Raw genomic sequence first — 72,089 nt, 5'->3', positions numbered from 1 at the left:
TTGGTTGTCATGACTTGGGGGTTGAGGGGAGAGAGAGTGCCACTGGCATGGAGTGGGAAGAGGCCAGAGATGCTGCTAAACATCCTGTAATGCACAGGACCACTCCCAGCACAAAGAATGATCCAGCCCAATGGTTCCGTGGCTGAGAAACTGGTCTAGGCATGAGATGATGCTGGCTTGGACTGGAAGGGTGGGAAGTGATGGTAAGAAATAGAATAGACAAACACTCACCCATAACTAGGCTTCAGCTTTCAGGGCCTTTATCAAAGGAAGGAGAGACTATGGGGTTTGACTACAAACTCGATTGGATTGGAGAGGGAGAGGGTGTGGGGGGCACATGGGAGAGGGAAGGAGAGATGGTGTGTAGAGTGCTGGGCTTTCCTCGAGGCACCCCAGAAGACACACTGTAGGACTTCCATTACATTCCATATCGGCTCTTTATTCTCCCAGCTCCTACGCACTTGGTGTTTATCATGGTCTAGGACTGTAAACCCAGGGAACCTGGGTCCTATTTCCCTCTCCATCACCTCTAGCTTGGTGACATTAGACAGTTGACTTAACCTCTCCTTGTGTCTGTTTTCACCCATGTCTAATAAGGACAACATTTGCTTTATTGACCTCAGCTGGTTATGAAAAAAATTAAAAGTGCTATATGCATATATTGCGGTTTGCAAATTTTTGTTCCCTCTAATTTCATTATTATAATCCTCTTTTCTAGGTTTTACTATGTTTTTTCATCTTTAAGATTTTTGTACCTAAAAGACAATATAATTGATAAATATTTGACAACTTGAGAAGGTAAATTATATTTTGGATTTTATTTCCATGACATTTTCAAGAATTACGTATTCCAATACTTTTTGAATATTTGATAAGAAAGCTGGTATAGTAACATTTTTGGCTAATTTAGTTTAATTTATTTCACCAATTTATTCACTAGCACTTGTGTGGAAAGCACTATTAAAGGAACTTCAACGATAGGAAAATGGTCAAAATAGGGTCCCTCTTGCCTTCTAGGCACTTGCAATCAATTTGAGTACCTTGCCATTCTGGGATACTTCTTATAAGGTGGAGAGCAGAATCTGAAAATTATAGCCCAAGGTTGACTGCCCAGTTTTGTAAATAAAGTTTTATTGGAACACAGCCACACTCATTCATTTAGGCATTATCTCTGGCTGTTTTGGACCACAACAGCAGAGTCGAGTAGTTGCAACAGAGAGGCTTATGGCTGGCAAAGTCAAAAATATTTACTATCTGGCCCTTTGCAGAAAAAGTTTGCTGGCTCCTGACCTAGAGAATTTAGTCTTTTGGAAATTTCTGCTTTTGCTTCTGAATTTGCTCTGATTTCTTATTTCTTGAAATGTGGATCCCCAATGAAGCAGTATTCTGAGAATGCCTATTTTCCAGTGCTTGCATGGTTAATACTACCATACCAAAGGCTTTACAAGTCAAAGTGCTAAGCTGTCAGTATATATTCAACTCACTGGCTACAATTAGCTCAATATAGTTTTTCTACCATGTAGTTTGTAGACATTTCATTCCAATCCTCTATTTATCACTATTGAACACAAGCATCTTTCTTAACGTCATTTTTCCCCTTACTCTTCAAGCTCATTTTGAATTATAATACAATCCTCTGAGGTGTTAGCTATCCAATTTGGCACCATCTGCAAATTAAATCAACTTGTCTTTTATTTCATCACTCAAGTAACTGATAGAAATATTAAGAAGAGTCTGCCTCAGGACATTCTTTTTAAATGTCACTGTTTCCCTCAAGGTTCAGCCAGAACCACTGATAATCTTTGAGTCCACCTTTAAGCTCCCACTCTTCTGGAAACTGGATCTAGTCAGTGATTTCCAACCTTAAAATGCCAGTCATTATATGCCATAAGGAGTATTGAATGTGCCTACTTAATTGATCCTTTCCTCCAGCCAAATGGTTTGCCATGTATGTCATGTCTTCATTCGTCATGTATTCTAGTTCTCTCCCTTTCTTTGAAGTTAAGCAGGGCCAGATGACTCGCTCTGACCAATGAAAGGTGAGCAGAAGTTTAAATGTCCCTTATGGAGTGAAGTTTTGAAAGGCAGTGCATAATTCACCAAGTCCCTGTTTCCTGTCTCAGCAACCATGGAAGTACGTGTTGAAAGGAACCTTCATTGGCCTGGGTTCCTGAGTGGCTATGAATAGGAGAGCCCTCCCTGTTGATATGTGTAAACATGCAAAATGAGTGAGAAACACGCCTTTCTTGTTTCTGGAGATTGCTTGTTACCAGAGAATAACTTTACCCATCCTGCCTGATATAGATATTGAACACCATAACATTTTTCTAGAAAGCTCCATTAAAGCTAGAGACCATTCTTTTTCTCTGTGTATCCTTTTCTGTATGTATCCTTCACAGACCATTATCCATAGTGCGCACTAATTAAATGATTATTGCATAGTAGTGAATTAATAGGAGATTAGTAGATAGAAAACTAGCTACAATATTTAGAGAAGCTTTCTTATGCTTTTCCACTTCCTTATATACAGAATTAATGAGAAAAATAACTCCATGTGCATCCAGCTTCCTGAACATCTTCAAGATGTTTTTCAATTGAACTTGCTGGTCCTCCTCAATTGTTAGATAAAAGGACATTGTCATGATATGACGGACGTATCAAGTTTTACCTTTTCCTGATATTTACCTTATTTGGCTCAGCCCAGGTCCTCCAAGTCTAATCTTGGTAAGGCCAGCCTCTAGCCAGTGACAGTAAACTGCACTAACTACAGTGAGAGCATTAGCTTGGACATTTGTCTATTAATATTTCTCCATTGATGTGGAACTTCAATTAAACATTCTTGTGTTATGAGAAATTTAGGGAAACTTTAAGAGTTTCACATTCCATGATATAGATGTATACAGTTTTTCCTTTAAAATTGTTAGCTCCATGAGAGGAGGACACGCCTAACTTGTTCATGGCTATATTCCCAGGACCTAGCTGAATTCCTGAACCATAAGAAGCATCAATAAATATATGCGGAATGATTGAAAAAAAAATCTCCTTAGGTACTTCCAGGAATCTGTGAGATGTGTGGCCATTTTTATTTCCACTTTGGAGGTGAGGCTCAGAAACATTCTAAGTGTCTTACTCAAGGTCACACAACCAAGAGATGGAGCCAGAATGGAAGCATCTTCTGACTCGAAGGCATTTGCTCTTTTTTGGATAGTGTGGTGCACCCAGGGTACAGTAGAAATAGCAAGCGTTCTGGAGTCTGATGGACCAAGATTTGAATTATAGCTCAACTACTCATTAGTTATATGTCATTGGGAATTTCTAAAATCTATCCCCCAATGTTTTCTTTAAACCACAATGATATTTTCTCCCCTTCAAGTAGGTCTTGTATTTTATTTGGTTTCCCATAAGTACTATTTTTTGGCACGGTGTAATTATTCAGCTGCAAGTACTCTCTCATTGGGGTCCTCTATGGTTAGGTTAAATTCATGCAGCTTCAGTGACCCAGCCTTTCCCAAACCATTTCTTGAGGCATCCAAAATGGATTTAGCAGAGGGTTATATTCCCTCTTTGAAATATGCTACTTTGAGATCCAAATTTCATTTTGACCTTCCAATTCAATAATTATAGCCTAAGATATTTTGTGTTTAAAACCTAAATGATTGTTTGCTTAGAATTGTAAGAACAAATTTGGAGGCCAGCTTAAGGCACTTAAAGGTTTAGCCTGCCCTGGGAAAAAAATGCATTCTTTGTCTTGCATCAACATGTTAATAAAGTCTAAAGTTCCTGCATAAACAGAACTTGCTTCAGTGGGAATTATGAGAACATAAAGGGTGCGGGATCATAAATGGACTATATTAGTGAAAGCCATTTACCTAGCATGGCACACAGAGTTTTATTTAAGATTAATGAAAACACAATAAGTAGAAAACGCTAATATTCCTTCCAGTGGGGGAGTCAAGATGAGTCTTAACTTGATACAATAGAAATGTGTGTACTGTGAACAGAAAAATGTGTGCAATATTTGCAAAGTTATATTTTCATAATATTTTATAACCCAAATTCATATTCAATAAAAATACACTTCCTATCTGATTTTATGATCTTTCTGGAGTCATTTAGAGGTAGTCATTTTAGCATTAAGTTGTGACTTTATAAAGAGTATTTTAATCAGTTTGTACATTACATTTAAACTCTCTGGACATATGATTATTAAAAATTATATTTGAACATGGAAAACTGCCATTTTAATGTTCTTCTGTCTCTTAAAGTTGATTCTATTTTTGGAAATTCTATTGGAGTTAAATTCTAAAAGATCTGGGATTTTGGATCTGCCACAAACTGATCATGAGAATTTGAACCAATCACTTTATTTCTGTGAGTCAATTTTATTATCAAGAAAAGGAAATAATAACACACACTTCATAGCGTTCCTGTGCAGATATGAAGAGAAACTGTATGGAAAATCTTTGCCCAATATAAAGTGTTATTCAGAGATTAGTTACCCTTCCTGACAGTGTGATTTTTGCACTTTACTGCTCTTAGCAGAAACTCTTTACCATTGGTTTGTATTGGTGCTAGCTTAGGTAGTGTGTAAACATTCATTCTCTCCCACTTCCCAAGCAGAGACCTAAAATAACAGTGCTGAGCTATTTTTACTAAGACTGTCACTACTCAAGGAGCAGTCAGCCAGTGGATGAAATAGGACAAACGATTCATTTTAAGATAAGTTTTATTTAGCAGGCAATCTTCACCTCCAATACCTTGAATACTTGGGTATTGGAAAGTCTTGAGTCTCTACTTCATATTAAGATTTTGTGGAATTGGTTAAAATTAAAAAGAATTATTACTTTACTAGGTAATAGAGAAATGTAGGAGGAAACAGTCAATTATTAGACAATGATATAAGTTACATACTTACATTTAAAAACTATGTTTTGAGGGCCAGCCTGGTGGCATAGTGGTTAAGTTTGCATGCTCCTCTTTGGCGGCCTGGGGTTCACATGTTCGGATCCCAGTCACGGACCTATGCACCACTTATCAACCCATGCTGTGGCAGGCGTCCCACATATAAAGTAGAAGAAGATGGGCACAGATGTTAGCCCAGGGCCGATCTTCCTCAGCAAAAAGAGGAGGATTGGCAGTGGATGTTAGCTCAGGGCTAATCTTCCTCACAAAAAATTAAAATAAAAAATAAATAAAAACCATGTTTTGAGCCTAGAGTTAGGCCTTACACAGAGTTCTTTTAAAGACGTATATTCTCATCTTCTTAAGTCCAAGAAGTTGTTTAAAAATTTTTACATGTAATTATGCAAATTTATAAGTCAGATTTCTTTCCTGAAACCATCAAATAACACTTCAATATGTGGGCTCAGTAGGGTTATTTTATGGGGAATAAATAAATGTCATTGTGTGTCATTTCACCCATCAAAAAATATAGTAGCAATTACTGTACTGTAAAGGGAGAAAAGTCAAAATGATCAGATTGCATTATCTACTCAAGGCCTGGGAAAGTTGAATAACTGGTAGTTACTATGCTCAAATAAGGCATTTGAGCCTTATTTGATAGAAGTTTATTCACATTCTCTTCCTATCACATGCTCTATTCACTTCTTTGAAAATAATTTCAGGACAAATTACTCTGGTTTTAAAAATATGAAAGACAAATGATAATATCCTCTACTTTGGTTTTGCTCCCTACAATGCCTTCAGATAATATAAGGTTAGTCACAGCCCATGATATAAAATACTAGCTGTTGACTCACAGTTACACTAGAAGGGCCAATTTTACAGACTGCCAGGATAAAGATGATTTTAATTAAATCGTACAAATCCCTTTGTACTGCAACCAAACCCTTTGCAGGCTGACTGACTCTGAGCCATCCTGGCGTGTGTAGAGTTAACCAGGTTACCAGGATTCCTAGTTAACTTCTTTCACCAGGAATGCAATTCATGTTTACCTATATAAGGAAACCTGTTAGGCTGACCTGAGTTTGGCGGATTTTTGCGCTGACTGGGAGGCGTGTAAGCACACAGCCTGGAGAGGGGGAGTCATTCCGAGCTGGACAGAGCAAGCTTCCTGAACGCCCCAGCCATTCAGCTGATCCGAGGCAGCCTGCTTGGAGGACCTACAGGTTTGCCTCTTCCAGATCACAGTTGAGGAACAAAAACCCCGTCCTGGGAAAAATGGGGAAGCCGGTGAGTCTTACCGATCTCTCTCTGCTCGCTTCTGCTCAGTGGCACGCCGCACTGCTCTCACCCAGGAAGCAAAGGGAGAGGCACGGCTCAGCCTCTAACCCCACGGCTCCTTCCTGAACAAACACAATGCTTCGCAGATACCTCCAGACAACTTTTCCTGGCTGTTTTGTACACCAGGAATCCACAGAGGCAATGCTTTTAGCACCTTAGACATTCCAGAGAGTGTTTTTACTGGCCAAGAGTTTCTATACCATCGCGATGAGCAAACTTTCTTATCTTTGTTGCACTCTAAAACAGTGGAAATGAGCCTTGGGGTGCTTTTCGAGAAGGCTGAATCCCCAAGGAAGTAATAGTAAATCTAAGAGGGGTTCTTAAAACCTCAGGCAGTGTGATATTCTGCAGAAGTGCAATTTGTCACTAAAAAGGCAGTCTGAAGGTATCATTTTTCATTCACGCAGCAAAATCCTTGCATCCTGCACATGTAATAAAGGACACCTTCTGAGACACTGAGGAAAGAAAGAAGCCGAGCTGGGCTCTTTGTTCTAGACAATGTAAAGAAGCTCACTCTTGCAGTTTGACAACTAGCGTCTGTCTATTTATATATAAGGCGAGAATGATGAATAAACGCTTTATGTCAAAGGCATTGCGGTCGATTAAGTTAAAATTTGGCTCTATTCTATATGTATACAAAAATCTCAATCTGAACGTAATTAAACATGGAAATGTGAAAGTGTTTAACAGACTTGCAGGGGAATTTTAGTTATACTTGGGAATGGCCAATTATAAGAGGCAACTGGGAAAGAGGAAAAAATTATTCCAACTGAGTTCTGGGGCACAGGGAAAACTTTTTAAAAGAAAGTCGATTTTATAGCTGTCAAAAGTGATTTGGAATCAGGTATAAATTTTTATTTTTTATTTTTTCATGGCAAGGTGGTTTTCTTAACTGAGTTAGCTTGGGTAATTGTTTTGAATTATTTGACTGCTCATCTATCAAAGAAATATTATCGTTTTCTGTCATGCACAGTGACTTAATCCTGAGTTTGGGGAGCAGGATTGTGCTACTGATTGCGGCAAGTGGCATGAGAACCCAATTTCTGATTTCTCATATTAAGAAATTAATTTCTTAAATTAATTTCATGAAAAGTAATCAGCAAACAAGCAGATCTGAGAGAATGACCACTTTTTAAAAAAATTGCAAGTCATGGTCCATTCCCTAGTGAGGCCATTGATTTAATACAGGGATTGGCAACTGCTTATTCATAAAAACAAAAGCCAAGGCCAGTTTTACTTAGGGCCCTTGACTTGAAAAAGCATAACTGTTCCCAGTAACGCAGTTTAAACGAAACCTGCTCATCATCTCTAGGAGAACGAAACCTAGAAAAGCCGTGTGTGTACTCCAGTAGACGTTTAGTAAATACAATTCTTAATGGCACAAGCAGCAGAACTGAGGGGACTAATGCAAATGTTTTGAAGCTTGTTAGCTCCTAGGTGCTGCTCAGAAAAACAGGAGTCTTGATACTGTGTTGCTTTCAGTGGGAATCAGTAACCCAGGAGACACAAAACACTTATTTTAAAATATATGGTCAATAACAGATGTTTATACCAGGTTGCCTCACCCTGCCGATGAGATGGCCCCAAGCCAAATCAACCAGCACGTCTGCCGTTTTTCCTGTGAGTTGATATGTACACAGTTATTATACACTAATTACATCAACAGCCAAGGGAGTATATAACCAGAAAGATAGATAAGTCTCTGGGGGTGAGGAGGGCCGGGGGTAAGCATAGGGTTTTTGACTCTCATGTATAGAGTTCCCCTTGCCAGTGGCATATGAATTACTGGAGATGACTGTGAACCACGGCTCCTGAATCTACTTATCCTTGGCTCGTCGGCAGCTCATTTGAGGGCAATAATAGTGATTATTGTATTTAACACTTTGGCGTTAATAGAGTTCCAAGAGGATTCCTTCTTGAAGATTAAAGTTATTTCAGTGTCAGAACTAATCCTCTAATGAAAGGCATTTAGGATGCTGTGGTGTTGCATTAGCCTTTTCAAGTCACTGGTACTGTGTGTTTGTGTGGAGGATGTAACCATGTGGCAGCCTTCTTGGATCTGTGAGATGTTAGTAAGTGTCCGGGTTAAAGGAGATTGAAAAATACTGGGCAAAAAAAACAGAGAAACAGGTCTTCTCAGAGCCTTAATATGCTCACTTGATAATATGTGCTGTGACTGCCCGAAAAAGTGCAACATATGAAGTATGATTTCCTGCAAACTTACCTGACAGCTCATTTTTTGGCTGATCATCCTGAGGAACATTCTTTAAGACAAAGCTTCCCAACAGATGGGCTACAGAGCACTGGTAGATGATGAGTGCATTGCAGACATGCCCAGATATTGATTCCTCTTGGCATCTGGGCCATTAAGCTGTTCCTGGGCTGGGTATATCCCCCTGAAGGTTATCTGTGGGCCACATAGCTCCCTCAGTTTGCCCCAATATATTGTACAGATAGGATAAGGTTCTATATTTATCATGATGTGTAAAAGCTAGGAAACTGTCTTTGACAATCAAGGCCCAGAATATAGATTGAGCAAGTCAAAATAATGCTACACTGTGTTAACCTGAGCCTTGGGGCTCAATGTAAAGAAAAATATCCTAATTTTTATTGTCTTTCATGCTGTGGTAGAGATGTCAAGGCCCTTTGTATGTTGTCCAGTTTGCCCTCTTTACTCCATGAAGAATTTAAAGAGTTGTTCGTGTGTGTGTGTGTGTGTGTGTGTGTGTGTGTGTGTGTGTGTTGTTCTATTCTTAAAGGTCTCCTGGAAAGCTGATGGCAAAGTGTTTCCTCATGGGATCCTTTCTAACGTTTAGTTATCGTTTATACTTGCCTTTCTCAAACTGCTATCAGAGTTTATTTGGCTGAGATTTTCCCACCACCAGTGTGGCCTAGTCCAGAGGCAATGACATAAAAGAACCTGGTTTCAAAAGTTATTTATTAAATGTAAATTCTTTCCTTGGACACTGTACCAAATTTGTACACAGCATTCCTATCCCTGGTGAACTTTCTCTGGCTTTCTCTGCCTACCATTTGACATCAATTACCTTTTCAAAAACATTTTGCGTTATTAATTCCTGTTAGATTCATTCAGCAAATATTTATTGAGTGCCTTTTGAAGTCCTATGCTAAGTACTCTGGAGGAAAAGTGCGTGTATAAGAGACAGATGAATTTAAACCAAATCTTCATGCAACCAATAGCATTTCTGCAAAAAGAAATATCATGACCTGAATGGTGTGCAGCATAGGAAATATGATTTGCTACAAACTTACTCTATCACTCACTTTTTTGCTGATCATCCTCAGGGACGTTCTTTAAGTCAGAGCTTCCCAACTGGTGGGCACAAAGCAGGTAACACACAGGGCAAGATGTTCATGCTTTCAGTGACCAAAGGACTTCTGGGTCAGAACACGTCAGGTGGATGCCAATGAACTTGGTATACTTTCTGAAGAAAGAGGCCACCTTGCTCCTTGCAGCCCATCTATAAATGACAGAGAACTGGATGATGCCTCCTTATGTTTTGTTAGTGTGATTTTCAAGACAACACTTTCTTGGGTTGTCAGGGGTTCCTAGGGCACCACGTGAAGAGGAGAGATTTCCATAGTATTGGGTAACTCAACAACTTTTATATTGGCTTTTAACCACTGGAAATTATTAAGGTACAAGTTCCAGTGACAATTCTTATGAAGCAGACAAGAGAAGCTGCTGTTACTTCTAAGGTTGTACATGTAAGGCTTAGAATTAGGGACCATGAATTAATAACTAGTTTGTGCCAGTAGGATTTTCCAAGTGTCTAGGGTATTGGCAAAACCAATTTAAACTATATTTATATTTGAAGAAAGGTTAGCTGGCGAGGTGATAGACAGGAGTAGGACTTCTAGTTAAATGTAAAAGTACATTTCCATTTTTTAATTAATTGCTTGCAATCACATATAAGGGAATCTTCTGTGAGTGAACTTTTCAAAAAAATTGAGTTACTTTGTATATTATTGCCAAGGGTTCAGTTAATTTTATTTTTTATTTAAAAGGAAAATAAAAATGGATAACAGTGCTTTGTGGAATATAGCATTCTCAGATATGCTTGGTACTTAATAGCTGGATCTGCATAAACAATGGCTCTAAACTATATGTGCTCATAGGCTTACACTCTCTTGTGAGTTGCTCTTCACTTGTCTAAACTTGAGACAGGAATGAAATTAAGCAGAACCTCCTCAATTTGACAGTTTGAGTTTTAACACGTGACAGAATTGGAATTTTGGTCAAAGAGCTTGAGCCAAGAAATGCTGCATTATTTATAGGTATTGTTCTGCAACAGAGGCCTTGGTTATTTAAACCAAAATTATTTTCCCCCCTGAGTATCTAATTGTGCAGTTATTTAGATCTGTACTGACACACTCATCATGTATTGCCTTGGGGAACAAAACAGTATATAAACTACTAGAGAACGGATAACAAGTTTACTCGAACTGCTATACTTGGCTTAAAGTTAAGAAACAAAAGAATAGCAGTGTTTCCCAAGTTTCTTCCAAAGCAGTGGATGGTGGGTTTGGCCAAGTCATCTTAAACTTCTCTGGGATTCAATTTCCTCATCTATCAATGGAGACATAAATACACAATTCATTGGACAGTTATGAGTATTGAAAACGGTCATGTCTGTGAAAGCACCTAGCACAATGCTGGGCATGGGGCCAATCAATAACTATTTGTTGGATCTGAAATGGATGGGGGTGGATTAGGCATCTTCAAGTAAACAAGGAGTTAAAGAAGTAGAAATAGACACACACTGGTGGCCTGTATGTAATTTTGCCCACTCTGTGATTTAAAACTCGCTTTTCAGTCAAGCATGATATGCTTTCTAATGTCTTGTACCAGGTCCTCTTTGCTTATTTGTGTTACCTATTTGTCCCCTGTAAGTTTTTGGGTTTGAGACCCTTGTTCTAAAGGCTTCTTCCTTCTGTAGCAATCTATGTTACCTTAAACATTAAGTTTCCCTCTTTTAAGGTGTTTTCCCAAAAGTAATACATCTTATAAACAAAACAAAAAATACTCACTTCATACTTATTAATTGACAATTTGAAAGCTTTTCCCACAGCAATGGCAGGAGGGACTGGGCTAGTAATTCATTGGTAAAAGCCACTTATTTTGTTAACAACAAGTAAAACATTTCCCTGGCTTCAGCTCATAACAGTGGTTTTCCAGGGGTCTTGAGTTTGGACCTCTCTAAAGGTGTAATGCCCCCAAGGTTACCCTCAGATCCCACTCTCTTTCTCCTACTCCCCACGCACCACATCCCACTCCAGTGGAATATAATGTTTAATCTGATGTACCTCCCATGATGTGGAGAGAATGTGTCCCATGAGCTGACGTGCCCTGACAAGAATCCACTCTTGGCTAAAGCAAGTGGGGACCATACGGTGTTGGTATTTTGAGGAAACAGGGCAGCTGTATTGGTCAGCTCGGTAACAAAATACCATAGACTGAGTGGCTTAAATACCAGGAATTTATTTCTTACAGTTTTGGAGACTGGGAAGTCCAAGATCAAGATGCCAGCAGATCCAATGTCTGGTGAGAGCTCTCTGCCTGGCTTGCAGATAGCCACCTTCTTGCTGTGTCCTCACAATTTGGGGAGAGAACAATCTCTCTCTCTTCCTCTTCTTATAAAGGCACTAATCCCATCATGAAAGCTTCACCCTCGTGACCTCATCTAACCCTAATTACCTCCCAAAGGCCTCATCTCCAAATACCATCACACTGGGGTTTAGGGCTTCAACATATGAACTTGGTGGAGGAACACAATTTAGTCCATAGCAGTGGCTTTATCAAAATGTAGATCAAGTGACTCCCTATTTCTGACTTATTTTCATTGAACTTGAGATATCATCTATTGTAAGATACAACACTAATAAAGAAAAAAAATTCCTCCAATTAGACTATAACACAATGTTTTCTTAGCATTTAAATATTTTATACTATATTTAGTGAAAGAATTCTTTTAGGCTTATTTATACCAATATTTTAAAGATCATATATTCCTCCTGTGCATACATAAAATGGAAAATATAGGCAAGATAAACTTTTTAAGATTCCAACTTTTCTAAATCTCTTTTCAGTTGGAGTTGTCATGTGTGTGCTTTTCTGTACCATCCCATCATGCTTTGTGCCAAAATATAAGCATTTCTTTTAAAAGAGCTTCTCTACTGTCTCTGAGTCACTACCAAAAGGTAACAACAAGAACTATATTCAGTCCTCAAGTGGTCCTACCAAGGGAATGCAGTTGTCCATTCGTACCCCCGGGAATATCCACCAAGTTACTACACTTCTCGGTGAGCTGATTCTTTAATCCTTCTAACACATGTCCACAGATGCATTAAGAAGCAGCACGCTTGATGGGTTCCATAGATCTCCTGAGTATCTGTCCATACAACTTTCCTCCAGGCCCACCTAAGCCCTGAGAGGATCTCTCTCTGGCTTGGAGGAAACCCTTTCTCCTTTCCATTTCTTTGAGAGGCTTTGCCAGGCGTGTGACTTCTCTTCTCCTAAGGTGGGGCTTGTTTCAAATAATGCCTAGAAATCAACAGAAGTAACAACAATATGAACTTCTATGACTGAGAATGTTTATGGGCAGACAACGACAATTATATCATGACTGTAGCCTGGGCAGCAACAAGTGTAAGATATATCCCAATATCAGCTATGTTAAACTAGAAAGAATTCCCCCTGAGAACTCATGAAATAGACTATATCTCCCCCATCCCACAGGGATGCCTAGAATCTCAGCATTAAGAATGATTTAATTGTATTTTAAGGCATCAAGAGTGTCCTAGAGGAAACTAATGGCTCTAGAGTGAGCAACACCTGTAGTCACCATATTTACTGCTTTGGCATGGATTTCTTTCCAACTAAGACTGGGTAAGAGAGCAATATCCTGTAAAGATGAGACAAGGAATGGGATAGGGATGAGGATACAGGAATAGAGAGAGGGCAAGAAAAGAGAAAAACAAAAAGGAGAAGCCCAACATTCATTCAACAATATTTATCAAATTCTTGCTCTGAACCCGGCATCACCCTACATGCTAAGGCTAAAGTGGAGCCTGCACTCAAGTAGATAACAGTCTAGTGTAGGAGACAAACATTTATGAAATATCATGCAAACAAGCATAAAGGTGTACCTGGAATAAAAGCTGTCAAGTGTAGCTATATGTTGCCATGAGTTTGTACTGGGAGGGCTTTGCTAATTAGGAGGGAAGACAGAGAAAGCTTCCCAAGAAAGGGATGCTTAAACTGAGAGCTAGTAGGAAAGGATGTGAGTCAATGTGTTTGGAGGGGTAGGAAACGGCCAGACTGTATTAGGGAGTTTCCAACAAGAAATGACATTTGTCTTTCGGAAAGACCACATTGGCAGAAACCTGGAGAATATATCAGAGGGGCATAAGAGTCAATGTGGGTGAACCAGACAGGAACCTAGGAGAGGGGTCCAGGGAAAGATGATGTCTACTTGTTCTAATATCATGGTGGTAGAGATGAAAAGAAGTGGATGGATTTTAGTTATATTTCAGAAGTGAAATAGACAGGAGTGGGTGATGAATGGGACTTGGGCAATGGTGAGGGACCAGGAGGTATCAAGGTAGACTCCTAGGAATTTGACTCACCTAACTAGAGGGATAGTGGTGTCACTAATGATGTAGGGAACAATGAAAGTTGACCTGGTTTGGGGGTAGGGAGAGGAATCATTTGTAGCCTGATGGAGTGGAAAATGCATGAGCTTTGGGGCTGACAGTCTTGGTGTGGGTTCAAGTCCTAGGTCATCCGTTTACTAGCTATGTGATGCTAAGTTTCTCTCAGTCTCAGTTTTCCCATCTTTAAAACTGAGACTGTAAACATCCACCTCACAGGGTTGTTGGGACAATCAAAATAACTTCATAATGGTCAAAGGTCTACACACATGGGTTACTATTATTACTCCACAAATTCACCAGCAATGAAGCCTAGAGGAAGAATAGCTATTTTCAATAACTTCCTGGGGCGGGGGCGGTGTGTGTGAAAGTCTTGACAGTTGAGATCTCAACACTCTGTAAGTTTACCTAAGTGAAGTTTTCTCCTTGTTGATAATGTACAGGGCAGCTATTAACTTCAGTTGTCTGGTGAATTCCTTCTATTTCATTCCAACCCCCTCTCCTCCTCTCCTTCAACCTGGATTAAGGGATCCCATGCAGGAATAAGCTACATTGCTTTTCTCAGCTGAGATCCCTTATCACTTGTAAGAGGACTATAAGATTTAGGAAAATGTAACCGGAGAGTTTGCACTAACAGATGAGCACACTTGATTAACTTCACACTCCCTGTAGGCTTTGGGTGAAGGTTTTACCATTGTGTTTTTCTAGCATCAATTTAGCGAGAGCATTTTATATGACATGTGTAATTCCACTGCCCTTGAGTGACCTCAGCGAATTCCTTTCTGGCTTCCAAATATTCTCTCATTAAAGGGAGCCATTAGTCAGTGAAAGCTGCAACTATAGGGTTAGGAAAACGTTGGAATGGGCAGGTGAAGGGGAGGAGGGAGTTAAGCCCTGTGGAATCCAGGTATTAGCTTCCCTCTCTGCAGGTGTTCTGGCATTTAGGATCCAAACCACTACCAAAATTCTCCTCCTGTTGCCTTGTTGCATTTATTTCTCTTTGTTCCTGACACACACTATTAAGTCTATTTATTTTAGAGCTGCATTTATCTCTCACTGAATTATCAGGAAGATTGTTTCCCATAAAAACCCCGTTTATTTTTCCCCACAAGAAACACTTATTTTCACATATAAAAACATGCGGGAGAGAGTGGGAGGCATTCCATTTTGTCATTTCACTTGTGTAATGTTTGGGTGGAAGATTGTGAAACATTTGTATGAACTTTCAGATAACTAGATTGCACTTGGTTCTCCATCTGGGTGTTTGCGATTTTACTGTATACCCCCAGACTGGGATTTGGGTGTGTGGGAGGAGTGGAGAAGGAAGTACAGTGGAAGCTGTTATCTGAAGTAGAAGTCTTAGGCACATTTTTAAGAGCTTCCTCTTTCCTTTACCTTCCCCTGCCTTCATAATTTTTTCTCTACATGGTCCATTTTGGTGCAAACACATTTCAAGATATAAAGCAGTTTAAAAAGGCAATTCTAAATCTGAATTGTATCTCTCTGAGGGGATGCCATTTCACTTCATAAAGACTCACTTGGTTTTAGTTTTGCTGAGTTCAAAGCAGCAGCATTCCAAAGAAACTTCCAATTAGCATGTGCAATAGCAGTTGTTCCAAGTCTGGATGTTTTAGAAGTCACAATGCAATAGGAGGAAGCAGAGCTAGACAATGTCAAACCAGAGAAAGAGTTCACTTTGCCCGTGAATGTAGTTACCTGCCAATAAATCATTTGCCAATAGTTCAAAGATAATGAAGGAACCTGGTAGAATGATCCAGAGTGAAGGTCACAGCAAAGAAAAAACACATCAAACATTACAATGAATGAAAAATGGTGAGAACTTCTGTTTCCAGGCCCCCAAAGAAAGCTTTTGCAAAGATAAAGATGTGAGCTTTGTATACCATCTGGCCTTCTGGTCTGTTTATCCTGCTCAGAAAGACTGAAGTTGGGGAGGAGGAAGGCTGCTGCCAACAGATTGTAGGTCATAAATTAGTTAATAAAATCTGTCCTGTGTTATCTCTGAAACAGCCTATTTTATATAGACTTGTCCATTTGATTTATTTGTTTCTCTGCTTATTCTAGGCTGTATTTTGGTAGCATAAGTCAATATATGAGTTTTAGATTATACAAAAGTTTATTTATAAATGACCTGCCTTCTGTGGGGAAAATACCAGTGCTGTGTGTGTGTGTGTGTCTGTTTGTGTCTCATATATAATTTATTGTTGATCAGGAATTTCAAAGTTAACTTTATGTTATATGCCAAAATATATTTATTTTTATTAAAATTAATTTTTATTTCTGGTTCCAAGACCTTTGCAGGGCTTATATAGTTTCAGTAGAATATTTCCACTTACTAGTGTTAGTACATCCAGTTCTTGTTTTATCTACTAGAGTAGCTATCAGTGATAAAGCAACGCTATATGTATCTATGTACGTTTCTATGTATATTACATATATGCAAATGTATGTGTCCATTTGAAAGTTTCTCTATATTAAGGAGGGTAAGCTGTAGCCATTGTTTACTGATTTTTTTCAAAGTCAGATGCAAGATATAAGAAAAGAAAATGTCATAATATTTTAAGACCAAGTATAATGATTTAGAAGATGAGTGGAAGTCCAAAGAGGTCAGGAAGAAAGGAAAAGAGAAAAGGAAAGAAAAGAGAAGCAAGAGATCTTAGAGGAAGGGAGGTCCCAAAGCAACAAAAATCTACTCTCCCCTCCCCAGCCAAGTCCACCCTCCATATATAAACAAAAGCCCAGCAGACAAACAGGTGGAGAACTAAGGGATCGAGAAAAGAAGAGGCAAGCCACAAATTGCTAGAAAATACTGGAGACCAAAAAAAAGAGAGAAAGAACAAAAGAAAGGATGAGAATGCAACTTCAGGGGAAACGCTTGCAAAGTTAAAGCAAATGAGCAAAAAAGGGAAATACAGAAGAAAGTAAGAAATGAGGAGGTAACATTAAAAAATCAAGAAGTATGATATGAGACAAAAATGCTCATTGTACTTGAGTTGGTGGATGGCCGAGGAGACATTGTTCTCTAGGCGTCTTGATGAAAGGAGGATTAGGCAGTACAGAAGGGAAGGTGGGCAAGTGGAAGACAGCAAGAAGAGAGAAAGAAAAAGGCAAAGAGGGCACTGTTAGCCCACATGAGAAGACCACCGGCCAAGCACTATGTCCCAGAGAATGGCTGCGTAATAATGGCCCGGTGGGGTTCACCCTAGTGAAACCGACCCCTGAAGATGGCAGGACTTGTCTAATCTGTAATTAGTCCTATTCTGCAATAGTAGAGTGAATGCAATTTGCTTTTTAAATGTCCCTACTCGAAAAGTCTTGTGGAGCAGGAATCCTGGGCTTCTAAGCTGTAAGGTGCTCCAGAGGAGTTTGGCTATTTCTGATTTAGGATTATTCTAGGGCAGTGAACAATAGCTTGGTGGCCTGAAGAGTTAATCCTCCAAATGCCTCCCATAGTCCCAGGAGTCACTTATTGAGCCAGCAGTACCTGGCTTAATATTTATTAAATGCTTTGAATTTCTGCAGGGGATTGAGAAGGAGAGGTTGTCCTATCTGAATCCATTTCCACTGTCAAGCTTTGCCAAGTACCCAGTGCTTGACTCGGGAACTGCCAGGTTTAAGCCTGCACGTGAAATTCCAAATCCAGTCTCTTGTGGGTTTGGACTTGCCCATTTATTTTTGCTGTGATTTCGCTCATAATAACTTATGTTTGTAATTCAGCAACCCGAGGAAATGTTTTTATGGCAAGTTTGGATCTTACAGTCAATCACACATTTCAAGGCCCATTTCAGGAAACGTGTTTGACACAGCATGTTAACAGTGTATTATTAATTCTTACCTGCAGCAGGGAATGATACCCAGAGCAGTCGGGAAAGCTTACCAGTTGTTGACTCGAAGTTACGCAGCTGTATTTAAAACTCCAGTGGGCGATTCTGAAGATGGCAAACTTTACTTTGATACAGTGCCATAGCACCTCCATTAGTGCCCTGGGTAGAATGCAAACATCTGCTTGCTTTTATTGCCCATGTGTTACTTAAGATGGTCTGTTTCTTTATGACGTAAATCACTGAATCAACTGACTATTTTTAAAGACTCTTTTAGTGTTTCCCTGAAATGATCACTCTTTATAGCTGTTTAATAGACAATTGGCCCGTTAGGTACACAAAAATTATAAAGATCATATTTTCTACTTTCCTGACCTTTTTCAAGGATTACATTATGACGAAAGTACCCTGGCCTGCTGCAGAATTTGTTGTCTTTCGAGGCTGTGTGAATCGTAGCCCCACCATAGCACATTAGGTCAAAAGAAACCTCGCATTTCCATTTACCAAATATCAGACAGTCAACCTGCTGGTTTTTGCTCATTGACCATAGCTTTGTGGGTTTGCCTAGTTCAGTTTGCCCTGCAAAGGTGTGCTGTTTCCTTCCCTGCATATCATTTGTGTAATCTATTTGCCCTCCAGGCTGTGCGCATGTCCATGCAGATAAGCTTTGGGGCAGCAAGGACTGTCACTTTAATTTCAATGCACTGTGTTTCAGAACCTCTTGGTGGACAATTTTATCTTATTTTTATAGCAAGTAAGGGTTTGACACCAATGGGACTGCTTAAGAAAATGAGAGCCATGAAACAAAGGCTCTACCTATGGGAAAAGCAAAACCCATCAATTATGATCCCAGATGTGAGAAAAGATTGGCCAAAGGTATACTGAGTAGTAAAATGGCTCTCCTTAGCCCATTGATTAAAATGGCTTGGGAGGACATATCTATACATACTGTGTCCTGTAACTTGTAGAATGTTACAAAATAGGCCATCTGGAAGAGCACTCTCATGGTATTCCATAAAATATGGCTCTTACTCAGATTGCATAGAGGCAGGAGGCTTCCATGGAATTCCCAAGGGAAGACTATTGGAAGATGATAATTTGAGGGTTATGAGACTTTCTGAAATTTGCCAAAGAATTAAGACAAGGACTAATTGAGAACTCCAAGAGACCAGACAGAGAAAATGTGGAAATATTTGGTTATAATGATTTCTTTCCACTTAACATCTATTTGTTTCTTACTCTGTCTGGGTTCCAAATACTGAATTTATGAAAATGGAAGGGAGGAAATGAGCGTGCACCAAAGGGAAGCAACTAGGGGTGGGGAAAAGCACACCCACTGCCTCATGACTGGGGAGAGAAAAAGAATAAGATGGAAAAATTTGAGGCCATTGCATGGAGTAAATGTAACAACTACAATGTAGTGTTTAAGAAAAAGAATATAGTATTCTATAAGTCACAAATAGACAAATGTGAGTAAGGGAGATATATTACAATTCAAATTAATTTCATTTAATTAGTCAAAAAGACTAGATGAGTGGTTTTCAAAATTTTTAAATATCTATAGGTATTCCCTTGGTCTCTCTCTCCTTCTCTCTCTCTCTCTTTCTCTCTCTCTCTCTCACACACACACACACACACACACAAACACACACACACACAGATGTACACGTGATGCATATTATCCTCCCGTAAATAAACCAGAACAAAACTAATATATATGTGTTGCTAAGGAAAGATGTAGAAAAGAACTTGCTTTGTTTTCACAACCCTCAGTTTTCCACAGCCACCATCACTAGCTGTTTAACGCCCTGTAAGGAGGTGCAGGATTGGATAGAAGTTAGGAGAACAAACTTTTGAGCCATGCAGACCTGAATTAGAATTTTCACCATGCCACTTGCTAGCTAGACTTGCCCCTCTTTAACACTTAAATCCCAGTCCTTGGTTTCTTTTACCAAACCTACCTGCCAGGGTCATTTGCTGAGAGTAAATTAGAAGATGTATGTATAGTATTCTGCATAGAGTAAGTGCTCAATAAATGCTGGCTAGTATCATCACCGCTAAGTTCCTTCAGAGTGATGGCCCAATATTTGATAAACATGTGAACTCTGGAACTGTCACTCTGAAGGACAAATCATGAACAACACTGCCTCTGGGGGAGAGGGTGCCCACTAAAAGCTTGTAAATTTGTTGGTTAATACTGCTTTTACTCCAAGTCACTCAGAATTGTTTAGACTTCCTTCAGAGGTCTGTGGACTTAGGTAGGACTTAGGATCTCTTTGTTAATATAATTGATGGAAAGGATTGATAGCATGTCAAGGCAGTGACCTGCCAGAGTTGAAGGTGGACATTCATTTTCTACCACTCTGTCCATTCAGCTCACAATGGACAGTTTTATACCTTTAAAGAATCTTTCTGAGACTAGGTTGGCCTGAAGCTTCGCATGTAAAGCATTGCTCAAATAAATTTGAACTAATGCTACTAAAATATTCAGCAATTGCAAGCAACCGTTGTAACGTATGTTGGCTCAAAACTAGCTTTTAAGAGCTTTGCCTGGAGACAAGTTCTCTGTGAAATGCTTGAACAAATTAAATACAAACTTAAAATTTGTTTGGAGGATGATGTTTTACCCAGACTGGTTTTGTATTTCCTTTTGGATCAGAAACATGTTAGTCCTTTTAGAAATATGCATGTCCTGAAGACACATTTCAAGAGGGCAAGAACCCTAATGAACAACAAAATCCTATTTCTATAAATATGCAAAAATGGCAGCAATATTGAATGACAGAAATTAATAGTTGTAGCCATTTCCTCTTCCTGTCACTCTCAAGGAAATGTTTTGGTGGAAAAGAAAATCATGTTGAAGTCATCCTCAGATTACTAATAATTGTAGGAGTTTTCCAAAGTACTTCATTGCTGAAGTCTACTTATCATAAACACTTAATTTTACTTTTTCCTCCTCTTAGATTCCGAGGCAAGGATGAATGATTTATTTGCTTGTTTTACTGAAAGGCAGATTATAAAACTATATCCCTCTGTTGTGTTTTATAACAAAGAGCACTGAGGAAAACACTTAGAATTTCCTGAACTTCAAATGAGTTACATGAAAATTAAAGAGCATAGATCTTCCTTGCTAAATTATCTTGGATCCTTGAGTAAAGCTGTTGTGTTTTTCCTTCACACATATCTGATCCTTCAAGTGTGCTTATTTGTCATCACACCTTTCTGTGGAAGTGTCAGTTACTCTCAAGCTTACAGAATAATCAACAAGGCAGAAAAACCTAAAAGCTCAACATCAAAGGGCTTGAGACACCCCTACCGTAATGCCAGAATTTGGATCATCTGGTGAGACTATAATTTGGTTTCTTGACTAGCAAAATTGTGGTAGAAGCAGAAGTGCAGCTTGCCAGCTCACGTGGCTGGGTATCCATTGCCTCCTTTCTCTTTTATTGTTCCATGAGGGACCCTTCTGAAAGAAGGTACCTGTGTCATAGGTACCTTTGTTTACCCACAAGCCTCCCCAAGCGTGTTCTCAAGTTCCATTTTGTAGGTAATGATATTTGTTAAACAATATTCAAAATGACACATGTGAAATTAGTTTTTCCCACATGCACATGGAAATAGTGTCCACAGTAAATTATTTGGAGTCTATGTAGTAACACCAAAGATGCAATTTAGTTGGTTGTTTTCCATTCTACAATTTTTGCGAACTGATTGTGAAATCTGTGGGATGCTTACAGATAAAATATTTTTAAGAATCCAGCATCTTCTACAACCTTAAAGTGCACTGTTTAGTGGAAGACAAAGCAACTATAATATAAAACACAAGCCATTCATTTGTTCAACAACCATTTATTAGGCAGCTATTTATTAGGCTGTAGAGACACACGTTTCCTGCCCTCAAGGAAATTACAGTTTGATAAAGAATTTTAAATAGGTGCTAAGTAGAAGCACAAACTGAACATTTTTCATTAGAAACATACTTTAAATATAGCATGTGTGAAGAAAGCTATGATCTGTTGAATGTCAGAAAAAACAGCTCTGGCTTATGCTTATATCAATATTGACCTCATAAAGACTGTGTAATTGACAGAAAAGAACTGAAACTGTTTTGTTGGCTGGTTTTTCTTAACTTATTTGCAAGCTATGCCTTACATTTCCATTGTCTGCTTGAAATAGTTCTGAAGTGGTTGAAGACAGTGCTCAAGCTTTAGCGAGCTTCAGAATCTCCAGGCAAGAGCTAGTAAAGAAGCAGATTGCTGGGCCCCACCTGCAGAAATTCTGATTCTCCCAGTCTTGGGATAGAGCCTGAGAGTCTGCAATTCTAACAAGTTTGCAGGTGATGCTGATGCTGCTGGTCCGAAGACCTTATTTTAAGTAGAACCAGTTTAAGATATGGACGCACTGTTGCAATGCCTCCTACATTCCTAGCAAAGAGTGAAAGATGGTAGGAAATCTGCATTTCTGGTCATGGCCAGTGGAGTGAAAAAAACAATTGCCCAATCTAATGTAGAAGTGAAATGGATTCTTCTTTGGACCGTTCAAGACCTCAGAACTTGTCTAGTAAGGCTTTAGATTTGAGGAATTGTAACTTATCAGAACTAGTTCAGCCCTCCTAGTCAGTATAGTCAACTTGTTAACCATGCAGCTGCATAACCCCTGGGGGGCCTGATAATAAAGGTTTGTTTGCTGTGGTCACAGAGCTTTAGAGTTCCCAGTTCCCAAACACACCCGGGGAAATTATTAAACGTTGTTTGCCTGTTCGCACTTTGCTGTCCCTGATCATTTGCCCACACCATGAGGCGGTTTCAAGTTTTGAATGGAGAAGCCACACAAGATCCCATTGAGGGAGGCTGTGGCAAGGACAGATGGTTGGATGTGAGCTCACAACATCCCTAAGAGCCAAGTAAATCATGTCCTTTCTTCTGTGATGAGAAACACACTGTCTTTGGCTGTTTCCATCTGTAATTTTACTGGTGCAGTGTGATAGGATGAGAGCATTAAATGGTGAGATGGAAGAAGTGATTTCTTGTCCTGGCTCAGCCCGCACTGACCGTTCTGTATCTTGTGACCCTTTGGGGTCAGTTAAGTTCTTTAGTCTGGAATTCCTGGGTCTATAAAATGAGAATGCAAGATAGCAGAGAATTTTTAAAGGACCTTTACCATGGCATCATTTGTTATCAAGTGTTTTTGTGATAGAGTTAAAAAAGCTTATTTTGAAATATGTGCAAGGGGAATTTTTAAAAAGTAATAAGTTTGAAATTACCATATAGTCCAGAAATTGCACTCTTGGACATTTATCCCAGAGAAATGAAATATTCACATAAAAGCCTGTACACAAACATTTATAGAAGCTTTATTCATGTTAGCCTGAACCTGGAAAGAATCCAAATGTCCTTCGACAGGTAAAGTGTTAAACAGGCTATGGTACATCTATACCATGGAATACTGCACAGCAATGAAAATGAATGAACTATTGATACATTCAACAAGCAGGATGCATCTCAGGGGAATTATTTTGAGTTAAAAAAGTCAATTCTGAAAGATTATATACTGTATGGTTCCATTTACATAACAGTCTTGAAATAAAATTTTAGAAATGAAGAACAGATTGTTTGTCAGGGATTAGGGATGGGGAAAAGGGGGGAGGTTGATGTAGTTGTAAGAGGGTGACACAAGGAATCCTTGTGGTGATGGAACTGTTCTGTATCTTGATCCTGATGGTAGATAGACAAATCTCTACACGTGAAAAAATTATATAGAACTAAATACACATATACACACATATACCAGTACAACTAAAACTGGAGAAATCTAAATAAGATAAGTAGGTCATATTAACGTCAATATCCTGCTTATGATATTATACTATAGTTTTGCAAACTGTTACCATAGGGGGAAATTAGGCAAAGGGTACAAGGCGTTTCTTTGTGTTATTTCTTACAACTGCATGCAAATCTAAAATTATCACAATAAAAATTTCAATTAAAAAGGTTTTTTTAAAAAAGCAGTACAGAACTTTGTTTTTGTGAGCCACCCTAGTAACCAAAAATTCATGGTAATATGATTTAAAATGTCGTTATACTCAGTAGTTTTTGTGAATTATTTATCAATGGATCGTCTATTCTACTTTTGTAAACTTTCTGAAATTTCAAACATACATGAAAAAATAGAATAAAGTATGATCCTCTACAGCAGGGATTGGCAAACATTGGTCCATGGGCCAAATTCAGGTTACCACCTGCTTTGGTACAACCCACAAGCTAAGGATGTTTTTTACACTTTTTAGTTCAAAAGAAGAGTAATATTTTGTGATAAGTGAGAACTATATGAAATTCAAACTTGTCTCCATAGTTTTACTGGCACACAGCCACACATTCATTTATGCATTGTCCATGGCAGGTTTTGGGCTACAACAACACAGTTAAGTAGTTGTGATGGAAACTGCCTGACTCATAAAGCCTAAAACATTGACTATCTGACTCTTTACGGAAAAAGTTTGTCCACCTCTGTACTAAAGATATAATTGCTCAAGATTTGCTAGGCTGTGAGGCCTTCCCATTGTCACTTGGGTTTCCTAAGGTAACCCTGACAAAAGACATGTGGTTTCCAGGCATTCCCTGAGAAAAATGAGGAAAAGAATGCTAACAGTTCACAACATAAACTCCATAGGAAAATGACCTAAGTGTCACTGCCTGAGTCAATAGCGTGTAATCTTGGGTTATTTTGCTTGTATACTCTGCCCTTCTTACAGAAACATCACAACTTTACAAACTCAGCCCATAGGACAGCAAGCATCTGTTTAGAGAGAGCGAGCAGGGTTTCTTATGGAGCACAGGAAAGAATATAGTCTCAGAGCGAGACAGACTTGGGTTCAAGTTCAAATTACCATTCAGTCATTTACCAGCTGTGTTACCCATCTCTCTGGACTTCCTTTACTTCTCTTGGAAATAGAGATAATGATACTCAGTCTCAGGGACATTGAAAGGATTCAATGAACTCACCTGTCAAGTGCCTGGCATGTAGTGGGATTCAGCAAATGCTAGTCCAGGATGGAAAGCCACTAATTGCTGTTTTGTGTCTGGCTCTCCATGCCTCACATGCCTCAGTCTAACCCCAGAATCTATAAAGAGGCATTGGAATCCTTTTTCAAACATCACTCTGGCTCCATTTTTGCAGTGTTCTCCACAAATGTCTGTGGAGTGTCTTTTTTCAAAACTAGACCATCTCCCTGTTGCCCAGACCTCTCCACTGAGAGACCCAAGTGTAGGCTCTGACACAATGGAATATAAATCAAATCTATTTTTCAATTATAGGATGAAATATGTCTTCAGTGCTGGGGGAAACCTGCAGATTGATGTTATCCCAGTAGGCTCAGCACTAGTCTCCAGGAATAGGCCAATTCACGTTTTAAAATGTTTCCAGGGCTTCAGGTTATAGAGACAACCTTCTCACTGAAATCATATAGTCTGAAGAGAAACATGCAGGGAGACTGGCTTGCCAGTTCATCATAGGTGAACATTCAATTCAAAGTGCCCTGGCTTGTGATTACCTCTCCACATTGGTTCAATGGGGACTTGGGCGTGCTTCCCACACAACTTCTCGTAGGGCAAGTTGGGCTGGTGGCTGGGAGGCCTGTGTTCTATGACACCCATACTCTGGAAAGGACAGAAAATCCAGTCTCAAGTGTCCTCCCTACTCTGGGCCAGGCAGAACCAAACAGGGATGACTCCAGTGCTGATGGAGACATGTATCCCTGATCATTACTTTGATCCCTCATAGAGATGCTCAGAGAGGAGTTTTTTAGGATGCTGATGTTTATCTAGTTTCCAATCTGGCGGTATATTGGCATGACTGAAGGGGGGAGGTAAAAAAGCTGATGAATGATTGATTTTTTTGATTTGATTGAGTCAAATGAGTATTTTGGGAGTTTGTCAATCTTATTGCTTCAGAGCTATGGCTTAAATTACTTAGTTTCTGTATGTCCCCCTCCTCATGTGTCTTAAAAATAAGCAACCTAACAACCAGCAGAATGCAACTACATGTATGTAATGAGCCAATATATATTTTTTCTGTATGGCCACTCAAGTTTAGTTGCCTAGAGATAAATGAGAATTTTCTATCCCTTCTGTAGCCTGCCTCCCACCCCCATTGCTCTGTCAAAACTGCCTCCAAATACTTTCACCAATGACCTCCTATTGGCCAAATCCACTCATCACTTTAGCCCTTACTGCACTTTACTCCTCTGTGATATTTTATATTACTTTGTCCTGACATTTCTTATGCATTGCTTCCCAGATCTTCAAATTTTAGGGACCAACACCCTTTTTTTAATGGCAGGGAACTACTATGAGTTGCTGATTTTAAATTTTGCCACTAATGTCATACCAAAAAAAATCTTCTTACACACAATATATCAAGAAAATGGACATTTTACCATCAAAAAATATAGGCAGGATGTAGTCTTAGAAGAGCAGTCATTTATATTAAATAAATTTAGTTTTATGAAAAAATTATTAAATTTTCTACATTTACTACGGGACATTTGAAACCTCATCATGGATCAGTCTTAGCCTGATCCTCCGTGGTTTCAAATTCCGATATCCCTGACAAGTCTCTTCTTCATGATCCAGTTCTTATCTACCTTCCCAGCCATATTTTTCACCACTCACATTCATGCCCTCTGTGTATTTGAATCACTGTCAGTAGAAGCCTCTCTCCCTCTCTGGACTTGACTCTTTAATAAACACAAGAACTCTATCTTTGTTTTGTACCTTGTATATGGTCAGGCTTCAAGAAAATATTTGTTGACTTTTCAACTCAATGCTGGAGAGCATAGGATCTAAACTAGACAACCTGAGTTTGATTCCCAGCTTTTCCACTTACCAGCTCTGTTAATTTGGACAAGTTTCTCAACTTCTCTGTTCTCAATTCCTCATCTGTAAAATCAGAATTAACTGGATCCAATGTGTTAGTATTTATAAAGTGCTTACAACAGTCCCTGGCTCATAGTAACTGCTATAAAAGTGATGGCTAAATAAAGCAAAAATAGGTTAAAAAAAAAAAAAACAAGTTACCTGATCAAAGACAGCATACCAAACTATACCCTGTCATTTTTTTCATGGGCTGTGCCACTGGCCCTGGAGAAGGACCCATATGGAAGGTGTCTGGATAAGTCAGTGAAAATACATCTCAGACACTGAAATAACAGCTCAAAGCCATGCTGCAAAGATGATGACTTTGTTGTCATAACCTCGTCAGCAGTGACCTCAGTAATCTCTTCTACAGTGTCCCTGACTCCTTGCCATTTTGCCTCTGCTCAAATGCCTCCAGGAAAAGGATGTTGTCCCCCAAAGGACAGTTCATTCCACTGATAAGAACATCACAGAGAGAGACACTAGAGAGAGGAAAAGTATATATAGAAAACCCTAAAGACTCCACCAAAAAACTGTTTGAAATAATAAACAAATTCACTAAAATTGCAGGATACAAAATCCACACATAAAAATCAGTTATTTCTATACACTAACAGTGAACTATCTGAAAGAGAAATTAAGAAAACAATCCCATTTACAATAGCATCAAAAATAATAAAATATTTATAAATAAATTTAACCAAGGAGATGAACAACCTGTACACTAAAAACTCTAAGACATCAATTAAAGAAATTGAAGAAAACATAAATGGAAAGATATCTTATGTTCTTGGATTGGAAGACTTAATATTGTTAAAATGTCCCTACTACACAAAGTGATCTACAGATTCAATGCAATTGCTATAAAATTCCAATGGCATTTTTCACAGAAACAGAAAAAACAATCCTAAAATTTATATGGAACCACAAAAGACCCTGAATGGCCAAAGCAATCTTGAGACAGAATAAAGGTGAAGGTATCGCACTTCCTGATTTCAAACTATATTACAAAGCTATAGTAATCAAAACAGTATGGTACCAGTATAAAAACAGATACATAGACCAATGGAACAGAATCAAGAGCCCAGAAATAAACCTAGGCATATACGGTAAGCTAATCTTTGGCAAGGACACCAAGAACACACAATGGAGAAGGGATAGTCTCCTCAATAAATGGTATTGGGAAAACTGGATATCCACATGCAGAAGAGTGAAACTGTACCCCTATCTTATGCCACTCAAAAAAATTAACTCGAAATGTGTTAAAGACTTAAATGTAAGACATGAAACCATAAAACTCCTAGAAGAAAACACAGGGAAAAATCTCCTTGACATTGGTCTTACCAGTGATTTTTTGGATATGACACCAAAAGCACAGGCAACAAAAGCAAAAATAAACAAATGGGCCTACATCAAACTAAAAAGCTTCTGCACAGCAAAGGAAACAATCAGCAAAATGGAAAGGCAACCTACGGAATGGGAGAAAATATTTGCGAACCATATATCTGATAAGTGGTTAATATCTAAAATATAAGGAACTCATACAACTCAATAGCAAAGTAACATATACTATGATTAAAAAGAGTCAAAGAACTTGAATAGACATTTTTCCAAAGAAGACATACAAATGACGAATGGGTATATGAAAAGATGCTCAACATCACTAACCATCAGGGAAATGCAAATCAAAACCACAATGAGATATTACCTCACACTTAAGATGGCTATTATCAAAAAGACAAGAGATAACAAATGTGGGTGAGGATGTGGAGAAAAGAGAATCTCTATACAGTGATGGTGGGAATGTAAATTGGTAGAGCCATTATGGAAAACAAAAAATTAAAATAAAATTGGTCAAAGGGTACAAACTTTCAGTTATAAGATGAATAAGTTCTTAGGATCAAATATATAGCATGGTGACTCTAGTTAATAATACCATATTCTATGCTTCAAATTTGCTAAGATGGCAAATCTTAAGCATTCTCACCACACACATACACACAGAAGGTCACTATGTGAGGTGATGGATATGTTAATTAAGTTGATTGTGGTAATCATTTCACAATGTATACATATGTCAAATCATCACGCTGTACACTTTAAATATATACAATTTTATTTGTCAACTATACCTCCATAAAGATGGGGGAAGGAAGCAAAGAGAAGCATAATAAATTTTAAAACATAAGATAAAAAAAGAAAAGAGAATAGAGGTTACCAGGTGGTGGTGTGAGGGGCGAATGGGGAGTTATTGTTTAATGGGCACAGAGTTTCACTTTGGGAGGATGAAAAACTTCTGGAAATAGATAGTGGTGATGGCTATACAATATTGTGAATGTACTTAATGCCACTGAATTGTACACTTAAAAATGATTTAAATGGTAAATTATATGTTATAAATATTTTACCCCAATAAAAAATAATTTAAAAAAAAAGAGTGGCTTCTCAGAGAGGAGCTTCTTAAAAATAGGCATCTTATGACTGGATCAAGAAGATGTGGTATATATATACAATGGAATACTACTCAGCCATAAAAAAGACAAAATCATCCCATTTGCAACAACATGGATGAACCTGGAGGGTATTATGTTAAGTGAAGTAAGCCAGAAAGAGAAAGACAAACACCATATGATCTCACCCATATGTGGAGTATAAACCAACACACGGACAGAGAAAACTGTAGTGTGGTTACCAGAGGAAGTGGGGGTAGGGGATGGGCACAAGGGGTGAAGGGAGACATGTATATGGTGATGGACAAACAAAAATGTACAACCAAAAATTTCACAATGTTATAAACTATTAAAACATCAATAAAAAAATAGGCATCTTAGATGATGGCTTCGTAAAGACAGCCATAATGAAGAGGAACATCATAGAGAGGAGCACTATAGACAAGGGCATCATAGAGAGGAGCACCATAGAGAGGGGCAGTATAGAGAAGGGCATCAGAAACTGACTGCATCATAGAGCGATTCATCACTGATAAGGGCATCATAAAAAGGAGCATCATAGAAGGTCATTACAGACACAGACATCATAGGAAGGAGTTTGGTGGTTATCATATATAATTTCATCATAGAGAGGAGCAGCATAGGATCATCCTAGAGAAGTCTATCAGACAGGGATATCTTACAGGCTTTCATGTCAGTTTCTCCTCTCTGGACCCCAGATTATGAGCTCCCTGAGAGCATGGGTGGGTCTTATTCATCTTTACTTTTCCAACATCTGTTGCACACTTTGGCACATAATAGGGACTTAATCTTGTTTGTGGAATGAATATATGTATACCATTTTTTTCTACACGTGGCCTTTGAAAAATGTAGAACCTGCTACCCATGTCTTCTCTTCTGCAGACTGAATTGGCCTAGTTCTTAGAAAAATTTCCAATGTGCTGAATGTTCCTGACTTCTTTCCAACCTAAGAGTCCTCTGGATACCCATTTGTGGTAGGCAGAATTTCTAGGATGGCCCCCCAATGATGTCCTGTCCTAATCACTGGAACCTGTGAACATTATGAGATATCACTCCCATGACTATGCTATGTTATTTCCTATTCAGATAGGAAGATTATCGGGGTGGGCATGATCTGCTCCCATGAGCCCTTAAAAGCAGAGAACATTTTCTGGCTGGCAGAAGGGGAAGATAGAAAGACTGGCAGTGCGGGAAAGATTTGATGCACCATTTCTGGCTTTGAAGAGGGAAGGAGCCACGTGCAAGGATGAAAAAGCAGCTTATAGGAGCTGAGCAACCCTTCACTGACAGCAAGCAAGGAAACAGGGACCTCGGTCCTACAATCACAAGGAACTAAATTCAGCCAGCAATCTGAATGATCTTGGAAGTGAATTCTTTCCCAGAGCCTTTGGATAAAAGCCCTGGCTGGCGACACTTTAATTACAGCCTTGTGAGACCCTGAGCATAGAACCCAATAGAGCCCATCCAGATTTCAAACCTACAGAACTGTGAGCTGAGAAACAGTGTTGTTTCAATTCACTAAATTTGTTATGCAGCAATAGAAAACTAATACATCCTTTGTCACTGTCTCTCTTAAAAAGTTCCCAGAATTGATTTTGTAATGAATATTCTAATTAAATATTTTTCTTTCAATTCTAAGTAGGAAAAGAATTCCCTCCTCGCCCCTCCCTCTTTGATTTGAGATAACTTTTTCTTTCCTATTTCAGATCATGAATTGCCAGTTAGACTACTTGAAAAGAACATTTTCAAAATGAACTGCAGTAACATTCGTACTTAACCAAAAAGGAGCAGTTGTTTACCTATTTCTGATTTGTTTCATCTAGTAAGATCTGTTATGGTTGATAATGTGAGGAACTTGAGTGCCGTGATAGAAACACATTTGGACAACTGGAGTTCTAGATCTCTAGATTTATAGATCTCTCTAGTTGAAAAGAGTGTAACTTGTTCATAAATTTAAAATATATTAACAGCAGAAACATCTGGTTTCCACTGCAATGTGTAAAGAGCTTGGAAACCATCACTTCTGCCTCTCAATAAGAAAAAGTCTGAGCAAACTGAAAATCAATAACTTTTCTTAGCTCCATAATAGAACTGAGCTCACAGGACAAACTGCCATCCCCAAAACTGGAGAGATAGGCAAATACAGAGAATATAGATGAGTTTACCTGAAGCAGAAGGCACTGGACCGGGTAGCTGGTAGTAATACTTAAACTGTTAACTTCAATGAATTGCTGGGGGCTGAGTATGGACTAGCTTGAGAGTTAAAAACTACTCAAGTGGGGGCTCAGTGTAAGTGAGGGCCCCACACTTTTGTGGGTTTCACTTCTAGGACCCCACCAAATTCTTATGGTGAAAAGCAGAAAAATCCCCTAGTGCTTGAGTAGAGTGAGGAGAAAAGTAACCATTTGGAAATAAGCCCACAGGAAAGGTAACAATTTTGAAACAAGCCTAGAGCATTCTTCACAGCAGGGGAAAAGAATTTACCAGAGCCTTATCTCACCTGAGAGAAGGGAAATTACCCAATTCCAGCCCCCTGTAGCCTTCCTGTTTTCCATAAGGGGTAAAATAAAAGCTGAGAAGCACTTGTGCAAGTCACAGCCCAGGGGCACAGGCACACTAAAAAATTAAGAACTAAGCATAAGATTATAGAATGTTTTCCCTCCTCCACACCCTCTACCACCACATTAATAGGGCTTCTGTATAATAATTAGTTTACAAGTAAAATAACTGCAATGCAGGGCCAGCCCGGTGGCATAGCGGTTAAGTTCGTGCACTCTGCTTCGGCGGCCCAGGATTCACAGGTTTGAATCCTGGTCGTGGACCTACGCACCGCTTATCAAGCCATGCTGTGGTGGCGTCCCATATATAAAGTAGAGGAAGATGGGCACGGATGTTAGCCCAGGGCCAATCTTCCTCAGCAAAAAGAGGAGGATTAGCAACAGATGTTACCTCAGAGCTAATCTTCCTCACCACCTCCCAAAACAATAACTGCAATCCTCAGACTATTTAAGAAGGAATTTCTAGGGCAACACAAAGACAACAGGAGGGAAAAAACAAAACAAGGATACTTGAGGAAACTGAAGCCTCTGACACCTACAGCTACAACAAACACTAAACATAGCCAAACTCTTAGGCAGATCAACGTAAAACTTATCTCAGTTCCTATTACTCAATACATCACGTCCAGCTTTCAATAAAAAATTACCCGGCATTCTAAAAGGCAAGAAAAACCACAATCTGAAGAGACAAAGTAAGCATCAGAACCAGACTCAGATATGGTAGTGATTTTGGAATTATCATACCAAGAATTTAAAATCACTATGATTAATATGCTAAGGGCTCTAATGGAAAAAGTGGACAACATGCAAGAACAGATGGGCAACATAAGCAGGGAAATGGAAACTCCAAGAAAGAATCAAAAGGAAATGCTGGAAATCAAAACTACTGTACCAGAAATGAAGCAAGTCTTTGATGGGCTCATTAGTAGTCTGTACATGGCCAAGGAAAGAATCAGTGAGCTGAAAGATATGCCAGTAGAAACTCCCCCAAACTGAAATGCAAAGAGAAAAAAAAGAATGAAAAAAATGGAACATAATATCCAAGGACCGTGAGACAGTTACAAAAGGTATAACACACACATAATGGGAATTCCAGAAGAAGAAGAGAGAGAGAAAGGAGCATAAAAAATAATTGAAGTAACAATGGCTGAGAATTTTCCAAAATTAATGACAGAAACCAAACCACAAATCCAGAAAGTTCATAGCACACAAAGCAGGATAAATACCAAAAAGTCTGTATTTAGCCATATCATATTCAAACTGCAAAAACCCAGTATAGTAATATACTAACAATACAGTAACAGCTACTTATTATGTGCCAAGAATAATATAAACATTTTACTTACATTATGTCATTTAATTTATATGGATACCTCCATCTTAAAGACTTTATGTTTATTCCCATTTACAGATTATAGAACTGAGGGTCAGGGAAATTAACGCTGCCCAGTTAGTAAGTGAATTGGCCAGACTTCAAACTCAGGGCCACTTAATCCCAAAAGCTGTGTTATAAGTACTAAGGAATAATGCTGATGGGGCATGACTTAGTGAAATGAGTAAGTGTTGACCTCAGAACAGAAAGACACAAATTTCTGCATTTTGTTAAGAAAGTTTAGAGCTGTGGTTTCCCATTGGTATGGAGATCGTCAAACATAAATTGTCACTTCTAATATTTATACAAAGGAATTGACATTGAATATAAAGGCCAATCTTTAAATGAAGAGAGAAACAAAATCAAACAAATAGGAATTTTTAAAATTCCGAATGAGCTTTGACTAATTTTTAAAGCCAAGGGAAATAACATAATATCTCATATTACTAAATGTAATTGGGCCAGAAATTTTTGAATTTGAGTCTTGACTATCCATTTATTAAAAAATAAAATCCCTGTAAAAGATGGAAACTTTCTAATCCAAAGGACTGTTCCCTAATGATGAAGCTAAGCCAAACAGAGCTAGCCTAACCAGCCAGGTTACCAAAATGATTCCTGAGGTGGTGACTCAGCCATTCCCTAGTTTTAAATCTCAGTTTAGGTTGGAGTTCTCTCTAACTCTACCCTGGTTAGATCAAGTGATTTCTAAAACTCTTGTCACTCACTATGTACTTGGTCTTTGTTCATTTGTATTAATTTATTACATCTATGTATTATTTCACTGTTTTTCTGCCTAATGGTGGCACCCTTTCTGTTTTATGCTTTTGATGCAGAAGTTAAGCAAAGGTATTAGGTCCAGGGGACAATGTGTTCACTGTATTGTTTTTAGCCCATGTTCTAGGTATGATATAGTGGGGGAGTTGAGGTAACTGTCGCTTTGAAAATTCGCATCATTGTCTTCTGTGGCTCTCAAACTGGTGGCTACAAGTGGCAAGCTAATTGGTTTTATTTAGCCTTTCTGTGAGCCCCGTGTATTGGTGATCTATTGCTGCCTAACAAATTACCCCAGACTTAGAGGCTTAAAACAATATACATTTATTATCTCACGTGTTTGGTGGGTTAAGAATCCAGGCACAGCTTAACTAGGTCCTCTGCTTGAGGCCTCACAAGGCTGTGATCAACCTGTCCATTGAGGCCGAGGTCTCCTCTGGAGGCTTAATTGGGGAAGAATATGCTTCCAAGCTCACTCATGTGGTTGTTGGCAGGATTCAGTTCATTGAAGGCTGTTGGACTGAGGGCTTTATTTCCTTTCTGACTGTTGGCCAGAGGCTACCCTCAGTTCCTTGCAGTCTGGGCCTCTCCAACATGCCAGTTTACTTCATCAAAGCCAGCTAGGGAGAGAGTCTGCTAGCAAGATGGAGATCACAATCTTTTTTGACCAATCATGGAAGTAGTTTCCTCTCAACATTGCCATATTCTATCAGTTAGAAGCAAGTTACTTAAGGAGAGGTAAATACCAAGTCATGAATACCAGGAGGTAGCGACCATTGCGGACCATCTTAGAGGTACATACCATGGCATTTATGGTAGTTTGAAGGACAGCATAATTAGGTAACTGTTGTGCCAGGCTAATCAAAAAGACTTCTAGAGCCAGAAATGAGTTTAAATTCCAACTCAGCTACTTCCAATAAGTCTGGCCTTTGGTAGAGTTTCTTGACTTCTTTAGGTCTCAATTTATCCTTTGGGAAATAAGGTGATAAAAATACTGGCTTTGCCTAGCAGTTGTGAGGATATAAGAAAAGTGCCTGCTGGTGTCCCACATGGTGGGTATAACTGCCCACTGAATGTTAATATCCCTTCACTTCCCTCATGGCTATAATTGAGACTTTAATCAGTCTGTTTGGCATCTCAATCCCACCCTAAACCTTCAGGAAGTTCTGGAAATATATTGAGTTGTCATGATTTTTGTAGTATCTCAGCAGAACCACATATTGATTAACTCAGTAATGAATGCTTTTTGGTAATGATGGTTTCTAATCATGATATTTTTATAAAATAACCCAAGGAATTCGATTCCAACATTATACTGTCATAAGATTTTTTTCTGCTACCTTCATGCCATGGCCTACAAGCACGATTAGAAATCTAAGCTTCCTACAAACTCTACAGTATTTGTTGTCCCTCGTTGCACTCTGCATGCTGGTCAGTAATTGATCATTTTGCCCAAACTCAATGCAATTCTCTCTAAAACAATTTTTGAGGGCTCATTATGTGATTAGAAGATGTTTAAGTCTGCTTGTCCATTATTCCTCACTAACCTTTGCTTGAGGGAAGAAAAAAAGGAAGAAGGACAAATGAAATTCATATTAAAGAGCTGTCTGCAGAAACCAAGGTAGAGATGGCCATATCACAGTAATATTAGTAATGGTGGCCTGGCAGGTGAGAGGAGTTTCAAGACGGTTGTCCCTGAATTGAGCGTTGATCTTATGACCTCAACTCAGTGCTGCTTGCTAATATTAGACATCTCAAAAGGTTGATCCTAACACCAGTGGGAACTAAATGTAATGCTAATTCACTTTATAAATAAAAATTCCAATGAGATTCAACAACAAGAAGAAAAAAATTCACCCACAAATACCATCACGGTGACAAAAAAAATCAAAGACATATCTTCTCTTATTCCACTATGTGGTGTGTCTTCTATTTGACCCCAAGATTATTCACAGTTAGACTCAGGAACACAAAAAATGGATGGCTACTATCTAGTAAATGACTGTTAAATGCCAGGTACTTACAAAACACGGTCTCTAAAATTCCTACAACGACCATACCAGACTGACTTTCTTGCTTTCTTTTTTTTTCTTTCCTTCCTTCCCTTTCTTCCATTCCCTCCTTTCTCCTCCACTCAACTCTCTCCTTAGAAATAGAGTGAGGACCCTGATAAGCTCAGAGCGATTTAAGACACCCCTTGCCACAAGCTAGCTAGTGACTCCAAAGTCTGCAATGTTTCTTCTTCACCTTTCTGACTTGCACTAGAAATCTAAGGCAGAATAAAACAATAATAGAAGCAAAGTGGAGTAAGGAATCAAAGTGGTAAATTGTTGTTATAAAGCTGGGTGGGTACTTGAATCAATGAAATTTAAAGAATTCAGATAAGAACTCTCAGAGGATATAAACCAAAATAGGAGAGGGGAGGGAAGGGGAGCATCGAAGTGTGCCAAGCATGGTTGCTAGACTCCTAGGCAATCCTAAATAATGAGTAGCATATCTGCTTTTAAGGGACTCCAAATCCTGTGGCCAAGACGGACGAGTCAGGACATGTTTTGATCAAGGTGACAAAGCATAGATTGAACCTAGTTGGGAACAGAGCGGAGAGAAGGATCCCGCGGGGACACATTGTGGGGAGGGGAGCTGCAGAGAATAACTGCTCTAAGAGGAGAATATAAGGAATTCTACAGGTCACAGCCACTGCTTGCAGGGCCCCATCAGCAAAGCCCACTGCTAATGCAAAACCCTGCCATGCTCCCTGTAGTTTAGGCATTGATAACAATAAAACAACTACTGTTTCAGAACACAGTGCTCCAGTTTGCAGGTCTGTTACTGTACTTCAAGGTGCTTTCTTAGGCTAGCCCCCTACTCAAGGCCTGTTCTCTGTCCATTTAAAGAGCTGGCAGAATAAGGAACAGCTGATTGGCAAAGGCTAGAGAAGAAAACAGGATTGACTGGCCTGCACTGGTGAGATTTTTAAGGAGCAGCAATGCATCAAGCATGGGTTTTTGCATATCTGTTTGTCTCATAGAAGGAGTAACATATAGGAAAGATACTCAGTAACAAGTACTAATATTGCCTGGTGATGCCCTTAATGCTTTACTGTCCTATCAAACATACATCTGATTTGGCATCCTATCCAACAACTCCTGGATCTCACTTCAGTGGTTCCATTCACCATGTCCTTACAATGGGAGCCAACAGCTCTCCACCTCAGGGCAATGACTTAGTCTTCTAGGTGGAGTGGGAAAAGTGTTGACTGTGCTTGGACAGAGCTGGTTTCAAAGCCTGCCTTAGCCCCTTGCTGGCTGCATGACTCCGGCAAATTACTTAACCTCTCAGTAAAATGAGAGAAATTGCACTTACTTCACAAGGTGAGTGGAGGACTGAATAAAATAATGCAAATAGGAGCTCTCATTGCAGGATTTCTATGCTGGTGGTGATGGTCAATGTGGCTCTTTTCTAAAGGGAGCTGATATCGGCACTAAAGACTATGAATGGATTGTTAAACTCCTCATGAATTGCTCTGTGAAGGATTCGGCAAGCTGAAGAGAAATGCTCTGATTTATTAGGCCCCACTGTAAATATGACTCCAGTTGTCCTCATACTTCTTAAATAGTATTTTACATCTGAAAATAGAAGACAGAATACAGTGAATTCTGGCCCACGAAGACATTCACTGTGTAGAAGTTTGAATGGATTAATTTATGTTAGGTCACCTTAAAAGTAGCAACCAAACTTTTGCAAAGAGTGTATATTGATAGATGTATCTTCATTGAACAGAGGGATGAGAGGGTAGACAGCATCATACTTTATTCAAGTAGTATTCAAATCATTAATTTCCTTGACTTATACCTTACAAGATGCTCATTAATCATGACAGTAGTCCCCCCTTTTCCGAGGTTTTGCCTTCTGCAGTTTTAGTTACCATGGTCAACCGAGGTCTGAAAATATTAAGTGGAAAATTCCAGACATAAGCAATTAAAAGTTTTAAATTGTGTTTTGCTCTGAGTAGTGTGATGAAGTCTTGCACTGTCCCGCTCCATCTCCCCCGGGATGTGACTCATCCCTTTGTCCAGAGGATCCACACTGTATATATGCTACCCGCCCATTAGTCACTTAGTAGCCGTCTGGGTTATCAGATCGTCTGCCATGGTATTGCAGTGCTTGTGTTCAAGTCACCTTTATTTTACTTAATAATGGCCCCAAGCTCAACAGTAGTGATGCTGGCAATTCAGATACGCCAAAGAGAAGCTGTAAAGTGCTTCTTTTAAGTAAAAAGGTGAAAGTTTTTCACTGAATAAGGGAAGAAAAAAAATCATATGCTGAGGTTGCTAAGATCTATAGTAACTTTTATTACGGTATATTGTTATAATTTTTCTATTTTATTATTAGTTATTGTTAATCTCTTACGGTGCCTAATTTATAAATGAAACTGTATCATAGGTATGTATGTATAGGAAAAAACATAGTGTATATAGGGTTCGGTACTGTCCAAGGTTTCAGGCCTCCACTGGGGGTCTTAGAATGTACCCCCTGCAGATAAGGGGGTACAACTGTATTTTAGAAATTATGTGAAGGTTATTTGGAAGCATTTAGACTCCTTCTCCTAAACTGAATCCATCATGTCAGTTTGTCCCCCAAGCAGCTGTTGAATTGGTTGATGGGAGACCTATAGAAAGGAAAGGTGTTTAAATTGTCATTAATAAAAGCTCAAAAGTCCCTTAATCAAGAGTTAGACAAGGGACCCAGAGTTTCCACACACCCCACCCTCCACATTTGTGGTGAGCCACACTATTCTTAGGGAAGAATGCTGGGTACACACCCACCCTCTCTGATGAGCCACATTCTTTCCAGCTGATCACCCTGAACATGGCCTAGTTTTGGTTTTGTTAATAAGAAAGGCAAGGTATTAAATAGATCACAAACTACTCATAGAGGGCTTAAAGCAAAACCACAAGTTAGATTGAGATGGACTACGTCAAATAGTTTTCTCTTCAGCCCAAATAAAAATGTGGGGCTTGAACAAAGCAAGTCATTAATTCACCAGAAAAAAAATTAAAAATTATACTAATTGACTTTTCATCTCTCTGTAAACAACCTTTTAAAGAAATTATACCATTCATGCCAAATATGCATCTGGTGCTAAATCAATAACCATAAAACATCATACAAGAAAATAGTGAAAGCAAACAAAATCACACGATACGGTGACTATGCCATGAGAGTGTTCCATTGGTCAGCTTCCTGTGTAATGTGAAATAGTCCATGTATGATTGTCAACAGCTTTTAAAATGCACTTTTTCAATTAGAATAAATTATTCCTCGGCAAATAATAAAGTTTATGAAAACCCCGAAGAAAAGCTTTTTCTAAATCCATGTCAGCTTTACACAAAAAGGCTGATGAAGATTTATGTTAGACTTCTTGCTTATTCTTCCTTCCCACCTAGTGCCTCTTGGTGAACAAACTTACAGCCTCATTCCTCCATGGGAAAAACAGTGTGTAGAGATTTGGTTGATGGCCTTTACCGAGTAAAGGCAGATAAGAAGTTTTATGGGTAGCAAGATTTAGACTTGGAGGATTTTCTCTTGGATTATAACCAAGACAAGGGAATGAAGTAGTTGGAACACATTTTCTTTAGGTTGTCTTTATAGATTGTTTGCTGATTAATGGCCTTTTTTCAGAATTGTAAAATCTTGTAAGGCTGATACCAGGGCTAGTTCTGCTCTTTCTGTTGTTAATCTAAATACATCGTCATTAAGAGAGGTTAGTTATTTTAGCAAAAGGCAGAGACAAACGACTTGTTTTTTTCATTGGTTTCAAACTAAAACCAGCTCTCTTCTTTCCCTTTAAAGAGCTCTTCGTACAAATATTATGATCTTTAAATGTCTGATTTGAAACAAGTTTTAAGATCCTTCCACCAACTGCAAATATTGCTGAGTCTCAGAGGCATTTACAGGCCCTTGTTGTTTTAAAAAAGTGTAATCTTGGCATACAGTTCTTGATGAAGGCATAAAATCCTGCATTGAATTTCAGGGAGTCTTCCTACAAGGGCAGTCCTGCCCTCATGGCATTTCAGTAAGATGCTGAGAAACATCCACGACAAACAGAGCAACAAATGATGTCGGGGCAATATGTGTACATTCTAGATAGATAAATTTATAGTGTCCAAGAAATAAAATGTGTCAGCATATTTTAAAAGAGGAAAATAATTAGAGAGTATTAGCTGATCTTTTTTTCTTCTAGTTTTTTATGTACAGTGTCTTGAACAGTGGTTCTCAACCTGGGGTGGTTTTGCCTTCCAGGGAACATTTGGCAGTGTCTGGAGGCATTTTTGGTTGTCACAGCTGAGGGATGGGTGCTGATGGCTTCTAGTGGGTGGAGGCCAGGGAGGCTGCTAAGCATCCTACAGTGCACAGGACAGCGCCTACCATAAAGAATTATCTGATCCAAAATGTCAGTAGTGCCTGGACCCAGAAACCTTGCTCTAGAATCATCACTGAGTCTATGGAAAGTACTAATTGTGGGGAGATGGAGTGGGTGGGTGGGTATGTTTTCATTGGCTCAGTATGTATGTGAATTAAGAAAAGGTCAAAGGCTTGACATTTTTCACCTTCCAGTCGCTTAACGGATCAACTGTTATTTCAAAGATTAAAAAGGAAAAAAAAAAACTCTAGGTAAGTGCTGAATTTATAATGAATTCATGTCCCTTCTTGTTTCTTAATCTGCTTCCAAAGAGAAAATAAAGGAAATCATGCACAGACTGAAGTTTACACTTATTTTATGCTTGGGTTAATTAAACAGAAAATAAATGGCAGTCACCATTTGGAGGAAAATGGTATCCATGTCTTAATTGTGGATTTCCCCAAAACGCATTGCTCTCTGGGTAGTGACTTGGTTACTCTGAGGTGCTGGTGCAAGCTGTCATTTTACTCTGTGATTTATAGGGTATGTCACCTTCAGTCATTCGGTTCAAGTTCCTTAGCTGTGTGCCTGCTGACTGGTTTCTATGCGACGGTTGATCTCGTGTTGGGAGCAGCTGGTTTCTCTTAAATGCCTGTCTATGTTTGCTACATTTCTATGACAATGTGTTCACACCAATATAATTATGACTACATTAGCACTTGCCCTGTAAACCACATGATTCAGGGCTTTATGAGTAGGTAATAAAAACTCTCTCCAGGCAGAAACTTGTCTTAGACATGGAATTTTGGGGGTGGGGGCAGTTGTAAATGGTCGGTGTCGATTAGGACCTTCTGAAGTTTGTGGTCATTAGAACTTCCATTTATTGGTTAGCCTTCTGCAGAGCCAAGACTATGTGCTGTGGCATTTAAATCTTTAATCATTTAGCTAAACAGAGAACATTTGCCAAGTTACATGCACATTCATTAATTCTTTCAACAAATATTTGGGTGCCTAAAATGGGCTGGGGCAGGTGATCCTTCAGCAAATAGCACAGAGTTCATATTCTCAAAGAGCTTATATTCTAGTGGACAGAGAAGAGGCAGGGAGGGAGGAAGGGAGAGAAGGAGAAAGGAAGGGAGGGAAGAAGAAAGGAGCAAGGAAGGAAGAAGGAAAAAAGAAAGGAAAGAAGAAGGGAGGGAGGGAAAATATCAGATGGTAAGAGCTTTGCAGAGGATTACAATAAAGTGAATTGTTGCTACTTCAGAACAGTAGACAATGACAGTCTCTGTGGGAGGTGACCTGAACAAGGAGTCAACCATGTGAACGGCATTCCAGGCAGAGGGACCAGTTAGGATAAGCCTCCAAGGCTTGATGTGAAGGAAAGCCCATGGGCCGGTGCAAGAAAGGCAAGGGCAAGATGCAGTACATGTGATAGCCAACGAACCAGGGCATCTAGGCCCTTCTAAATCTGGGTGAGGAGCTTGGCTTCTTTTAATGGGGGGGTGGAGGGGATGAGCTGTGACGTTTTAAATAGATCCCTCTGAAAGTTATGGGCAGAAGGAGCAGGGAGACCAGTTGAGAGGTTGCTGCTAAAATCCAGATGGCAGTACTATGAACTTGTTTGCAGGGCTTCATATGCACCCCCTTTCAGGGAGAGAACACAGCTAAGGAATGTTCAGGGAGTGAGGCGCAGGCTGGCAACCGCCTCCTGCTGTAGGCACCCTCCACATGAGATCTGTGAGATCAGGAGGGATGGGGGAAAGAGCATGGCCTTTGACAATCAGTTTGCTTATCTGTAAAATGGGATTTATAATGCATAATCTGCAGAACCGTGGGAAGGATCAGCAAAGTATGAAAAGCTCCTAGCCCAGTGCACGGCGATAATCCTTTGATGTCCCGGCACATCTGTTGTTAACTCATATAAACGATCGAGTATCCATGGCCATTTTCCAGGGATGTGGAAAGGTAAAGTATTACCTTTTAATTGCCCTCAAGACATGATAGAGCCCCTTTTGTGTTCAAATTGATGTGCATGGAACGATCCCAGTTGCTGAAATTATTTATTTTATTTTATTTGTTGCTTTTCAGTTTCCACATCTTCTTAGCTCCTATTTCTCTTTTGCTTTCCACATTTCTAGAACTTCTAATATATTGCCTCAAATTGCCTTCCAGAAACATGGAAGCATTGTATGAAAATGTCCTACTCCCTTTTTTTAATTGAGATATAATTCATATACCATAAAATTTACCCTTTTAAAGTGTGCAATTCAGTGGTTTTTAGTACATTCATAGAGTTATGCAACCATCACCACTATATAATTCAGAACATTTTCATCACCCCAAAAAGGAACCCTGTGCCCATTAGCAGTCACTCCCCATTTCCTCCTCCCCAGCCCCTGGCAACCACTAATCTGCTTTCTGTCTCTATGGATTTGCCTATTATGGACATTTCATATAAGTGGAATGATACAATATGTGGCCTTTTGTGCCTGGCTTCTTTCACTTAGCATAATGTTTTCAAGGCTCATCCGTGTTATATAACGTTGGCTCTTATTTCTGAACTATATATTTATTTATATTTTTCAAAATAGTATTTTTGTGTGTGTAGTAGTTATAGTTGATAGGAAATTCTACTAGTTAGTTTTATTTTATCACATGGCAGAATATGTGTTCAGTTAGTCAAAGTTTATTGATTTATTGTCGTTACCTTAGTATATCTTACAACTAGAATATTCTCCTCTTGGTATGACTGCAGTGTTTCCATCAATGATTTTATTTTTCCCACTTGTTTTGGAGCTGTCTCCCTTGTTCCCAGGTCATTTTTTTCCCTTTTCTTCTCTATAGTCTGGTGCAGGGCTGGCAAACTATAGCCCGTGGGCCAAATCTGGCTTGCCATCTATTTTTGTAAACAAAGTGGTTTGTTTTTTTGTAACCAAAGTTTGATTGGAACATGGCCATGCCCGTTCGTTTACTTATTGTCTGTGGCTGCTTTCATGTTATGATGACAATGTTGAGTGGTTGCAAGAAAGTCTCACAAAGCCTAAAATATTTACTGGCGGGCCTTTATAGCAAAGTCTGCCGACCCCTGGTCTAATGTCTGACTGAGGACAGGACCTCAGTGTTTATTTGGTTCTAATCAGAATGATTTGCGACTCATCGTGACCTCTCTGGACCAGGGCAACTCATCGACAAAATCATGAAGATGATAAAAGCATTTGTTGAAATAACTGTTTTCTTCTACACAAGAGGGTAAAAAAATATATTATTTCAATGAAAAAAGATGGTAGAATATTTTTTAATATTGCAAGACAGAAAGAATGTTGGTGAACATAACTATTACCTTGAGGATTATAAATGTCATATTGTAATCACACACATCCATATATACCACCCAGTGGCACACACATGTGTATCAAAGTTGACAGTGAGAGAATTACTTAAACCTTCCTGAACTCAGAAAATGCAGGTTTTCCAAGAGCTCTAGCTGGAGGCTTCCACAATTGCACTACTTGTGCTCCCATTACGATCAGGACCCACATGTCTGGAGTCTTGTAGTAAAACTCAGGCAATTTTTATGTCACTGCCTCTTTGCCTGCCAAAGCCAACTGGATCCTTTTATCTGGGCTGAGCCATGACCCCAAAGCAACCTATTTGGCTTGGATGTTGCTTCCTTCCTTTCCTCCCTGAATTCGAGGGACAACAAAGAATTTATTGTCATATTAGCCATGGTGTTTTCTGAACAAAATTGAAACATGCTTTTAATTTTTTTTATTTCCAAATGCCTCTCTGGTAAATCTTCCCCCTTTGATAGCAATGTCTTTCTTGACTCCATTGTGCTCCTGCCCGAAGACTCTTGCACACCCCATTATCTTTACATTGCTATCTTCCCCACTGGCCTATGAGCCTTTGAGAAAAGAAACTGTTTCCTTTTCATGCCTCTACTCCCAATGCCTAATGAAGAATGTGTTACTTACTACAAGGTGCTGAACAAATGTGAGTTGAATGCATGCATGCGCTTAAAGCTTCAAGCATTTTCCTTCATATATGTTGTTTTAGTCATCCATAAATTCTTTATATTAATATTATTTTTAATAATTATTTATTTCATTAAAAATTCAAGTGTCTATCTTTGATGATGACATTGCCTGCCCTTTAATCCATCCATTCAACAGCTATTAACCAAACAGCCATGATCTTTGTGGAACATATATAACTGTGCTGGGTCAGGCAACAGATGTTACACAAAGAATCAAAATACAAACACATACACGCATTTATAAAATATAATAAGAGCTCAGAGGAAAAATGATTGGGAGCTGTGGAAGAATCTATACGAAGAATAATGCAAAGAATCTATACTGATTTAGATTGAAGAGTGTGAATGTCAAGGTGCCGGCCAGAAACAAAATTCACTTTAAGTGATTCAAATGAAAATTTGTTAATGAAAAGGCTACTTCCAGAGGTGGGGGCAGAGTTAAGGGAACACAGGAGAGATGCCAACTTAACCAGAAACTAGTGTCAGCTGGAGCGACAAGGGGACAGAATGTGGCACCAGGGCTTAATGAGAGCTGGAGCTCTGGTGCTAGTAGGAGGAGGTCTCTCCCAGAAAGGCACCCAAGTAGGAAAGGGGCTGGAAATGCCTGGATGTCCATCTCCTCCAGCCCTCTTGCTGATGCTTCCAGTTGGCCGAATCAAACCCAGAACCAACTAGCGAGGGTGCTTAAGTCATACAGACACACAGGGGTCAGGGGCACAAAACAGGGCAGAGAATGGTGGAGAATGGGTAAGGAAGCAGGGGATGAAAGGAAATGGTAGGTTAGGAAAGCCTTTTCTAGGGTATGATATTTAGGTCATGATATGAAACATAAGGATTTAGGGTGGGGGGAGGAGATTTCCAGTTGGAGGAAACAAAATACGTGAAGCCTCTGAGTTGGGAAAAGAATTTAGGGATCATTGTGGCCAAAGCAGAGTTAACAAGGTGAGGGTGTGAGGTGGGCAAGGCCCAGGTCGTAGGTGTCTTGTAGGTGTTGAAACAAGGTTGAATGTTATCCCCAGTGCAGTGGGGATTTGTTAAGAGGGCTGAACAGGAGACAGCCTGATTCTGGTGTGCAGCAGTCTGGGGAGGGAGAGACGATGGGAGCTCAGCCAAGGATGGGGCAGAAGAATGAGAACTCATTCTCCTAAAAATGGAGAATCTCCAACTATTCCTAATAATGTATTATTTGCCCACTTCTAGAAAAGTTATATTTTGTCTTAATCTCACAGACAGATAAAAATAGGATTAGAGCATTTATTCAAGAGTAGATTACTTACATTTTTTTTTGTGAGGAAGATCAGCCCTGAGCTAACATCCGTGCTAATCCTCCTCTTTTTCCTGAAGAAGGGTGGCCCTGAGCTAACATCTATTGCCAATCCTCCTCCTTTTTTCCCCCAAAGCCCGAGTGGATAGTTGTATGTCATAGCTGCACATCCTTCTAGTTGCTGTATGTGGGACGAGGCCTCAGCATGGCCGGAGAAGCGGTGCGTCGGTGCGTGCCCGGGATCCGAACCTGGGCCACCAGCAGCGGAGTGCACGCACTTAACCGCTAAGCCACGGGGCCGGCCCTAGAGTAGATTACTTACATTTTTAATGGAATTGTAAATTCCTATAGTTTAGCCAGTATAAATTTCCTCATTTAAAATCTGGAAAGAATGATATGCCTTAGCAAAAGGATTTCTAAACGTTGGCACTATTAGCATTTTGCGCCAGATAATTCTTTGCTGTAGAGGCTGTCCTGTGCGTTATAGGACACTACATGCTAGCCCCCCCCCACCCCTGCTGCCGCAAGTTGTGACAAGCAACATGTCTCCGGATTTGGTTGAACATCCCCTCCGTGGCACAGTCACCCCTGGTTGCACATGCTCTGGTGTTGCTCTTTTTTCTTCCACATGGGTTAATTGTTTTACACCTATTTTCCCAGGGATTTGGGATTCCCTGAAAGCAGGTATGATGCCTCGTTCTTCTCCCTGACCCCATTTCCTATGTACACAGTAAGCTATATTAGGAGATCAATACGTGTTTGTGAAACAAGTGGGTGATTGATGGATTGACCTTAAATGTGATAGAACCGTGAGCATGGGATTGGGATTCAAGGAAACTTAAGTAATTCTCTCCCACTGCCAGTTCTTCCAATTAAAGAAAGGATCACTAGAAAGAGTGTGGAGGGAAGTTATTAGACACCTCCCAGGCTGCATAAAATAGTACTATTTCATACAAAATTGCTTCAAATAAACCCCTTAAACTTTACAAAGTCATTAATTGTGTAGATTGGGTTGGTGAACTTCTCTAGTCAGATTCAGTTAATCAGTTTCTCTGAGCACCATCTCCTTGAGTTGAGGGAATGTGGTGGCTGATACCTGAGCTTTGGAATCAGAATTTGGATCAAATTCTGGCCCTACCACTTACTACATGGCTGATATCAGCCAAGTAATTTAACACGCCTGAGTTTCAGTTTCCTCATCTGTAAAATGATGATGGTGAAATCTATCGCACCATCAAATTAATAAATGTGATGATGAATGTGAAGCGCAATTTCTAAATTATAAAGTCCTATATAAATATTCATTATCATTAATGAGCATTAATCAGAGGTCATTAGGGAGCCTGTTTAATTTTTTACTAGGTTTTCCTAAAAAAACGTTTTTTAAAAACTTGCTTTTGTTTGTACTACATTTTAGGAAAAACTACTGTCAAGAAAAAAAAATTCTTTTGCTTTTCTTTAAATAGAATGTTTTTTTATTTTCTTAAAATAATTCTTACTTTTGGTTACACAAGTAGTACATGGAAACATTCTTGTTATAAAAGATTCAAACTAGCAAAAATACATAAAGTAGATTTATGAAAAATACATTCCTCATTACTCCCACCACCATTACTTACTTACTCAAGGGAAACAAATTTTAACAGTTTCATGTTCAAGTTCTTTTTCTATGTTTTTGCATGTATTTACTTTATTTTTCACATAACTAGGATTATATATTTTGTACTGACATCGTTTTTTTTTCAGTTATCTATATGCCTTAAAATATTTTTTTGCCATTATGTTCTAATAAATAGTGGATTATTGAGATAGTCTTTTCTTGGACTATCAGCCTATTCTTCGTCTAAATTAAGTGCCTACAATAAATTAGAAAGTAATGGCTAGAAACCTGCACCTTCCCAGCCTTCTCCAAACAGATTGAGAAGAATATCAAATGTGTCATGTGTGGACGCTTGGAGCTTGTTGAATCGTGTACTTTTCTACCATGGCACAATCAGACAACCTAAAAATTTTAAAAATACAACTTATAAGGGAAGTTGGCATTGATGTTAGTTGGTGAGTCCCCATAATGAAAGGCACACAGAAAACTGTCAATTGTATTTGACATTCAGGTTTTCAAATCTAATATGAATGCTGCCATTACCCATTGTTGGAAAGGAACATACATTTCCCATTCACTTTGTGTGAAGGCATTGTGAAGTGTAAGTTCTTCGGAGTGCTGTATTTGTGAGTCAGTGTGCGTATGTAATCCCTATAAAAGTCTAATGAGGTTTATTACATTGATGGCAGAATATACTTAATTCTTAACCACCTCAATGTTTGCCTTGGTGTGGTTAATTTCATGTATTTCAATTTTATAGCTTTGTAAAAACAGGATCAAGTATAGAATGCTGAAGTAAAGCAGAATGAATTGTTTTCTTCTCACCTTGTCTATAAAAATAAACATTATTTTTCTTATTTGTAGCAAAATGTTGATCCATTTAGAAATCTAGTATCTTTCATGAAATTGATGGGAAAACTGCTTTTCTATCACCAAGAATATGTTTCTCCAATAGGAGTGCCATTTTTTAAAAAAGCTACAAGTCTGTTTTTAATCTCAAATTTAGTTAAGGAACAATTCTGATGGAGGTAGAAGATTGCCAAAGAAAAATGCTTTCCTGCTGCTAAAGAAATGATGAGGCAGGCACTCTGTTTATTTTTATAACAATGTATTTTGATCTTGTGACAAATGTTTCACCATGGCTTTAACATTTTTCCTATTCTAAACTAAACTGTGTATGTTAACATTTTGATCTGTCTGGACTTCTAAGAACACTAGGATGCATTGTTGGTGTTGAAGACTTTTCTTTCTGTAGGTTTCATGTAGGTTTAATTCAATTACATGGCTGATGAATGTCTTCCATTTGCAAAGTATCAGGTAGGTGCTGTCATGAGATAAAAGATGATTAAACCAAGAGCTCTCCATCTAGGGGAGGGTGAACCCATCCCTAAGTAACTTGGGCACAAAGCAGAGGGAAATAGGTTCTATAAGAGAATTAGAAGAAACACTGTAAAAGGAATACAAGGAGGGAAGTTAATTTAAATAAGGAAGATCCTGGAGGTCTTCTTGGAAGAGGTGAAAATATTGAAAAATGGATGATTACTAAGAGAGTGCTGGGGTTGGAAAACAAATATTCCTAGCTGGACTGAAAAGCTTAAAACAGCACAGAGAGAACACTGTGGCTATATATTTAAGGATATAGTATAAGGAAAGATATGGTAGCCACTAGCCACGTGTGGCTATCTAGACTTAAACTAAATAAAGTTAAAAATTCAGTTTCTCAGTCATATTAGCCACATTTCAAGTGCTTAATAGCCACCAGGGGCTACAAGGGGTTGAAGGAGTGGTGGCAAGATTGTTAATCAGTGTATCTCAAACGTTAGTGAGCACCTAGAGGGCTTGTTAAAACAGATTGCTGGGACCCACTCCCAGAGATTCTGAGTCGGTAGGACTGGGGTAGGACCTGAAATTCTGCTTTTCCAACAAGTTCCTAAGTGATGTGGATGCTGCCAGGCCAGGGACCACACTTGGTGTAGCACTGTTGTAGAACAATGCTTCCCAAACGATCACTGTTTTAAGTTTCCAGTGTGTGGTATACTTATACATGTATTTTTCAACAGTGAAAATGAATTAGTAGTAAAAGGGTATTAAAAAAATTTTTTAACTTACAAAATTGAAAACTATATTTAGTAGATTCCACCGACGTGTAATTACATTTCAATGAATATAATCAGAACAAATGTAGGAAAAAAGGAAAGAATGTCCAGAGAGGTTTCTAAATGATTACTCCCTATTTCTCTATGTATCTCCACGGTGAACCACACCAAGGGGTTCATGGGCCATACTGTTGCAGTTTGAATATCGGCTTGAGGATCCTGCACTTCATGCTGTTTGTAATAGCGATTCCTCACAGCTTTTGAGTAAGGAAATGATGGAATCCAAATCATAGGAAGAGAAATGTGGTGGCAATGGAGAGGAGTAATGGAGAAAGGATGTTGCCAAAGTTGGGGAGACCAATTCCAAGGCCATGACAAAATCCAGGCAGAAGGAACTAAGGGCGGCAGACAGGAGGGATCAGATGCCAAACACGTTGAGGTCATAGAATCAACAGGACTGGGCAGCTAATTGGATGTGGGGTGTGAGGAAGAGGAGAGATGTAATGATGACTTGGAAGTTTCGATCCTGAGCAACTGGAAAGGCAGCAATGGCATTCAGCAAAACAGGAAAACAAGAGGCACCCGAGTCCCTTTACGCTGAGGAACAGATACAAACCCTTCTTGTGATTCCTAAGATCAGATCCAAGCTTCATTCATATGTGTGGGTTTTCTTTAGGGTATTCGTGGACTTTTGTTTCAGAGGTGTACTTTATAAGTCATTATTACACACATCAGAAAATCATCCTGTTGGGTGAGCGACTCATATGAAGATTATTTGCGTGTGAGATGGACATGTGAAATGGCACAGATAAATAATGTTCCAGCAATCCAAAGCACCTAGGAAAAGTACTGTACAGCTTGCAGATTTAGAGAGTGGTCCAGAATTCTTGAAACAACTCAAGAGCTTTATAAAACAACTTAATCTCTTGATATTTAGAAAAATGTATTGTTGTTTTATATATACAAAATCATATCTCCAAGAACAGTGGATAACACTGATCAAACTTATTGGAATGTATTACTATTTATCCAAAAGATCTTCCTAAGTACCATTTACATATGGAGATCTAGTGATGGAAGTCATTAGATAGGTACTGTTTTAAACCCACAGAAGTAAATGGTGAAGTTACCTTTGAATTTAACAAGTTACAGAATATTGGGATATTTTAGCAACAACAAATTAATGTCATATAATGCATTAGAAAGGCTCTGGGAGGGGCCGGCCCGGTGGCGCAGGCGGTTAGGTGCGCGCGCTCCGCTGCGGCGGCCCGGGGTTCGCTGGTTCGGATCCCGGGCGTGCACCGACGCACTGCTTGGTAAGCCATGCTGTGGCGGCGTCCCATATAAAGTGGAGGAAGATAGGCACAGATGTTAGCCCGGGGCCGTCTTCCTCAGCAAAAAAAGAGGAGGATTGGCGGATGTTAGCTCAGGGCTGATCTCCTCACAAAAAAAAAAAAAAAAAGAAAGGCTCTGGGAAGTCTCCTCAGGTCACTAAAAGGAATTTGATGGTTTTCTTTCTTTTTCAATATCCGTAACACATCTATCAGATTTAAACCTACAAATAGCGCGTGGCCATCTTGAGAATATTATTTTCGAGGGACCTGCACATCATATCGCAGGTATACACTGGAGGTATCACTGTCCTAGGTGTTTAGGGCAAATTTCCATGATGCCAGGCAAGGAAATTTCATTTTCAAATATAGCTCTTACTCCTTACACTTTTCAAAAAGTGGAAAATGCATTGTTTATTTCCTACATCACTGAAAATTCTTATGTTCACAAACTAAAGGAAATTTGATATTAAAAAGTTGTTTTGATTAACTCAAGCAAAAACACATTTTTTTTTCTTTTTTCTTTTCCTGACTTATCTAGGCCATTTCAGTATTCAATCCTCGGCTTACACTGTAAACACTCAACCCCGTGTGAAGGAACTCAGGAATTTATCGTCACTTCTTTCATCCATGTTTCTTTGAGTCCGGTTGGACTCATTGCTTCTCTCCTCCCGAACTGTATTTAAAAATATGCTCCTGATTAAAATTAATGTTTCAATAATTCATTTAGTTTAACTCCCAAAACAAGCTAAAAGATTTATCTATTTAGGACCAGGTGCCTGGATTAAGTTTTTTGCTTCTTTCTAATGCTCCCTGCAAATTATACAAATACAATCCCTACTTTCAATTCCCCACCCCTCCATACCCCTTCCACCATCAGAGCCCCAGTGATGGACAGAAATTAATGAAATAAGTTGTGAAAACCACAGGACTGGAAAGACATCTAATTTTCTCAGCGAATGGACACTTGAAAGGCTCTGGGGAGCTAGCCTCATGTTATGTGTTCACACTACACACATGAATAAAGATAGGCTCTCTCCAAATTGTTACTTTTAAAATTGAGGCTTCCAAAGAATCCAGACTTTATCCGCCGTTTCCTCTTCTTTCTTACACTTGACTATCTTTACTTCTCAGCTCAGATAACCCCCACCTTCAAAACTTAGCAAATAAACAAGTACTCAAATACTTCTCCCTCAACCCACTCAGTTCTTGCCCTGTTGCTTACCCAACTTTAAAGAGAAGCTCCTAGAAATCATGAGCTGTCATTGTCTCTACTTCTCTGCCTCTTGTTCACTGTTCCACCTGATCTGGCTTCCGTCGCACAGCTTCACTGGAGCTACTTTTGCCCACAGCACCAAAGACCTGCGATATTGTCAAGTCCAGTGCCCCCTTCTCTGAGCTCTTCCTGCTTGGCCTTGAAATAGACTCTAACTTTACTGACAATTCCCTTTCTGGTCATCTCACTTGGGCTTTTATGACACAGCCCTCTCGAAGTTTCCCTCTCACCTCCTTCTCATTTCTTTTGCTGGTCCTTTTTCCTTTGTGAAATCCTTCAAGGTTGCTGTTTGCTAGGGTGTGACCCCAGCCACTTTCTGGTTCTTGCCCCTAGTGATAACCCCTTTAACCTTTCAACCCCTTGGCATCGCCATGACCTATACACTGCAGACGCCTGATTCAACAAGTTTTACCCCAGCTTTGGTCAGAATTCCAAGTGGGTGCACCCCAGGCACTCAAATTCAACACACATAAAATTGAATTCATTTCCCTGTTTGTACCCTGTGTTATTTCCTATTGACGCTGTAACAGATTACCACAAATTTAGTGGTTTAGAACAATGTAAGAAGTCCAAAATGGTTCAGCATTCCTGCCTTCTTCTGGAGGCTCTAGGGGAGAATCTGTTTCCTTGCCTTTTCCAGCTTCTAGTGGTCACCTGTATTCCTTAGCTAATAACCCCTTCCTCCATCTTCAAAGCCAGGCAGCAAAGCATCTTCAAATCAACCTCTCTCTTTTTATCTCTCTTTACCCCCATCTCACACCTCCGCTTCTATCATCACATCTCCCTCTCTGCCTCTGACTCTCCTACCTCTCTTTTAAAAGACATTTGTGATTACATTGGGTCCACTTGAATAATCTCCAGAATCCAGAATAATCTCCCTATCTCAAGATCCTTCACTTAATCACATCTGCAAAAACCCCTTTGCCATGTAAGGTAACATATTCACAGTTTCTAGGGATGAGGACATGGACATCTTTGGGGGCCATTATTCTGCCTACCACAGCCCCAAACCATTCCTCTCTCTGTCTCTTATCTCAGTGAACGCTTCTCCAGCCAGTCAGCCAGTGAAGTTGGAAACTTCTGAGCCATCTTCCACTCCTCTCACTCCTCACATTGCAAGTTTCCCAGATCCCATATGTTCTCCCTCTGAACCTCCTCATAAATATGCAATCTCTTCGTCATTTTTTCTTTTTTTTTTTGGTGAGGAGATCAGCCCTGTGCTAACATCTGCCAATCCTCCTCTTTTTTTGCTGAGGAAGACTGGCCCTGGGCCAACATCCATGCCCATCTTCCTCCATTTTATATGGGACGCCGCCACAGCATGGCTTGACAAGCAGTGCGTCGGTGCGCGCCCAGGACCCGAACCTGCGAACCCCGGGCTGCCGCAGCGTAGGCGTGCGCACTTAACCGCTTGCGCCACCTGGCCGGCCCCCATACAATCTCTTCATCTTAATCATCACTGCCTCTAATCGTCCACTGCCTAGGCCCTCTACTTTTCTACCCTGGACTCATAAAACACCATCCAAATTGCTTCCCTGCCTCCTGTCCTGTTTTATTCAATTGAATCTCAGATCCTGTTTCCAAACTCCAGGTCTCCCTATTCCCCAGTCTCAATTACCACGCATGTTCATGCTTTTGTGACTTTGTTTATATGTTCCCATCTGCCTGGAATGGCTTTCTCCCTTCTCTACCTGATAGACTTTTGTTCATGCTCCAAGGGCCAGCTCAGTCCTCAGCACTGAGACGCTTCCTCACACGCTCACGCAGAAGGTGTTGCTAGAGGATATGCTAGCACAGCACTTGGTGTTCATAAACACAGCAGCACTTATCACAGTTTATTGGAGTTCTCTGTTTATATGGCTATTGTTCTGGCTAGGTGGTAAGTTTCATAAGGGCAAAACAAGGTGTTACATAACTTCTCGGATCAGATTCCAAATTCTCCCTCTTTTCCTTCCTTTCCAATTGGCCTTGCTCTTCACTCCCCACCCAACTAGCCCTTCTTGCAGCCCGGTTCATTATAGATAATCTCTTCTCATAGGCATGCTCAGTGAAAACTCTCACTCCCCATGTAGACTTGCAGCTCCTTTCTCTGTGATCCCACTGCTCCTTGTATGTGCATCTTTTTGCCCTAGAAATAACCTCATTGCATGGTATTTGGCTATTGCATATGTATTTATTTCCTAGAGATTCTGTAGAGAGAAGGAATCATATGCCTTTCCATCTATGTGTCCCTAGCACATGGCAGCACAGTGTATGGCACATAGAAGCTGCTTAATATATATTTCTTGAGTAAACAATTGAAAACGAGTGAATAAACTGATATGCCCATTGCCACCTTCTCCACCTGGGAAAACCTGACTCATTTAACTGTTTATTTCCCTGTTTTCTTGTCTCCTAGGCTGGACAATATGCTTAAAAGTAGGAACTACATCTAGTTTATTGTAACCTAACTACAAAAATAGCATCTAGAGTATTCTAGATGCTCAATAATTATGTGGAGTTGAATTAGATGCTCTTTTTTTCATCACTGTTGCAAGAATTTAATTCGAATAAAGTTAAATAAAACTTTAATTCAGTTAAGAAGCCTGAAATTGTATATTCTGGCTGTCATGAATACTGGAATATACATCAAGCCTTCTAAGCTCTGTCTGGATTCTGTAACTAACTTGTTTGGAGTGGCCTAAGGTAAATCACTTACCTTTTAGAACTTCTGTGTCCTCATTTTGAAAATTTGCCTGCCCCTACCTTGTAGTATTATCAAGATCAAACAGGATAGTAGAAAGGCATCTTGAAAAAAGCACAAACTGCTCTATGAGAGCAGTTTATTGTTATGATTTGATTTTGAAAAGAATAGTGTTTTGTTTTGTCTTGTGGGCTAAGGCTCTTGAAAATCCTTCTTCATGCTGATGGAGAAGGAATAGAGGGCAAGCATTAATGCCTTTATATAATCTGGACACTTACTATAGGAATTTAATCTCTTCTCTCCATCTGGCCCTTCTAACTCATGACTAAGTATTCAAAACAGAACAGGCTTCCTCCATTATCTACCTGTCAGGGGTTGTTTGTGTAGGAACCTGAGGTTTAAGAACATTTGAAGCTATCATTGATTAAATTAGCAGAAGAAATACCTTTCTCCCTAGGGTCACCTGGTTTTGAATCAACCTGGCTATACAGGCTGACATTCTTGGGTCCCATTACCCACAACAAGGAATCCAGGGGATTGCCAGTCTTCAGGGAGGCCAAGGCTAGCTTGTACCAGGTGGTACAATCCTTTGACAGGTATAAAGAAATTTACAGTGTCTCTGTATGATGCAAGGCCTTTATTAATGCCTGCATTATTGTATTTTATAATACTTAATGCTATTTTTTCCATCATGAGGCTTCTCAATATGATATCTCAAAACAAATAATTCATTAGTGACTGAATTTATGAACATTGGACTTGACAAGTATATAAAAATGCATGGATACCCCCTGCCTCCTTGCCTCCCTTCCCTGCCCCTCTCCTGCACCAGGGAGCAGCTAAAGCACATCTGAGTCTTGTGGTCTTTGGTGTCCAATGTGGAGAAGTATCTAATGTGAGGTTTCTTGACCCAAATTCTCCCTCTTCCCCCATTCTTTTAATTCTACCTTGCTCTTCCCTCCCCACCCAACTAGTCCTTCTTGAAGTTCAGTTAATTATAGATAATCTCATCTCATATGCATGCTCTATAATCCCCATTCTCTATTCTTCCTCACTCCCAACTCTTACCTGGCGACCTTGGTAACACCTCCATTGGTGTCCTCTCTCTCTCTCCCTATCATTCTCTTCACCCCATCCCCATCCCGTGCCCCACTGCCCAGTGCCATTCAGGACCTCCAAAAAACCCATTGCAAATTGCTTCTTACTAAGAAACAAAGCGTTCTAGAGCTGGAAGACAGTTTCAAGATCATCTATGCCAAACAGAAAAGGAGTTAGAATTATACCACTTTAGCAAAGAAAATAAATGTCGGTGAGATTTAAAATGAACTTAGAGGCAATAAAGAGCCAAAGATGCCAATCTCTAAATCCCTTGAAAGTGCTTAGAAGCCCCCTTCAGGATTTGATGAAAGCCTTTGACCACCTCCGTATTCTTTTCTAACCAAAGCTGCTTTTCCTGGAGTACCAGAATTCGAGTTAAATTAATTTTTAAAAGTATTCCTAATAAATTTTATTTTTTGTTTCTCACAATATTGTTTTTTATTATTTTCCCACAGAAAATCTATAAGGTTAATTTTATTGTTACTTATAAACTGGCTCTGGAGGAACTTTTAAAAGCGCGATTATGAAATTCTTGAACAAGTTTACCTTAATTAGAATTTGCATTTGAGCTTCCAAGATGGCTGTCGCCAAGGACCAATGCTCATTTAGATGCGTAGGTTCCAGCATGTACATTAATAATCTCTCTCAGAGTTCTATGTCTTTATTATTATTTGTGTTTCATAGAACATGTACTCCCTGCTCCAAACAACCAACTTAAACATTGGCTGTTGGCCTGTATGTGAGCTGGGCCTGCTTATCCCCTGCATCAACTCAAAACTCTTCTTTTCAACTAATTCTGCAACAATTATCAGGAGTTTCTTTTGGTTTTATGCCTTCATGCCCTCTGTGATCCCAAAATGAGGCATTTAAAATCAGATATGCAGATACTCAAAATAAACAGGACAGCTGTGAAAGAGAAAGGTGAGAAAGGGAATAAATACAGATGTTTTAATGCCATGGGTACTGGCTTTGGAGAAAGAGCTAAGCTCCAAGGTGACCATTTGTTAGCTCTGTGTCTTGGGTAATTTTACTTCATTTCCCTGTGCCTCAAGTTTCTTACCTGTAAAAATGGAGTGAAAAATAAGAAATTAATCCAGTTGTTCTATTATAACAAGCTGATAGAGAAAACATCTAGCATGGGGTTTGCATAAGTCAATGTTAGCCTTCTTCTTCTATGGGATGAATGGTTAGTATTAGTCTGAGAAGCTGGAAGAAAAGCCCCACAAGATATTTATATGATAGTCATCAATAGACTTATGCTATCATTTCCTGGATAAGCCATATTATATTATAGTCAGGTACTCTAATATCTAGAGATGGTTTTTATTTTTTCTGGCTGCTATTGTGAATGGCATTACTTTTCAGTATTTTCAGAATGTCAATATTGCTGTTGGGCATCAATGCTATTGACTTTTGTAAATTTACCTTTTCAATCTCCATTTACACAATTCTAATTAAGATTATTTTTTAAAGGTAACTCCTTTTGATTGTCTAGATAGAAAATTACAATATCTATGCAAAGTTATAGTTTTTTAAGAAATTTTTATGCTTTATTTTTAAAAAATTTCTTAGTAATTGATGTCAGCAACTACTAAACCATCAAAAATAATGGTTAAAATGTGCATTATTGCCCTCCCTCCCACCTTGGATAAAGAAACACCCTCTAGGGCTGTACTACGCTTTATAGTGGCCATTAGCCTCACATGACTTTTAAATTTAAATGATTAAAATTAAAAATTCAGTCCTGCAGTCACAACAGCCACATGTCAAGTACTCAGTAGCCACATGTGGCTGGTGGCTACTATATGGGACAGCGCAGATAGAGAACATTTCCGTCATCACAGAAAGTTCTACTGGGCAGCGATGTGCTAGAGTGTTACTGCTGGCTTTCAGTGTAAGATGGGTCTGCAGTGACACGTGAAGGGGCACTACTTCTATTCTTATTTCATTCTTTAAGAAAGTGTGCATTCATTTTTGTCCAATATCTTTTGTTACGTCTTGAAACGTTCATATGATTTTTCTCATTAGAGTATAGAATGCTATGTTAGTGTATTTCCATTTATTCAGCTATCCTAATATTTCTGAAGTAAATCATCCTGGATTTGGGATTACTTTTATCTCAAAGCATTACTAGATTCTATTTGTTACTTGATTTTAATGTTTCAATTTTAAGTCCATGAGTGACATTGGCCACTAAAACTTTTTCTTGTTAAGTTTATCAGATTTTAGAATTGAGGTCATAATTATCTCCAAGAAAGGTTTTGCTAACATGGAGAATAGCTACTCAAGAGACTTCAGAAGAATTTACCAGTAAATTCATAATTTCTTGGTGTCCTTTAGAATTCTGAGTTTGTAATGGGGAAGGTCACTTAAAACTTTAGATTTCTTCTCTTATTCAAGAATTAATTGAGAGGTTTTCTCTTTATTGTTTGATTCATTATTATTATCTTGTTTTGAGGTATGGTGAGTTCTCAGTATACTGGGCATACACACCATTGAAATATACCCAAATCCCCAATAAAATATAAGTAATTTTGACTTTCTTTTATTTTAGATAGCTACCTAAACTTAGAGTTGATTATGTAGATGTCGCTGTAACTAAGATATCTATGGCATTCATGTTAATGAAGATATACTTTATGTTTTAATCAAACACTTTCAGGAATATTAATGGTTTTATCAGATTGTTTTCACTTCAATTTTTAATTAACTTGGCATGATTGGTTGATTAAGTTTTTACTAAAATGCCATTTGCAAGTGCACTTTTCTTGCATTTCAAAATTCAACTTCAAATAAGTGAGGGCAGGAAAGATGAAAATATTAGTTTTAAAGGGTTGGAAAAATAGAATCTTAGAAGGTTTTGGAAGTATTTGCTCTGGGGACAGGACAAGTGTGTCAGCAAGTATGTATCACTCCTCAATGAGGGATTTGTTACATAGCCTACCTTGTGCCAAAATGGAGCAAAGGACTGTGGGGGAGGTAGAAGCCACGGCCTTGATTAGACAAGAGGTTTCCAATAAAGCTGAGCAGAGTTAACTAATACACAACAAACAATACAAGGTAGTGTGTAAAACAAGAGAAAATGTAACCAGGAAGAAAGATCTAGTACGTAAGTTCAAAAAAGGTCAACTGCACAACAGCAGAATCAAGGAGATTTGAATTTACATCAGTTCTAGCGAAAAATACTTGGCAGTATCAGTTGACTAAAAGCTCTAATATGAGGCACAGTGTGACTTAGAGACCAAACCACGTTAATAGAATCATAGTGTCTAAAATAGAAAAATCATTAGAGCTGCTGTTCTCTGCACTGGTCAGAACACAGTAATTAAGGGAGGAGAGGTATGAAATAGCTGTATTTAAAACACACACCACACACATGCACACACACACAACAGTCAATTCACCAAAAGCTAATACACAAATTGCCTGATTTATTAAAAAATGGCATTAGAGCATTCCAAGGAGTATCTAAACAGCTTTAACAGAACTATTCACCTTAATATCTACTGATGGGTTACATGTGCATTTTCTATACAATCAATTTAATAATTAATAAAGCATATTAAATTTAATAATTAATAAAGCATATTAAATACATTCAGAAATGCGTTATTTCATTATCAATAATCAAAATATCAGAATTGATTGTCTTTGAGTTTAAATGAAATACTTTTTAATGTCCTTTGGTTTTGCACTCATCTTTCAGCATTTTAGTTGTTTTTAACCAATTTATTTTTGTTATCCTTCATATCCAATCACATATTTACAGTTAATATATTTCAAAATTGAGCTATCATTCATTCAACCCTTGTATGTCTCTTCTGGGCTACCATACTTGTTTTACACTCCTCTCCTGTCAAATCTTTCAATAAATCTCAACTATTTAAAAAATATATATATATATCATCAAACCATATGATGGAATTGTTTTGGCAATTTATGAATATTTGCTTTTGGATGTAAATTTCAATACTTAATTTGAGTTAAATTTTAACTTAATTCTTAATTTTAAATACTGATTTATCTGATGTGTTTTTTTTTTAATTTTGTATTTAAAATTTTACTTGGGGGCCGGCCTGGTTGCATAGTGGTTAAGTTCGCACGTTCCATTTTGGCGGCCCCAGGTTCACCGGTTCGGATCCTGGGCGCAGACCTACTCACTGCTCATGAAGCCATGCTGAGACGGCATCCCACATAGAAGAGCTAGAATGACCTACAACTAGGATATACAACTACGTACTGGGGCTTTGGGCAGGAAAAAAAAGAAAAAGAGGAAAATTGGCAACAGATGTTAGCCCAGGGCCAATCTTCCTCAAAAAAGAAAATGAAAGAAAAAAGTGTTTTACATTAAAAAAATTTTTACTTGTACTTTTAAAGTTTAACAGTTTAATTTAATTTCTATTTAATTTTCATTTTCATTTAAAAAATTTTTTGAAGTGCTAGACATAGTAAGAAAAGCTGATAGTCCATTAAAAATTAGATAAATGGTTTAAATTAGAAAAAACAGGGAGTGTCATTTAAAAGCATCCAGATTGAAATCGGAAGTAGCTGAAACAGTCCTGTTACACTTAAAATGCCAATTTTTTTATTAAAAATAGTTTTCCATATGGGAAGTTTACATTTACTTCTCTTTTGCCAGACTTTTAGCATTTTTAGAATTCTTATGCTACTCTTAGTTTACTTAACTTTCAGAAAATTTATATCAGTCACTAAAATCCAACATTCCACTTAAAACTATTGAAGTGATTAAACCTACAATAGGTAAATTTGGTGTGTTCTTGGAAAATTAGCTTTTGGCAAATTGGCCTCCTTGTGTGAAAGCTAGATGAGATCCTAATTTAAGTTTATAAAGTGTAAAAAGAATCTTAAGGAAGATAGTTTTGAGCCATTTTCTACAATTTTAAGAATAGATAAAAAGAAATGATTAATTATAATAAAATGAAGGATTTAGACTAACTGTGGAGATTAATTTTGTCTCATAAGGAACATGAACATCAGACACATAATTGATGAAAGGGACACTTCTCCTGAGTTCTAAAACTAATTGGTTGCCTACATAAACACCAGCCTTGGAAGAGTTTAGTCAGAAACTCATTCAGATTTTTCAATAAGTGATCTTCCAGTGAATAAAGAATCTTTTACATACTTTCTTAATATGTTAAAATTAACCTCCCAGTATATACACTAGACTCACCTTCTGCATTATATCACCTGCTATTTGCCCAGTTTGGGATCCAAAGTGGAAATGATCACTGTCATTTCCCGGAACAAAGGGCTCAACAACATGGGATCCCTCTGAAAGCAAAGAGTGAGCGAGCAAGTGAACAAATCCTTTTGTGCAAAGCAGATTCTCAGAGGCTAATTAAATTTGGAGAAAGAAAACTAAAATTAGGATAGAGTGTTGCATGAATGGGATGAGTCTTAAGATCCTTCCTCATAGCCCAAAACTCACTCTTTTTACGGTGTTTGCCACGTTAATTCATTAGCACGGCAACCACGTGCACAGTTTCCAATCTGAGGAAGAGACAGGGTGGACCCTGGCTGACATGTTGCCATAGTGATGACATTTGAGCTTCTTTGGAGTGGTGAATCTGATTAGTCAGTTCAGTGTTTTCCCTCATTTCACTTCGTTACACAGGAAAAGAAACTCCTAAAAAGACTGTTTCATGTGTATTTGTATTTGATTAAAATATAAATATTTTTCATGCCAACTCATCTATGGAAATGGCAAGACAGTCAAAAGCCCAGCTGTATCATCTCAGCTAAGAGTTTACACAAAAATCCGTTTGCCCTGATGCCATAATGAATTGAAACATGAAGCCAGTGAGTAGAAACAAACAGCATGCTTCATGCTAGAGTAGTCGTAACAATTATCTTTGCCTCCTTCTGTCCAGGCCTTATGAAGCTTCAGTGAAAGATTCAAAGTCTCCATATATTTGTGTTGATTGGTTGGCGAGCTTGTAGTTAATCTTCTTATTGAAAAGAACAGGAGTGGAAAAAGAAAGTGAGAGAGTTAAACATAATCTTTGCTTAGAAATGTATTTGTTGATGGCCAAGCCAAAGCCAAGGTATTTTGGGTTCTTGTGTGCTTCTTTAAAAGAAAGAAAAAAATGGGTCCCAGTGGAAATGGGAGTGCTTTTTCTTAGAAGGAAACATTGTCATTTTTGTGTTTCAAAGGGCGTGTGACAGGGAGTCCCAGGGCACAGAGGAAAGAATGAGGAGGGAACGGGCTTCTCCCTTTTCTCCTATCAATTACCTTTGTTTGGTGGCCCTGATTAGATAACATCTGTTAGCAAACAGCCAGCAGATGGCGCAATTTGGTTTTGTGCTAAATTGATAGCCTCCTGGTTTTGTTTTTAAAGTAGGATAAAGAGGGTTTTGCTTTTATTTTCAGCTTACTAGCCTGTCATACAGTCTGTCTAAATACTAATTCTAGCTGTTATAAAGTGTTATCATAGGTCATTTGGATTCATTTTCTAAATTCAGAGCAGGAAAATAAAATAATATGCCTCTTTTAACAGCTGCATGTCACGATATTCTAGAGCACAGTGTTGGTACCATTTTCAAATGATAGAAAATTAAAAGAAAATGTAGATGCCAGCTTTCACTTTCCCCTCCCGCACACCCACCCACACACACATCACTGTCGGACGGTTCTCAGAAGTGTGTTGTCTCCATATACTTTGTTTCATGGCACCTCACTGCTCATCTGCTGACACAGAAAAGGAACTCATTGAGGTTTGTAGCCATTACTGTATAAAAATTGGCAAATATTGTGGAATGAAGCCTAACAAATTAACAGAGGGGGAAGAATGTATGAGTAACCCTGTTGGAAACATCCTCTAAAGTTGGTGCCCTGGACAAAGATTTGGCCCTGCTCCCGGGGACCAGTCCAGGCCATTTCACCCCTGGGGGAAGTGAGGAGGAGGATGAGGCCCCTGATCTCTAAGGGTTCTTCCAAGACTAACATTTTTATATTCCATTTCATAGTAATTGAGCTCCCAGAAGAGACTATAGTCAGCACCATTGTCTTATCTGTCCAGGGCCACAAAATCCTTTGTGATTTCCTGGAGGCAAATGGGGCACAGAGAGTTGGCTCCAGAAATCCTGTATCCTTGGAACCTGGAAAGTGAGGCACCTTTCTGACACGTCCACTTTGCTCAATAGGAACATTCTTTCTTTCTTTTTTCTTTTCTTTTTTTGCTGAGGAAGATTTGCCCTGAGCTAACATCCATTGCCAATCTTCCTCTTTTTGGCTTGAGGAAGATTAGCCCTGAGCTACCATCTGTGCCAATTTTCCTCTATTTTGTATGTGGGGTCGCCGCCACAGCATGGCCGCTGACAAGTGGTGTAGGTCAGTGGCCGGGAACGGAACCCAGGCCGCTGAAGTGGAGTACACCGAACTTAACCACTAGGCCGTGGGGCCGGCCCAGGAATATTATTTCTTGATTGCTAAAAGACAAATTTGGCTGTTATTAATGATTTTCTAGATGTCTAAGGCTGGCATTTTCTTCTTTTGCTTGTTCTTTCTTTCTGTGCAGAAAAGGCTACTTACAGTTATGTAGACTTTAAAATGATATTAACTTATTGAAGTTACAAAAATCAAAATGTTCCTTAAGCTTTTAAGTTCAACTTATAAATCTTATTTTTCTGCTTATAATTCTAGTAACTTTTTTGTATATAATAAGAACAAATAGTTTCACAGAGGGTTCTGATTAGTGTTGAATCACTTTAAGTTGAACAATCTAAACTCAAACAATTGCTCTCATTTCTAAACTGAATTAGCTAAAATTCTTTATACATTTTCATCTACATTTATAAAGTTAATATATTCCATTTTCTGTTTAACCGTTCAAGTATCTATCTAGCTGGGCAAACTTACAACCCTAACAGGCAAAATCTTTTTTTAAAATTTAAACAACTTTTATAAATCTAATACATGCATTCATCTATTCAGCAAGTGTGTGTATTTAAGTTCATTACCATTTAAACTTTAAATATTTCAACTTATTACCATTAAAACTTTAAAATATTTAGACTTTTACCATTTAAACTTTTCAATATTTAAGTTTATTAAATATTTAAAATATCCATACTTATTTAGAGAATTGAAAGTTCACCCGAAAGGTCCAATATTATTTACCAAACAGTTAAATTCTGTTATACTTTTCAACTTAAAATCACAAGTCTAAAATCAATTTCACATTTAAAATTGGAATTAAAAGGCTAACACATTTAATCATTTGACAAATATTTACTAAGTGAGTATGTCCATTTTCTAATATGCCAAAATCTCTTAAACATTAAAAATGTTTTCAATCACATACCCAGATTGTCACTATAATTACTAAATGTGTTCCTAAATTTAAAACAAAAGAATTAACTGATGAAATTAATTTATTAACTCAATTGAGTTTCCATCATGGGTTGACTGCTAACATGGTGGCTTCTGGATTAGAGATTTGACCCAGGAGTGGGACACAGAGTGTGCTGTCATCCAGGGTATGTGCCCTGGGCATCAAGGGACATCCTTTTTTTAGAATCACCATGTCAACATGTGACCCTAAATCCATTTCTTTACCCAATTCTTTAATCTGATTTGGGTTGAAAGAAGGCGGCTTTCCTTGTATTGTCTTTCTGGCAAAAACTCTTAAGATATTTTAATTCTTCTCATCTGGTTCTAAAGATAATTCGAAGTCATTCCATTGTATCCTGAATAAGTCTCAATCCTTTGTTTGGTTCTGTTCCTGCATGGAAGGTTCCCGCATGCCCACGTCAGCTGGAACCTCGGATCTGTTGCCCCTGTAGAGAGAGTTCACCATAGACCACCCCCCCAAACACCCTCCCAGGCCAGACAGGGTTTCTCAGCCTCAGCACTATTGGCATTTGGGACCAGATAGTTCTTTGTTGTGGGGGCTACCCTGTGTATTGTAGGATGTCTAGTAGCTTCCTACACATCCTCTATCTATTAGATGCCAGTAGCACCCTCTCCTCCATTTGTGACAACCAAAAATGTCTCTAGACATTACCAGATGTCCTCTGGTAAGAAAAATCACACCCCTACACACACACACACACACACATTCAGAACCACTAGCTGGGGGCTACCAACTGTCCACTGAAGACAGAGGCAGAGCGATAGGACCATTTGTGGCATGATTGTGTTGTTCTTTTTCTTATATTCCACCAGTGCCCTCAGCTCTGCTCCCTGCTTGTCTCCCCTTGTGTGTTTGCGTGTATGCTCCCCGCTCAGACCCTAAGGTAGGATGCTCTGCTTCTGGGAATTGAGCACCGTTTTTTGTGTTTTTCTTTTTTTCTTTTTGTTTCAGCCTCCATGACATTAGACAGTATGCTTCCTAGATAAAAGGTTTCTGTGTTAGCTTTTAGCTTTGTATTAACAGTTGTTACACAAATTCCAGTAATAAAAACATCCGTTTGTTTTCATATGGTATCAGGAAGCGAGCTTTTAAAAACACCGACGTTTCTACACATGCTCATTGTCCAAACCAAGACTCCAATTTCACATGAATTTCTTGACTCTGTCTTTCTTTACATTAACATGATGAACTGGATTAAAAAAAAAAAAGCCCACATTGGCAACATTTTTGGTTATGCTGATATGAAACCAAAAATAATCAAAATCTGGACAGTAGAAGAAAATACAGTCTTAAAAACTGGGAATTCAGACAGGCTCAGAGATGAAAGGGAATCCTATGGCTTGATCTATCACATACTACATGATAAATCATTTCTTCTTGAAGATGCGAGGAACCTGCATCTTGCCTCACCAGAGGAATAGACTGCTCAGTCCCGCTTTATCTCAGAATACCGCTCTTTGAAATTAAGGACAGATTAAATTACCAGATAAAATAATTGTCACACTGTAAGATTGCTGAAACCCGTCTCGGTAAATGAAATGTTTTTAATGATGGAAACTTGGAAAAAATTCACCTTCAGCTAGTTCACTCTGCAGCAGGCTTGATGCTATCGTAGAGGTCTTCCCGAACCATTCACCAACATCTGCACACCAAACTTAGCTTGCACATGAATGCTTCCTTAGCATATCAGAGCAGCTGGGTTAGTGAACTCCGTGGACGTGCGTGCCTTTCCCTAACGTGTTTCTTATGGGCTGAGAGTGTTAGCTAGCCAATCTTCACAGGGTAAACCACAGTGATTATTGGGTTTGTGTGAGAACCTTTTAACATGAGGAGGGGCTCAACAAAAATGGTATCAGAGTACACCTTGATGATGAGCTTTCAGAAGCCAAAGAGCGAGTCTACATGAAAGTCTTTGGGGAAAATATGTATTTCCATTGATATTTCTGTTGACTCCTATTTGGAAAACGAAAAGTGTATTGTCCAATAGGGTCACCATCAAAACGAGATTGAGTAACATGCAAATAGGTAGAAATACTGTTACATTGGTGCTACATAGACCCAGTGTTGATATATGTGGAAATAACAGAATGAATCTCCTAAACAGAATAATTAGATAGAAATTGCATTAAATCAGCCTGCCAGCAGGATTTATACTAAAAAATTATGTCTTGCGAATGTTGGGAAACTTTGGACCATGAGGATAGATACAATAAATAAAACCCGACCTTATAATTGTCCTACACAGAACCTTAAAAAAATTCTAGTATTTAAAAGCAAACGCAAGAGATATTTACATATAATGTGGATATTATATTAGAAAACATATTTGAACTTTAGTGTGGTTAATTTTGCATGAATATCATGACTTTTTCCTTATAATTTATTGTTTATAGTAGCTGTCTGCAAACTATGGCCCACCTGTTTTGGTATACAAAGTTTTATTAGAATACATACCTGTATGTTTACATATTGTCTATGGTTGCTTTCGTGCTACAACGGCAGAGTTGAGTAGATGCAACAGAGACCATATGGCCTGCAAAACTGAAAATACGTGCTATCTGGCCCTTTTCAGAAAAAGTTTGCTCACTCCTGACAAAATCATTTGACAATCCCTTTCAAACTAAGATTACCTCTGTAGCTACAACAGAAAGGAAGGCAAGCATTTTGTTGTTGTCATTGCTTTATACACAATAGGTCATGGATTTAATTAGAAAAAAATCTCACTTATATCCAATACTTATTTGAGGGAGTTTATGGAAGACAGGGGAGAGAAAAGAACACTCACTTTTTAAGGAAGACATTTAATGATCTGCTATGCTTGATTTTCTTTCAAAAGAACTTTATGTTTGAAAATTTGTCCATAACATGGAACTTGTGTCCAGAGCAATACAAATAGCTCAGTGGGACTTACCACTTTTGGGCACTGGGCAAAAAGAATGGCACACTTTATACTTGAATTTTTCAAAAGACCTAAGGCAAGGAAAAGAGAGGAGTTATGTAAGTGAAACCAGAAGAAAATGAGCAAAAAATTAAAAGAAGAAAAAAATCATGGAATACAAATAATGACTCAAGTATAAATAGACTTTCTTTTGTACATTGTACTGAATAAAAATAATAGCTAACATTTATTGATCTACCATATGCTGGATAAATCACATACTTTATCCATTGATTCCTACTCTTCAAGGTAAGTAAGGTAACTCTTGTTTTACAGATGCACAAACTGAGCCTCTGAAAGATGAGGGAACTTTCAGAACCTCTGTATGAATATATAGCCATCTTACTTGAAAGCCAATCTGTTTTTTTTTTTTTTTTTTTTTTTTTTTTTTTTGTGAGGAGATCAGCCCTGAGCTAACATCCGCCAATCCTCCTCCTTTTTTGCTGAGGAAGACGGCCCTGGGCTAACATCGGTGCCTATCTTCCTCCACTTTATATGGGACGCCGCCACAGCATGGCTTACCAAGCAGTGCGTCGGTGCACGCCCGGGATCTGAACCAGCGAACCCCGGGCCGCCGCAGCGGAGCGCGCGCACTTAACCGCTTGCGCCACCGGGCCGGCCCCCAATCTGTTTTTTTTTAGGATTCTCTTAAGATTATATGAGTAACATTATTGTATTGTTATATCAAATTAAAAATAAACAACTCAAATGAACCACTACCGATCAGTGCTGTAAACCAAACCTGCCTGATAGTGATTTGTTGATGTATCAGTAAGTTAATGCCATATAACAAACCACCTCCACACATAAGGGCTTAAAATGATCATCATTTGTTATGTCTCCCAAGTCTGCTGATCAGCTGGGTGTTGGCTTATCTGGTCTTAGCTTGGTGCCTCTCATTCTTCTCTTGGGACCAGCAGGCAAGCCCAGCCATATCATTCTCATGGCAGTAGCAGAGTTGCAAGAGAGCAAGTGGAAATACACAAGGCCTCTTGAATCCTGGGCTTAGGACTGACACACTGTCACTTCTGCCTCATTCCATGGGCCAAAACAAGTTGTGTGGCCAAGGCAAGAGGCAGAGAAGTACACTCTGCCCACAGTGTACTATGACAAAGGGCTGGGATACAGGGAGAGGTAAATGATTGGGGCTGATCTTCTACTCATAGATTGATTAAAATTAAAAGTACTTTATTCCAAATGTTATAATTTTGGATTATCTGAGAGCCAGGCCCAGAGTTGTTTTTATGTTCCATTGTAGTTACCCTGTAATTATAAAGAGGCAGCCAACTATTGTTCTCCACCAAGACCTTATGAGAGCAACATCTGAGGTCCACATGGAGGATCCTGGACACACAACCTCACATGGTTCCTTGGATCCTTTTCAACCACCTGAGTCCTATTTTATACTAAACTCTGCCCTGGGAGTAGCCACTTTAGAGTTCTTAGTTAGAGAACAAGACCCTGTTGGTGCCTGGTAGGATATATTATCATTGATTAAATAAATGTCTTTACCAATTAAGGAAAGCAGCATCTTCTTCACCAATAGAAGAGTCAAAAGTGCACAGGTGTGTGTGAAAGAGCGAGAAATGAAGGAACTGAACACAGGTTCCACATAATTAGACTCTTGTAACAATTTATTTCAAAGTACTAGTCTACATTTCGGTAAAAGGAATCATTTCCTTACTGTCAGTTGTTCTGAGATAATGGTTGATGCCAGCTGTGTGATAAGATAACTTCTGCCATTCTCAGCTACTTATGCAGCCATTAATAGAAAATAAAAGTGAAAGTGAAGCTTAGACAATTAGCTTCAAGGCAGGAGGTATTGATTGGTGTGAATATTCTATAGAGTCTCCTCATGCTAGAAGAGCAAGCAAGACAATTATGGACTTTTCCCAATGATTAACAGAAGCTTAGGGCAACAGTTTTTTCAAGATGAGTGCAGTTTGTTTTGTTTTGTTTTTTGACGAGACAAAGATGATTTTGTATTAGCATTCCCCCCCACAATAATAGAGCCACAGAAGCGCATATAATTTATGAGATGTTTGTGGGGACAGTATAAAAAGAAAAGGTAATTTTTTCATTTTCTTTGCTATCTGAGGCATATCCAAGAAAAGAAAAGTCATTTTACGGTTTGGGAATGAAGAATGTAAGTGATATTACATTCTTCTCATATCTTTAGGGAGAGGGGGACTTAACTAAGTAAGCCAGTAGAAGAGTGAAGAGAACGGTGAGGGGTATTTACAGTAACCATTGTGGAAATGGGGCAATCATAGATTTATAAAAGACAGTATGCACTTTTATTTCCCCTGGAATGAAAGCCTTCACCTGCTCTTGACTATCCAGGACTGACGGCACCGTCATGCACCGAGCATTGATCTGTCAGAGGGGTGGTCGGTGGTCGACTTGATGCAAAGTGTCCGACTCTGAAAACAAATTGGTTTGGAAAAGTGCTTCCCAGCATAGCATGAGGACTGCGGCCACAAGGCCTGGTGTACTCGAGGGGGAGGCCCCTGTGAAGCAGCAGCGACATGAGAGAGCACATTAGGAGAGGTCTCGTGTCTTGTGTCCTCGGGGTCAACTGACAAGTCCAGCCCAGATTCCCATTCGGCCTCCCCTTGCCTAATATATCTGACAGCTGAATTCACTTGCTTAGAGTAAGTCTTATATTTGTCTTTAAGTTGCACTTTACCAACCACACGGACATTTCTTATGCCAGAGAACTGAGTGCCGAGTTGGCCCTGAAGAGAGGAGTTGAAAAATGGAAACTTGTGCAAATAAAATGGATGCAGAGAATCGTGTATCAAGCAGGCAACACAGTGACATCAGTGGCTAAGGGAAAACTGGGAGCAGGCGGAGGAGGCAGTGGAAAGTGAGGTTGGGGCACTGTCTGGAAGAGGAAGACTGTGTAGGCGCTCCTAGGGGAGCAGGTAAAGCCAGATGGCTTCGCAGAGGGGGAAAAAAGTGACTAAGCTTATCTTGCCAGTGGGCATAGACCACCAGAAGACTTCCTCATCTCACATCACCTCGGAAATCAGATTTGGTGTGTCTTTGTTGGTTTCTTTGTGTCTCCCTTCACACTGCTGGAGAAAGTCCTGAAAATCATTAGAGCTACTTGCCCCACAGCCTAAAGGCACCACGTGCAAGTTGAGCCTCCCTCTGATCTTCTTCCAATATTCAACTGTGGTGCAAAATGGAGCAACAGTGCATAGAGGAAACGTTTCAGAGGCTCACTCTATGGGAACCTCTTGTCACCTATCTCCAAGGTAAAATTACTACAGAAATTGCATGAGTTCAGCCACCTTTGTCAGTGCACAGTTAGAATAATAAACATATATGTTGTCAACGTCCATTAAAAATGGGGTATTTTCTATCTGGGAGCTCCTGAGAAAGAAATGAGTGGTTTACAGGATAAAAGATGCAAAATGGGAAAGGTTATGTGTAGGGAATGTCTGTAATCATTTGCCTGCCAGTGCAAAATTAATTAACTGTGTACAGATTTTATTTTTATTTATTTTTTTGTGTGTGAGGAGATCAGCCCTGTGCTAGCATCTGCCAATCCTCCTCTTTTTTTGCTGAGGAAGACTGGCCCTGGGCTAACATCCGTGCCCATCTCCCTCCACTTTATATGGGACGCCGCCACAGCATGGCCTGACAAGCAGTGCGTCGGTGCGCGCCCGGGATCCGAACCGGCGAACCCCAGGCCACCGCAGCGGAGCACACGCACCTAACCGCTTGTGCCACCGGGCTGGCCCCCAGATTTTAAATAGTTCACTTCATCTGCTTGTTACAGAGATATAATTTGTGATTTGCATTCTTTAAATTTTTGCAGCATTTCTTAAAGCTTGAGGAACAAAATATTAAATCTATTTTAATTACATTTGGAGGAGAGTGACATAGTAAAAAGTACTATTAAAGATTGTTTTCAAGAAGACATGGAGCCATTTGGACACCTGAGGGTTAATAAAGAGAATAAATAAACCAATTCAGAACAAAGAAGCTTTGTATCTTGCCTTGATAGATAAACTAGTCTTTAATGCAAAATATGAAGTGAATTATGAGAGCAATTGATGTACATTAATATAGTTTAAAACCATTACCAGGATTAATAAATACAATTTTGAGTTGCCCTCAAATCTGTATTTAAATTATTTTTTTCCTTTTCTGTACATATTAAGTTAGTCAAAATAGAAAACCTGCTTTATAAATAGCTACATTGTTCTGAATAGCAGGCTTGAGCAGAACATTTATTTCCTCATTTTGATAGTTTCATTTTCTGCTGAAAAGTAAAATCCCATAGTAAGAACATCCAGCTTAAGCTATGTAATAATATTCTTAGAAAAGAGAGTTCAGATGTAAAGTTTCAATAATTAAAAAGTTCTCTTTTAATGAGGTAGTTTCATAAATACTTAATTTAACCCAAAAATGACATAAAAATTCCCCACTCTTCTTGGAACCGCATGCATAAACCTCAGCAATTACAGTAATTACTCATTTAGCTTTTATTACTGAGACAACTTTTTTTAAGTTCCATCCCGTTGATCTTGCATATGGAGATCATTTAATCCCCTCTTTGGAAAATTTTTCTAATGGATGCTTGTCAATATTTTCCTGATGGCAATGCTAGAAACCTTAGGCTTTGTCACTGCTTTCATCTGCAGGTGATAGACGCACACACCATATTTTATGTGGGCCAATAAAAGAGCATTATTTTCATCCATCAATTCAGTAATCCAATTTCAACCAACCTAAACTGTGCCTGTGCAGTGTACTAGATCCAAGTGTGATCTGTGCACTGGCAGCTTTAGCATCACCCGGACACTCGTTAGAAATGCAGGTTCTCAGGTCTCACCCAGACTTACTGAGTCAGGAATTCTGGAGGGAGAACTCACTAATCCGTCTTAACAAGCCCCCCAAGTGATGCTGATTCGCGCTCAAGTTTGACGACCAGCATACTGGGATGCCTGGGTGCACACAGGAGGCAAGGACAATGTTATGAGTAAGACTGAATGCCCAGTATTCGTGGCAAAGAGGTGATTTTCAGTCAAGGGGGCTTCAAGGAGGAAGTGGTTTTTAAACAGGGTGAGAGCACTTCCGATTTCTGAGGACAGCATAGAGATAACCTGACAATGCAAGTTGGGTCCACTCC

The sequence above is a fragment of the Diceros bicornis genome, chromosome X (genome assembly GCF_020826845.1).
Source record: "Diceros bicornis minor isolate mBicDic1 chromosome X, mDicBic1.mat.cur, whole genome shotgun sequence".
In the NCBI taxonomy this organism is placed as follows: Eukaryota; Metazoa; Chordata; class Mammalia; order Perissodactyla; family Rhinocerotidae; genus Diceros; species Diceros bicornis.
Note: the sequence above shows the minus strand (reverse complement) of the source record.